This window comes from Bubalus kerabau, chromosome 1, assembly GCF_029407905.1.
Source record: "Bubalus kerabau isolate K-KA32 ecotype Philippines breed swamp buffalo chromosome 1, PCC_UOA_SB_1v2, whole genome shotgun sequence".
Lineage (NCBI taxonomy): Eukaryota > Metazoa > Chordata > Mammalia > Artiodactyla > Bovidae > Bubalus > Bubalus kerabau.
Window position 1 is genome coordinate 95124782 of NC_073624.1, and position 69203 is coordinate 95193984.

Below are 69203 nucleotides of genomic sequence, written 5' to 3' on the forward strand. Positions count from 1 at the left end.
CTCTGAGGATGTCTTTTTTCAGCCTATTCTCCTCTTACCCATCCTGGCTCATAGCCCAGTTTCCAGACACCGGCCCTGAATAGTCAATCACGATGTCATGGAGTTTCCATTCCCAGGCTTGGTTCTTAGCCCAAGCCCTGCCTGCCTGCTCTTGCCCTGAGACCCTCGCCACTGGAAGTCAGCTTTGGCAGTGACTTCTGGCACACCTGGCCCTCAGGGATGAAAGGTGGCCATTCCCAGTCCAGTCAAAGACAGGTCTTCAGTGAGGCAGAGAGGTGGGCTGAGCTGCAGCAAGGGGTGTGGTGCGGGGGAGCAGCCTTCAGAGTTCTGCGGGCACGACTCTGCAGGTGTCTTCTTCCCACCATCAGCAAAAACAGCAAGTTCACCTGAAGACAGTTCTGTCCTGATCACTGCACAGGGAGACATGGACCTCCCAGGCTCTGCCCACCAGGGACCCTGGAGAAGATATCTCCAGCACTGAGACTACTAATAAATAACCAGGAGGCCCTGGGGGAAATGTAGCAATCCTGTTTCAAGTAAGCCACAAACTTAGCAACATCTACATGATAGGAGAAAGACAAAGTTTTAGGAGGAAACTCCAGGGGTTTGGTTCAGGAAAAAGTCCAGGGGCAAAAGCTCCATTCTGGTGGGGTGAGACTGAGAAAGAAGCCATGGGCTCTGTAGACCTGGATTAGTTCCCTGGAGGAGGCAGTTTCAGAAACAGGCTCAAACATATCAGTCTGACGTGTGCATGGCTAAGTCGCTTCAGTTGTGTCCAACTCTTTGAGACCCTATGGACTGTAGCCCACCAGGCTCCTCTGTCTGTGGGATTCTCTAGGCAAGCATGCTGTGGGTTGCCATGCCCTCCTCCAGGGGATCTTCCTGACCCAGGGATCAAACCCGCATCTCTTACGTCTCCTGCATTGGCAAGTGGGTTCTTTACCACTAGCGTCACACCAATCTTGGGGAAATGCCAAAGAAGGGACTTGCTGCTGCGAAATCAAATTAGGATTGGGGTCCCAGTGAACCTCTAAAAGTTATCGGTGGTTTCCTAGCTATCATTGTTCCTAATAACAATAACAGTAATAGCTGACATTTATTATGGGCCTGGCATTTTTATGTCTCAGCCACTACAAAAACAGGAGGTGGTTATTATTTTCATTTTTGCAGAAGAGGAAGCAGGCATAGGGAACAAGGTTCTTGGTGTGGGCGCAGCCCTGCGGGGTGGACCAGCAGCCCACTCCTCCCTTTCCCTCTTGCCACATTCCTTGTGCAGGATCATCATTGTCATCACTCCTTTCATCCTGCAGCTCATGCTCTTTTTCTACAGACTTCCCCTTTATTATTGTTCCTTTTGATGATTTTCTCAATGTCGTGTCATTGACAGAGTGCTTTTACGTTCATCATTTGGATGAGGGGCTGAGATAGGAAGAGGTTGTACAATAAATGCTGAAGCAGTTTTTACTGGTCTGGAGCTAAGGGAGAAAGATAAGTATGGTGCAATAAGTTTCTTGTGTGGCTGACTTTGTTTAAACTCAAGGGCTGATCTTGTTCTGAGAGTGTGTGTCTCCTACTGTTAAATGGTCCTTTTCTTTTTTGAAATAATAAAGGCAGTCAATGGTCATTGATCCCATTTTGGCCCAATTAGAAGCTGGCAGCCTTAGCATCTTATTTGAAATCCTGCTGGATCGTGGACTCTGGACCGTTCACACTCTCATCACTTACCTCTTTCAAGCAGGGGACAATTAATCAAGTGCTCTTAGGGCCTCTGAGAAACTGCAAAGGATCCTCAAAGGGTGGTACCCAACCCCCATCACCTCTGACTGTGGAGGAAAGGGTGTCAGAGGGAACGCTGGGCCTGGGCTGACCTGCCAGCTGATGACGTGCAGAAAGAACACCCCAATCTTTCTGGCTCCAGAGGGTGCAGTGTCCCCACCAACCCTCCTTTGCAAACCTGCCTCAGCCTGCACGGGGCCCCTTGCCCTGAAGCTCTATTTGCTGACTTGAAATGTGGGGACTGGGGGTGAGGGGTGGGTGGGGAGTCAGAGAGGAATCTTCCCACAGTCTACCCTGTCCCATCCATCCTTTGGGCAGTCAAAGCCATGATTCATCCACCTCTTATTTGCTTCAAGGATTTTCTATGACAACCTGGAGGCCCCTCTTTCCTGATTTGGCTGGATTCCAAGGCTATCTATGAGCTATTCAAACAAACAAAAGAGTCAGGACCAAGTGAGAGGAGCTAGTTCATAGAGCGTACATTTATTTTCTATTTCTCCTAAAGGAAAGACTCCTTGGCTCCTCTGTGCTTCTCAGTTACCTGCTCTGTGGCCTATTCTTCATTTTTGGATGGCTCTTTCTCCCTCTTCCACCAACACTGGCCGTACACAGTGATTGTATTCAATCTAGAATGGTGGGACAGAAATAGCTGAGGCAGAGAGACTCTCAGACTTGAAAATGTCCCGTCTTCTCAAGTGGTGTTGATTAGCCCTCAGTTGATAAGATTTGGGCCAGTGGGGTTAGGCCATGGGCCCCAAAGATCTCCAGCCCTGAGAGGCAGCAGGTGAGTAAGCCAGAGGAGAAACAGTCTTCAGTGATGGGCAAGATAACACACACATGATAGGGAGCCAGGGTCCTGAATGGCGGGAGGGGCGGTGGTCAGAAAGGAAGCAGAACTTTTCCAAGGTCAAGTGGTGAGACATGAGGTCTCCCGAGTCTCCTCAGAAGACGCTCAGGAAAACTAAAGATACCCCTGTCATGGTGGTGGCAGAGGTGGCAGCCATCCTCAGCTGGCTGGACTGGCCACCATACCAATGTCTAGGCAAACGACAGGGACCAGAAGCACCAATTTGCATGGCCGGGCTGTCTCCTTCTCGTATCTCCAGATTCTTCTTGCTGATCTAGGATTTCATTTTGATGCTTTTGCTCCCAGAGCCCAGACAGCTTCTCAAGATAAACTGCCCACTCCAGTCTGCTTCAGCTCCAATCCTTCCAAAACCTCTTCCACCCCCATCCACTTAGCCCACCTCCACCACCTCCTCAGGGCTTCCCTGGTGGCTCAGATGGTAAAGAATCCAACTGCAATGCAGGAGACACAGATTTGATCCCCGGGTCAGGAAGATCCTCTGGAGAAGGAAATGGCTACCCATTTCCGTATTCTTGCCTGGAGAATTCCATGGACAGAGGAGCCTGTCGGGCTACAGTCCATGGGGTTGCACAGAGTCAGACAGGACTGAGCGACTAAGCACTCACCACCTCTTCATCATCCCCACCTGCTCCTGATCCAGGGCCGCCACCACCCCTGGCTGCCTCTAGCATGGGAGACCAGGATCAAGAGGAGCTTGATCAAGATACTGCCTTAAAGACCCCCAACATTGAGGGGATGGGCTACTGTGACTGACCAGTGACTGTGGGGCCACAGCTTCTGCAGGAAGCCAGCAATATGTAAAACTGAGGTGGCTTAATGGCAATCAGGAGGTGAAAAGGGAACCCAGCCCAGCGCCAAGGACTCAGAGACATCAGGCTTCCGATGACAGAACACTATGGAAGTTCCAACAGAGAATGGGCAGGGAGCCCGTGGGATGTCAGGGTAGGGTGGGAACATGCACAGCAGCTGGGTGGGCAGAGGCAGGCCGTTCCCACGCCAGGCAGGGTGGCGATGTGGAAAAAGTGTGGGCTCTGGGAGACAGAGCTCATGGAATCCTGGCTCCAGGTACTGCTCAGTGGCCTTGGATTTAGCATGTCAGTCTTAGGAACAGCACCACCTGCCTCAGAGAGGTGCCCAGCCCAGGGCTAGGGCTCCATAAACATCAGTTTCCAAATCCTGTCCTAGGACCCCTACCTGCTACTCCGGGCCTGAAGTATAGGAAAGAGGCTAAGGGCTGAGGCTCCACAGATGAAGAGAGGGAGCAGGGCAGAGGTCAGAGTCAAGAGGCTGCAGCCCCTTGGAAGGACCCCTGGATGCCATCTGGAACCCTCTTTGCTCTCCTTGCCCTCCAGAGATGTCCCAAGGGTGCCAATGTCCACATCTACAGCCAGCCTGACTCACACAGCCCCCAACAGTCCCCCAGCTGGGCCACTGATATGTCTGGCCTTCCTGCTGCAGGGCCTTCAGTGGGTTATACCAAGGACCAGCTCCTGTCAGGACCCACTATGGCAGCCTGGAGTCAGAGTGTGCTGGGGGTTGGGGGGCACTTAGTTCACCCACTTGTGCTGAGCACAAACAGCGTGCCAGGCACAGGAGTACACAGGTGAAGACGATTCAGTCCCTGTCATTGGTCTGGGAGGAGGAAATGAGTTAGGTGGGTAGGGGAGCAGAGACAGGGTCTCAGAAAGCAAGGGGCACTTGCCAAGTATCAAAGGCCTTCACTATCTGCATCTGAGGAAAGGAATACATGATGGCTCCTCTCTCTCCTCTTCTCCCATTGATATGGCCAACCATAGCCTCTATACCCTCGGGATCCATCCAAGCCCGGCCCTTGCCCCTCAGCTCCACTCCAGGCTCCCTCTGACACAAGCCATCCTGTGCAGTGGAGCTGGCCAGTAGTCTCTAAGCTGTCTCTAAACCAGTCTCCAGCCAATGAGCTGCCCCAACGTCTCCATAACCCCCCAGTGATTAACCTCCTATCATTCCAGTTCCTGCCTGCAGCCTCAGAGACTGGCTGAGAGGTGTTAGGCGGGCCCCCTAGTCATCCCTTTCCCACTTTGGGTGCCCATTTAAAGTGTCCTGGGCCCTGGACCTGGCCCTTTAGTCAGGGGACCCAGCTAGAGAGCACTACAGGGCTCCTGGTCTTCCAGGACTTGGGCCTTCGCTCCCTCCCCACAACCTAGAGCATCTAGAGAAACAGTCTCTATCCCCACATTTGAGAATCTAGCATTTCTTCTAAACCTCTCAACCGGAAAGTTCTTTCTGCTGTCTCACCTCAGTCCTTACTGCTGCAAAGGGAGGAGAGTGGCAGAGATAGCAGGTGTGTGTGACTCCTTTACTGAGGAAATGGCAATGTCTCTACCCAGTTCTGGAAGCACACATACACACCAGCCTCACCTTGTCAACCAGGGAAGCAAAACTTGCTTGAGTCTTGATCTGCTTGCCCCTCCTCTACCCACACCTGCTGAAAGGTGGCATTGACTTCCTGGTTGAGGGCAGCCTGGAAGCCCTGGCCAATGGTCACTTCCTGGGTGGTAGGGGGTTCAAGCCTGGCCTTGTGGCCTTGCTCTAAGCCCTAGCCACTACTCTCAAGTTCTATCTGCCAACCTAGCCCATCCATCCTATTATCCAATCCCTCCTCCTCCATCTTTGGAAGCCCTTGTGAACTCCAGGGAATTCCTGGCTGAGGTTTGCCAGCTCTCTACGGTTGCTGTGGAATCCATCCATCTGCCTCCTTACAGTCCTTCCCACCACAGGGCAGGAATGGCCTCCACCAACCGCACAGTCACTAAATCTCACAGTCTGCCCCACGCCCAACTGACTCCGCCCTAGCCTGGGCTCAGGCTCTGAAAACCTGTTCGCTATCTTAGATTTTCTAAGAGGGGCCAGGGGGTTGGGTCCCTACCACCTCCACCCTCCTTGGGAGATCCACCACCCTGCCCAGAGGCCAGGACTGTGAGTGAGGCACAGGTTGAACAAATGCAGATAACTGCCTGCCAAGCTCCCACCATCTAGGAAACAAGCAGTTCTCAGAAAGAGACCAGAGTCTCTGTCAAGAGCAGGACCATTTCTGTCAGTGGACACAGGCAACACTTTTGTTGAAAGCTGCAAACCAGGCCACACACACACCCTGGCTATGCTTTCCCTTTCTTTCCCCCACACCCTCTTCCTCTCTCTTCCCAACTTTTGTCCACACTTCATGTCCCTACAGCCCAACATGTGCTCCCAGCCCCTCTGCCATGTGGGCTCAGAGAGCATCTTCTTTTCTGCTCTACAGAGAAGATTAACCTGGAAATACGGGCTGCCCAGGTGATATGCCGTGGTGTAATGTGTGTGTCCGTGTGCCTGTGGGGCATCTGCTCACATGAGCATCTGAACGGAGGTCCGTGCACGCACCTTGACCACTCAGAGACCAAGCCATCAGATCGTGCTGTTTATTGAGGATGCAGTGGGAGGGTCTTTAAGGAGAAAGGAGAAATGAAGGGGCCTCCTCTTCCCTGCTTGTGGGTGCAGGATAGAATGAGGAAGAGTCCCTGAGCTGTACTCGGTCCACTCAGAATGAGTCGTGAGCCAGACAGGGTGGGGTGGGGATGGTCTCGCTTGGTCGTCTGTCTTTCAGCCCTCCTTTTCCTGAACACAGAGCCCTCTCCTACCACAAGCAGGAGCTGGGACAAAGGCCCCAGTGTGAGAAGAGGGCCTGGGTCTGAGACCCACGGAGCCAGACAGAGTAATCAGCAACTGAGTCAAAGGCTGTGCAGAGGACGAAAGGCTGGGAGCCCATGGCATGGTTCAGGGACCACAGCCAAGGAGGCAAACTCCAGCATGTGCAAAGAGGAATTTCACCAAGCTTAGTTGTCCACACCTGTCCAGGTTCAGGAAGACACAGTCTGGAGAAGTGAGCGGCCAAGGCCAGCACCGGAGGTACAAGAGCAGGCTGGGCGGGGTGGGGATGGGGCTGACAATGGGCTGGGGAGAGCGCAAGTGTGCGAGCCAGAGCGGGGACGCAGGGATGGCGGGAGGGCAGCGGACTCTACCGACTGGCTTTCTTGGAGGGGGCACTCAGGCTGGAGCCCTTCCCCAAGGCATCCTTGTAGTCGGTGGTGCTGCTCCGGCTCCGGCTCTCCCCGCCACGGACACTGCACACTCCAGAGATGCAGCTGCCGCTGTTGGCCACGTAGCCTCCGCTGACCGAGCTGGGCCGGAAGCCATAGCCGCCGCTGCCGCTGGTGCTGCTGATGATGGCTGCGCAGGGAGAGCAGAGGGGAGAGCTGGGTCAGCAACCCGCAGGCACAGCTAGGGCCTGGGCCAGAGGAGGCCGCCTTTCCCCAGGACAGGTGCAGCTCTTCTTGGAACAGCAGGTTGGCTGGGGCACCCAGTCACAGTCAACTCCCTCCCCACTGGGGACAATATTGCAGAGACTGCTCCCCCCATGCCCTACCCTTGGTTTGCCCAGCTTATACTCAATCCAGCTGATTCTTAACTCTCAGAGGTCCACCTCTTTGGTCCAGGTACCCATTGACTCTCGTGTCACTCTGGACACCTCCTGCCTCTTCTGTTAGCCTTTTCTCTAAACTTCTCAGTCTCCAGCCTCTTCCTCCTGCCTCCTTCCAGCTGTCCTCCAGGGGCATCTTTGGGAAGCTACGATTTAACTCTTAACCCTGGTGAGAAATCTAGAGATCTAACAACTATCAGCTTGACCTCCGAGGTCCATCAGTCCCCCAGCCCGGGTCTGATCATAACCTCGCAACCTGGCTCTCCGGGCCTCTCAGCCATACTCTGTCTTGCACCATGTCCTTTGTTTCCCCATTCCCATGGTGAAAGCCTTCCTAGCTGCCGTCCCCTGGGAACAGGGAGAAAGTGATAAGTGGGAAGGAGCCCTGAGCTGGGAGTCAGGAGGCCTGATTGCTTGGCCATGCCCCGCTATCTGGATGTGTGATTTCAGCCAAAGGTTTTCCCTCTCTGGTCCTTAGATTGCTCATCTCCACACGTGGGGTATAACTAAGGCCCTTTCAAGTCCACAGAGTGTACAGTTTTAGGTCCAAGCATACAGGTACTTACAGATGCTGACAGGGGAGGGAAATTCTCCTGACATCCTGTTAACAAGGGGAGAAATAAGAGCAAGCAGTCATTCAACCTGCAATCTATTAACCTCAAAGCTAGTGCCCCCACCAGACTAACGTGGGTTTCTGAACTCGGTAGACACCTATGGAAATTCCAGGGCTCCTCTGGCACAGAGCCTGAGAAGCTATGGGGGACCTCCTTGAATCTTTGGGGTAACCAGGCAACCATCCAAGTTAAACCTAATGAGGTTTAACATCTGAGAGACAGCATGACACCTCCCAAAGGTCAGACCCAGGCATTGATCTTTTCCTTCTCCCAAGAGCACTGGGGATGCTGGAGTGGCCGCCCATCTCTCACAAGCTCATCTTGGACCTGGGCAGTTAAGGAAGATGGAACAAGTAATGTGTTTTTCTTTTTCTTTTTGGCGGGAATGGGAGTGTGCCCAGGTACACACAGGGAAGTTGTGAGGATTGAATGAGCCAATCCACATAGCACAGTGCCTGGTATGAAGTAAGCACTCATGTCTGGGGGGGTATTATCAATTCTGTTATTTTCTCTAGCATCACCACCTCTTCACTCCCCAAGAACTCATCTTTTCTGGATTAGGATTTGTTGGGCTTTCTTCTTGGGTCCTTCCCGAACCTCTGGGGCCTTCCTGCCAGAGCGTCCCCTGTTACCTGCACTCCTCACTCTCCAGCAGCTTGCGGTAGGTGGCGATCTCCATGTCCAGGGCCAGCTTCAGGCTCATGAGTTCCTGGTACTCCCGCATCATCCTGGCCAGCTCCTCCTTGGACTGGTGCAGGGCAGCCTCCAGCTCGTCCAGCTTGGCCCTGGCATCCTTCAGAGCATTGTCACCCCTCTGTTCGGCATCAGCGATGGCAGTCTCCAAGTTGGAAGCCTAAACAGGGAATTGGAGAGTTGGAAACCAGAAGGGCTCCCCGGAATCATCCACATCCAAGTCCCACTCATTCTCTGAGATTCTGAAGCAGACACGCCCACCTCCACCTGTCAGACCTCCCTGTTCCTCTTCTAGTTGGAGCCTTTCTGGCATTGGCAAGTCCTTCCTTAGCTTTAGCTTCACTGCCATGTGTTTAGACGTTGGTGGATGAAAAATAGTGCATTCTGCAGCCCTGATAGATTCAGCACCACTCAGTTCCTTGCAAAGTCATTTATTTGGCCAGCCTATGCTGAGAATACAAAGTGAGTGAGAGTAAAGCTCAGCCTTCTGCTCTTGACTTTAAAGTCTGGGAGAAGAGACCACTAGAACACTGTATTGAAGGTACAATGTCAGTGGCTGCCCAGATGTGTGGGGTCAGAGATAAGAGCATGGGGAAGGAGATGCTCTCAGACCAACTATTATTTCCCAAGTGCTTACCATACCCCCGGCACTTGAGCCGCAATTGAGACACCCCAGGGATGCCTGCTCTAAGAGTTTGATGAGGTGACCTCTTTGGCCCCTTTCCCTTCCTGGGCAGAGATTTGGGAGGCTGACACCCTCAGCCCATTCATCACCTCCGCCCCCACACCCCACCAATTGTGCCCATCTGCCCCAGGCAAAGGCAACCAGCCATCTCACCTGCTTCTTCACATTCTCAATCTCTGAGCGGATTCTCTGGATGAGTCGGGTGAGCTCTGAGATCTCATTCTTGGTGTTTTTGAGGTCGTCCCCATGCCGGCCGGCTGCCAGCTGCAACTCCTGGAACTGGGGACCCAAAGAATAGAGCCATGGTTAGGGGTGATGAGTGTGTTGTGGGAGTGCATGGTGGCTGGGGTTGGTGATGTCATGGGGACAGGCCATGCGGACACTTAACTGGATATTGTCTCCACTCTGAGAATGATCTGGCCTAGCCCTCCTGTCTAAGGGGGTCACCCTCCCCGGCCTAGCCTCAGCCCAGCTCACCTTGGTCTGGTACAGTGCCTCAGCCTCAGCCTTGCTCTTCAGGGCAATGTCCTCATACTGGGCACGGACCTCGTCAATAATACTGTCCAGGTTCAGGTCACGGTTGTTGTCCATGGACAGGATGACAGACATGTCACTGATGTGGGACTGGATCTGAGAAATCTCCTGCGGGGGAATCAGGGATGGTCTCAAGACGTGACTGATGGAGGTCGACAACCTCCCTCATAAGGTGAACAAATCCCAGTGATGCCATTTAGAGGCTCCAAACCAAGACTGCTGCTCACGGTGCATAGCGAGTTCCCTCCAGGTCCCAGACGGAGTCCCGCTGCCATGGAGGTAAGGCCAGAACCATTTCCCTCCCACCCAGAGAGTGGAGATGAGGAGCCTCTCAGGGCTGAAATGGAGATGAATAGATGAGACCAGGGGCCTGGGTGTCCCTCCTGGGTGTCTCAGAATAGAGTCTTACCCTAATGGTAGCATTCAGAGGGGTGGAATGGAGAGATAGACTTACAGCTTCATAGAGACACTTGAAGAACTTGATCTCCTGGTCCATGGAGTCCACCTTGGCCTGCAGCTCCACCTTATTGGCATAAGCGGCATCCACATCCTGAAAGATAGCCCAGCCATCCCCAGGTCACCACCACTGCAGCCAAGAGGGCAACGCACACCGCAGGCTGCTCCCTTGCACAGGGAACTAGCCACCTCTCTTCTTTGGGAGGCTCATGAGAAAGGGGAGGAAGGAGCAGAGGGCCCAGCCCTGCCCCATCCTGCTAGTGGGCTCTCTTGGCAGTAGGGATGGGGTGCCCCGCTAAGAAAAGGAGCCCCAGCCAGGCTGCTGTCAGTCATCCTGTGGCATCCAAGCCAGGCCTGCAGCTGCAGGGGACTTCTGTGTGCTGTCCTCTGCTGTTCTTCACTGTGGGAGAATTCTGCCCCCATTAAGCACTCAAGAATGCCCCCATCCTCTCTGTCTTTTTTTGCCTTCTCTGGATAGTCTTGCATCGTGGTTTTCCCCTCACCATTTCGGAATAAGCTCACTTTCTTTGAAAGCAGAGCACACTGGCAGGCTCAGCTCCACCAGATCCCAGGCCAGCCCCAGACCCCAGACCAGCCTACCACCTCACCTTCTTGAGCAGCACAAACTCATTCTCTGCCGCTGTCCGCCTGTTGATTTCTTCTTCATACCTGTGGGAATGCCAGGGCTTTTTTGGTTAATATGTCTCACCGAGAACCCTCGCTTGCCCAGGGAAGATCCTGAGCTGGGGGCAGTGTGCTTGACAGAGGGCACAGATGCTGGAGGGCCTGCAGAGTCCAGGGCCTGTGGGGCCAGCCAGGCAAGAAGGCTTCCTGGAGGAGGGGATGTGATCACCAATTTTGGAAGAAGGAGATTGTTGGAGATTCAGCTTCAAAAATGAGGAAGAGCATGTAGCATGAACATCCTGAAGGAAGCCACCCATCTGCCCCAAGTGCCAGACCAGAGGAGCAGGGAACAAGTCCCAGAGCTTTCTTGGGGTGATTCTGCTTGGTATGACAAGGAACACTGCCCCCTGCCTCCAAAAACTTCAAGCTGGGGTAGCTGCCCACTCCTGCTCAAAAGGGACAGGGACAGTCATGTAGCTACAGGGAGTCCCCTCCCCACTCACCTCTTCTTGTAGTCCTCCACCACGTCCCGTACGCTCCTCAGCTCTGAGTCCAGCCTCACCCGGTCCCCGGAGAGTGTCTCCAGCTGCTTGCGCAGGTTGCTGATATAGCCCTCGAGGATGGGCTCCAGGTTGTTCTTACAGTTGTTCAGGTCCAGCTGCTGCAGCAGCTCCCACTTGGTCTCCAGCACCTGGTTCTGCTGCTCCAGGAACCTCACCTGAAACCCGATGCCCAGAAATGTTGAGCTTCCATGGAAACCACCACACCCGTCACTTTTAGGGCACTGGGCAAAGCGGTCCCCCTGCGTTTTCTCCTCTACTGTCAGAACAGCTATTTGAGTTGCATGCATCTTTAACCTTATTTTGTGGAAAGGAAACTGAGAAGTTGACCTCTCCCAAGGTCCAGTGGTTTAATAAATATCAGAGCCCAGAACTGAACCCAGATATATGTTCCAATAACCCGTGCATCTGATCACTCTGAACCCAGTATGGCCAAACCAGTCCAGGGCAGGGGTGAGCCTGAATTTACTGCAACAGAGTCAGGCTGAATCCATCTTTGGAAAGGCTGACCACTCAAAAGACAAGAATCTGCTCTTCATTTTCTAGTATTTCATGATCAAGAGGCTCAATAGACCAAGAACTCCTGGGTGTTCTAAGGAGTCCAACATCCAACGTGCTCTAAGGAGTTGGACATCAGAGTCCAACTCCATCTTTCTCAAGGCCTCTTCCTACCCGCCTAGTCCTGCTCCTCAGAACCATCTTCCCTAGAGCAAACTTGGCTCATGGAGCAGATGGACAGACAGAACTCCCATGCCATTGTAGCCTCACTGGGCCAGGAAGCTGACCAGAGCTGGTGGATCTGCAGCCACCGCTCTTGTTTGGTTTGGGTTGACTTTTGGTTTTTCTGTTTTGAATGTGACTTCTCTTAATCATATGTGAGCACAGCTACTTTAAACAAGGTTGTGTTCCTTAAAGTCAGAAACACAGGACATCAGAAAACTGTCTGGGCTTCAGTGTTGAGGTGGGATTGGTCAAACAGCTTGCTTCCAGCAGATCCTCCAGCATTTGGTCTGGTTTAAGCAATCCTGACTGTTTCAAGCCTATCCATAAGACTGAGTATTCACCACAGGGAAAACCCTACACCCAGGACACCACAATGCACATCTGGACTCCACATCTGGATGGCTGATAGCATGTACCCATTGTCCCTGGATTCCTGGGCTTATGGGATTGTACTCTTCTAGGGACTAAAATTATTTAGGAAACCTCCAGGCTTTTGAGCCCAGAGGCACCCCAGGCAGACCACCTTTTTCACAGAAGTGACTGTCTTCATGCTTGTCTTTCTTTCCGTGTCTCCAGACTTTCACTCCTTAATGAGGTTTGACCAACTCAGCCCAAGGTCAGTCCACTCCCATCTCCGCAGACCCCAAACCTCAGAATACTTTGCTCTTCTAGATGTGAAAAGGCTTAGAGGGTAAGAAGCCACAGAGACAGTGCAGCCCCTGAAGTGAGCAGAGGCAGCAGGAACTGCTCCAAACTGGAGTCCAGCGCTGTGGTTTAATGGCCATTGACTGTCACAACATAGGCTTGTCCTGGGCTGACCCATCCTTGGTGCCTGACTGTCATTAGCCAGCAGAGTCCTCCAGTGTCCAGTACTGGGTCTGGAGTCAGGAGGCTGAGCCTCCAACTGCACCTTCCCTTGCCCGGAGATGACCCTGGGAATGGTATTGCCCCATGCCTTTCCTGACTTGCAAAATGGGAGCAATCATTTCTTATCTACAAAAAGGCAGGACCTATCTGGACTGGATGATCCCTTGAGGCTTCTTCCAGACCTTTGATTTTTCTCCTTCTCAACACCCCTCCTTCAGCTTTCAGAGATAAAAGTGATAATAACAGTAACCGCCATCTGGGGAGTACTTAGCATGCATCAGGCATCATGCCAAGATCTTCACATGCATTTTCTTTCACAAATCTGATAGTGACCCCAAGAGGTAGGTTATTATCTCCATGGTGGAGATGAGGAAACAGAGGCATAAACAGGGTGGATGACTCTCCACCCGTCCACACAGCTGGCTACGTGACTGGCTTAGCCACACAAAGTCACACAGCTGGTCAGTGATAAGGCAAAGGTGGAAGTTACACAGCTGGTCAGTGATGGGGCCAAGGTGGAAACCAGGTCTGACTTTAGAGCACGGTGGAGACCTCATCCCCACCGTGCTCTTCTGCCTCTCAAGAGAGTCCTCACTCACCTAAACTAATGCCCACGGCCAAGCCATCCATGAAGGACCATTCGCTGATGCTCCCAGTCCTTCTGTCAAAGGACTAGAGGATGAGATCAGCTTGCAATGATAGGAGGAGGACAGCTTCCCTGGCCCCTTCCTGCATATAGCCTGCTTGGGCCCAGGCTTAGCAGTAGCCCCAAGCCGGCTCTCAAGAAGCAAGGGTCTGTCTTCTCTTTGGAGCTCCTTTCAGTAACCCTGACAAGCCTCTGCCAGTAGAGATTGACCTACCTGTCTTTTCTCAGGGAAAACTATACGGGAAACCTTAATTCGGTCACCCTGGATTACGTGCCTTCTCATTTCTAACCTCAATCCCTCTTGCTGTAACAAAAGCACATGTCCCAAGAAGAAAAGACAAGGGCTATTTGCAGGTCCCCAGGTCCTAGCAGACCCACCTTGTCAATGAAGGAGGCGAACTTGTTGTTCAGAGCCTTGATCTGCTCCCGCTCCTGGGCACGCACTTTCTGGATCTCAGGGTCCAGCTCCACGTTGAGTGGGGCCAGGAGGCTCTCATTGACAGTGACCTGGTGGATGCCTCCAGGTGGGCACACAGTCGGGCACATGGGCCCCAGGGCCACGCTGCCAAACATGCTGCCGGCGAAACCACTGGCCCGGCCCCGGCCAAATCCATAACCTCCACTCTTCCCACTGCCACTGGCCACGTTGAAGGAGATGCTCCGGATGCCACCCAGGTTGTAAAGGCTCCGACTTCCGAAGCCCCCGCTGAGCCCTTTGCCTCCTGCCCGGTAGGAGGACGTGCTGCCTCCGGAGAGCACAGCTGAGCAGCCGCTGAAGCCTCCCTTGGCAGCAGCTCCCGACTTGCAGGTGAATTGGCGGCTCATGCTTCTGGTGGAGATGGAGCTTGGATGCTGGAGGAACGAAGGCAAATTCCCACACGGTTCTGCAGGTTGCAGTGAGGACTGGCAGGTGCCCTCCTTTATATGCGTTTGGCACTGGGGCTCGTGGCTGGCCAGTCAAGAGCTTAATTCATGGGTTTGGCTTGCCTGCGAGCAAGAAGTCATTTTCTCTGTGCTGAGCTAGAGATCAAGCCTCCCCACCTCTGAAACAACATGAAACCATCAAATTGCTGGGCTTGCAAGCCTTGCTCATGTAATTTGGGTCTTATCTAATTAACCCGCTGTTATAGGGTAATTTGCCCCAGGCCCCAGCCTCTCCAGGGGGGTGTCATTGGCTCTTCATCATCTCTATCCTGATGAATCTTCTCTTGGCTGTGGGCTTCCTGTTGGGGATCAGGGGGAGCAGATAGACTTCCCTGGACAGGGAAGGTTGCTGGGTAGAATATCTGGGAGCTCTAAGCATAGCTGCATCCTCTTCTTTCATGGAAAGGGGCCATTCATTGAGCTGTTCACCCTTTCCCAGGCCCCCTGAGACACACCCCACCCATGGCCTCATCTCCTAACCCACAGAGGACAGTAGCTCTCTCTGGGGAGTATCAGGGGTGGAGTGACCCTCTCCCTGGCAAGTGACATGAACAGCCCAGGCCAGAGTCAACCCTGAACACAGCGGGTCCTTGAGCTTCTGTAAGTTCTCCAAGAAATGGGATTGCCACACTTCACCTCTCTCAAACTCTCAAAATAAGACAGGTTAGAGGCTGTGCAAGGGATGTCTAGGGCTTCCGAGGTGGCTCAGTGGTAAAGAATCCACCTGCCAATGCAGGAGCAGCAGGAGACACGAGTTCAATCCTTGAATCCAGAAGATCTCTGGAGGAGGAAATGGCAACATGCTCCAGTATTCTTGCCAGGAAAATCCCATGGACAAAGGAGCCTGTCCGGCTATAGTCCATGGAGTCGCAAAGAGTCAGGCCTGACTGAGTGACTGAGCATGCCTGCACACAGGGATGTCTAGCCCTTCAAGCACCTGGGCAGAATGGAGAAGATGAGGAGGATGGTGTCAGGCAGGTGGGAGAGAAACTCCCAGAGTCCATTGGGAAGAGATATGGACACAGTGGACAGAGGCTTGTCCAGGGCCTGGAGGTTTCAGGGGAAGCCTCCTGAACATCCATTTTGTCATGTATGTCTCTCCTCCAATGTGTATTTGCTAATAAGATGTGGAGCAACTTGATCAGGAACCATCTGTTAAAAATCGAAATGAAGAAGTTACTGTCAAGATGAGACTGGACTTCCGTCACATCCCTCAACACCCAGGCAAGCCAAGGATGAAGGTCTGGCCCAGAGCGGGGCCCAGGGAGCACTGTGCATCCTGCTTCAGACACTCCTGTGGTCCCTGCCCCAGACTCTGCCTGTTGTCCCCTCCCTCCTGCGTTCCGCAGTTTCTCTCCCACCTGGCTCCCGCAGTGGACCCCGGTGCTCCCCCATGATTGCCACTGCGACTGCAGCCCCAGCTGTGCCCATGGCTGGCTCTGCCTCTGGAGATTGCCATTTCCCAAAGATACCTGCTGGGGCCCCATGGGTGGGCTGTGACTCTCGGCTGGGTGTGGACACGGAAGAGAAGAGAATCTGGGGTCAGGCTGGTCTGGGGCTCTCTGTCACTTTGTTTAGGGGGTTGACCTGAAATCCCTTACCCCACCAGCCATGCGCTCCTTCCCAGCCTCCCCCTGCCATTTTGTCTGAGTGGTTCACCAGGATTTCTCTTTCCCTCCTTCTCTCCTCCCATCTCCTGTCTCCGTCCTGCTTTATCCCTCCTCTCCATTTTCCATCCCTCCTTTCTTCTATCTCTCTCGCTCTGCTGCTCCCTCCTCTCAGTCTCTTCCTGCAGGTCTTCCTGGGCCAGCAGAGCCCACGTCTGACTCTCCCATCTCCCTCACCCCTTGGCATGTTCTTGCCATGTGCCAGAAGGACAGGGACTCTGCGGGCAGCTCCCATGAGCTTCCTCTGAAGCCTGCATTGCGTGTCATTGCATCTTCCTTCCTAAGGAGGATAGGAGTTTCCCAGACATCTGCTAGTAGGCACCTCCGCCCCCCCCTTCTCTCTCAGTGAATCTCCACTGTGCACCATGTGTCAGGCAGCGTGCCCCGGAGCTTGTGGTGCGGCACTCAAGGCCTTTCTCAGCTCTTGGAACCCAGTCCTCACACAAGGGTGGTCCCCTCGACGGTTCCACTGGCTGTGTGTTTCTCTGGTAGGCATGGTGGCTCCCTAGCACAGCCTTCAGGGTCCCTGCAGCTGCCACCCCGCCTCCACCCCATCCAGCAACCTCCTTCCTGGCTGCTCCTTTGCTCTGCCAAGGACACCCACAGGGCTCACCTTCAAATACCTTCAAATTTTTACCAAACTGTTCTTACCCAGCCTGAAACACCCTCTCCCCCCATCTCTTCTGGTCCAAATCCTTTCAGTCTTTCAAAATCCTGCTTAAACTCCTGGATTTAGCCCCAAATCCAGGACTCCTCTGTCCATTCACTGCTGCGAGGAGGCTGCCATGTTCCCTAGGGCCAGGGGCCTGAGAGAGGGTTCCATGGCCCCCAGTTGACTCCTCCCTCTGTATCTTCCCTCAGGGCACAGGACTAGCCTCTGGACATCCTTCCCAGGTGTGAGAGGATTGACAATGGTTTGAACAGCCACCAAACCGCTGGGATGGTGCACTTCAGGGAACCTGTGAGCTTGCATCTGCCTCAAATGGCACCAGGTAAGAGCCCAGGCTCCAGGAGCTGGCTCCCAAGGTCTCAGTCCCACGCTACCACCCAGCACGGCTTCACCTCTTGAAGCCTCCACTTCCCAGCTCTAAATGGGATCACAGTTCTTCATGGATGGTCCCTGGTAGTCCAGTGGTTAAGACACCATACTTCCATCACAGGGGGTATGGGTTCAATCCCCAGCCAAGGAACTAAGATCCCGCATGCTGCATGGTATAGCCAAAACAAATAGAAAAATAAATACATTTAAAAAGAAAAACCAAAAAAAAAATTCTCATGAGGTAGTTGTGATGATTACATGTATTAATTCATGTAAATGCTTGGTAACTGCCTGGTGTATCTCAACACTCAATACATATTAATCAATGACCAAAAGTAGAATTTAGGAATCAGCCTGTCCTCTCTTTTCCTCCTCTCTCCCCTTCCTTTCCTCAGCAAGAGGATGTCTGGATTAGCACATTCCCATACAGTGTTATCTGCTGTTGGGGGACCTGGAGTAGTTGGTGTTCCCAAAGGTCCCAGGCTCGGGGAATCTCTCTGTTCAGACCATCTCTGATAATGGAAAAATCTCTATTAGAAATAATAATAGCCACTGTCTAATAAGTGTTTCCAGCTACAAGACTTGACAGGAAGCATTTTTCAAATATTAAGTATATTGATGTGTGCATGCTAAGTCACTTCTGTCGTGTCCAATTGTTTGCCACCCTAGGGACCGTAGCCCTCCAGGCTCCTCTGTCCATGGGATTCTCCAGGCAAGAATACTGAGCTGGGTAGCCATTCCTTTCTGCAAGGGATCTTCCCAACCCAGGGATCTAATCTGCATCTCCTGTGGGTCCTGCATTACAGGGGGATTTTTTACCACTGAATCACCAGGAGAAGCTCAACTATATTGATACTGATCCCTTTATCAAACACTCACTGAGCACCTACCAAGTGCTGAGGGAGGCAATAAAACGCATTCTGCCCTCAGAGAACTTAGTTTCTGAATTCCTGGAAAAAGCATCTCATCAAGCTATTAACAAGTCATTAACACCTTAGTATAAATTAGTTAATTAGATACTGGCCATTAGGAATGCAACACCCAATGTTGTTGATGCGGATGATAGAAGAGGAAGGAGGAACAATCTGGACCACTCACAGGAAGGGTGGGCCCAGGTGGGGCTCCTGGGGTGCTTACTGGTGTTTTGGCCGCAGGGATAAAGGGAGGTACTAAAGAAAATCAACTCAGAGCTATAGTTCACCAAGGTTATAAAGGCCCTGCCCCAGACTCAACTGAGACCTGGGGAAACTTACGGGCAAGAGGAGACAGAGTGCCCTGCCTGGGGAGGCTGGTAAAGGAGACAGGATGGGATCTACCACGTCCCATGTCCCGTCTTCATCTTCCCCTCACGCCCTTTGCAGTATTGGGGTGGCTGCTTTCTGTCTGTATGTGTGTGATCAGTCGCTCAGTCATGTCTGACTCTTTGTGACCCCATGGACTGTAGTCTGCCAGGCTCCTCTGTCCCTGGGATTTTCCAGGCAAGAATACTGAAGTGGGTTGTCATTTCCTTCTCCAGGAGATCTTCCCGACCCAGGGATGGAACCCATGTCTCCTGCATTGGCAGGCGGATTCTTTTTACCACTGATCCACCTGGGAAGCCCTGCCCAGTTTTCCAGGTGGGAATTAAATTCTGAGAGATGATGGGCCAGGCATGGAGGTCTCTGAGCTGCACTTTTACCTGTGAATTGGTGGGGAAAGTGTGTTCAATCAGAGACTCAAACCCCCAGATTACCAAGAACATCTAGCTTGAATGTTCAAGGAAATTTTAAATTGCTTGTTAAATGAATTACATTTATATGGCTCTTGGTTTTATAACCAAATGTTTTGTTCAATTTACACAAATAATCTGTAGCTTTCTTTATGTTTTTGTTTCTACATCTGTGAGAATGATCCGTTTTGCACATTCATGTGATTTCATGGCCTCTGCAGGATCCATTGGCTCCCTATTCTCAGCATTCTGGGGTCCTATAAGCCTCCAGAGAAGGTTTGAGAAAGAGAAGAGTTAGAAAATCTAGTGCAATCCAAGAGGGTATTTGCTGGGTGAAAGGAAAAGGGAATGCACAGAGGAAAGGCAAGACCTGGGGACACTGGATCCACAAGGACTACCCGGAGGAAGGGGTTTGAATGTCAGTCTTTCAAGGAAAAAAGGCTTGGGTAGGCTCTTCCTGAGGAGTAGTAAAAGCAACCCAGGCTGGCAGAAGGAAGGGCATTTGTGAGGCAAAGACCCTTCAGGCCAGCGTGATTATGAGTGAAGGGAAACCGTGGGTTGAGGGACCCTGGATCCCACCCTGTGCATGGGACAGGGCGAATGATAGGGCCACTGAGGGCTCTTGAGCCAGACAGAGTTTGAGCCACACATGTTTGAGGAAGCAGAATCTAGCTGATATAGGAGTGGGGTGGGGGAGGCTGGAGGTGCTGAGAAAGGGGCAGGTGGTTCTTGGAGCAAATAATTGTCTCCAGAATTAAGGAGAATGAGCTGGGCTATTTTGGAGAAGGCAATGGCACTCCACTCAAGTACAATTGCCTGGAAAATCCCATGGACAGAGGAGCCCGGTAGGCTGCAGTCCATGGGGCTGCATAGAGTCAGATACAACTGAAGCAACTTAGCAGCAGCAGCAGAGCTGGGCTATTTGGATGACATCAGCTCCAGTCCTGCCAGCCCTGCTCAGCAGATGGACTCAGGAAAAGAGCATGTTGTCTGTGAATCCTGCACAAGTACCCCCTTTATCCCCCTACATCCTCCTATAGTTTCAGGCAGGCAGGACACTCAGTCCCAAGCCTGACAGTTGGAGCACAGTTCCTGGGGGACTTGGCCATGGTCAGAGCCATCCATCTGGGGGCAGGACAGCTGTTTAGCAGGTTTGCAGCTGGCAAGGCCGAAAGTGAGCTCATGCCAGAGGAGCTGGGGTATAAAAGCCAAGGAAGACTGTCCTCTCAAACACTTGGCTCTGCTCCCACCCTGCTGTTTGGTTGCCAGAGAGGTGCATTCCAGGGCTGCCCCGTCCCCCCTCATTTCCTCCCTGCTCAACTCCGTGGCCAAGACCATCTCCTTTGAGCTTTGCTGGTCATCTCCTTTCTCTAGCGCACCCCAAGCCTCTGGCAAGGTGTGTGGACTCAGGACTCTGTGCATCCAGGCCCTGGTCCTGCCATGTGACCATGGGTAGGTCTCCCAACTTCCTAATCCTCTGTTTCTACATCTCTAAAACAGGGGGTACTAATACCTGCTCCGCCTGCTCCCCGAGGTGGATGGGAGGCATCTTGTAAATAATAATGATGATGGTAATGATCCTGACGAACACACAGCGCGGGCTCTGCAGGACACTGCTCTAAGCACTACATACATATTAACTCATTTAATTCTCACTTCAGTCCTGTGAGGCAGGTACTGTTATTATCCCCATTTTACAGATGAAGATACTGAGGCACAGGAAGTTAAGTAAATTATTGGAAGTTGCACAGCTAGTGAGTAGTTGAACCAGGATTTGAGGTAAGCTGCCTGGCTGCCATCTGTGCTCTTCGCCTCTGCGCTGTCCTGGCTTTCCTGTGTGCAAATGTCCAGTGTACATGCCCGGCCTGAAGTGTGTGAGAAGCTGAGCTCAGCAGCACCAACTCCTCCTGCTCTCTTCTTCCTGTCCCTGACTCTCCAAGCAGATCTGACCCCTACTCTCCTTAGCCTGTTTTGCTCTTTTGAAGACAATATAATTTCAGGACTTGGGTGGGGTGCTTATGAGACGATTGCATGTTTCTCACACTCATCATGCTTTCCCCTGATGACATGCCCTGGGCTGTTCTCCCAGCCTCCTGCCCACCAAGGCAGACTGGTCCTATCCTTTAAGACAAACAAAAACACCCCTCCTCTAAGAAACCTCCCCTGAGCCCTCCCTAGGGCAGCCACAGCTTTCTGCACACAACCCTATTGCCCAGGTGCTCTGTGCATCCTTCCAGCCTAACAGGTCCCCCTGAGGCTGGACGATGCTCTCTGCTCCTTGGCCCCAGTCTCCGGGCTTATGGTGTGAATCGTAAGCACTGCTCACCAGCTCATAGACGTGTTCCCATAGGTGTCAGAGGCCGTGTGGGGGCCCACATCTTCATACGGGTGGTCATGAATACAAACTTAAGCAGAATGGTGTCCAGCCAGTAGGACCAGCATGGCTATCTCAGTTGCCTGTGGCTGACACCTTCTGTGATGTGTTAGTGCCTAATTAAACCAGTGGTTAAATATTCCATAGGCTTGAGTCTGTGGGCTGATGAGCACGTGTCTACACCTGTGTACCCAGGTTTCTGATGACAGTCCACCTGACAACAGGCCCCATCTTAGATTAGCTATCACTGTCAGACCTCCAAGTGTCCATTCCTCTCTGTTAGTGGCACACATGTGAGAGCCGATTGCCTTGTTCTTATTACATTCTTTTTTAAGAACGGAGGAAGTGGTGACTCCCAGCTTTTGAGTATAAGTAGATCCCATTTGTTCATTGTTTGTTTCTATTTCCATTATTCTGGAAGGTGGATCAAAGAAGATATTGCTGCAATTTATGCAATTTATGTCAGAAAGTGTTCTGCCTATGTTTTCCTTTAGGAGTTTTAGAGTGTTCGGTCTCACATACAGCTCATCAATGGTTTTCGTTTTCTATTATTTTTTATTCCAGCTATCCTAGTGAATGTGAAGTCGTACCACTTTGTGGTTTGGATTTGAATTTCCTGATGATTAATAATGTTGAGAATCTTTTCATGTGTTTGCTGGCCATTTGTGTATCTTCTCTGAAGAAAGGTCCATTGGATTCCTCTGCTCACTTTTAAATTGGGTCATCTTCTTGTTATTGAGATGTCAAAGTTCTTTATATGCTTTGGGTTCAGTTCAGTTCAGTTGCTCAGTCATGTCTGACTCTTTGTGACCCCATGGACTGCAGCACGCCAGGCCTCCCTGTCCATCACCAACTCCCGGAGTTTGCCCAAACTCATGTCCTTTGAGTCGGTGATGCCATCCAACCATCTCATCCTCTGTTGTCCCCTTTTCCTCCTGCCTTCAATCTTTCCCAGAATCAGGGTCTTTTCAAATAAGTCAGCTCTTCACATCAGGTGGCCAAAGTATTAGAGTTTCAGCTTCAACATCAGTCCTCCCAATAAACACCCAGGACTGGTCTCCTTTAGGATGGACTGGTTGGATCTCCTTGCAGTCCAAGGGATTCTCAAGAGCCTTCTCCAACATCACAGTTCAAAAGCAGACTCTAATCAGATACGTGATTTGCAAATATTTTCTCTCATTCTGTAGATTATCTTCTCACTTTCTTGATAATGCCTTTTGATGTGTAGAAATTTTTAATTTTGAGGAAGTCCATTTTCTGTATGTTCTGTTTGGTTGCCTGAGCTTTTGATGCCATGTCTAAGAATCTACTGCCAAATCTGTTCACCTCCCACCCGCCCCACCCACCAACCAACAAGACCAGCACACAAAACCTAAGCTGAAATTTACTGTGATGGTGTGATTTAAATTCTTTTTAAGAACCTATGTTCTCACTTTTCTAATTATTTGATTAAACTCTCCTCCTCCTCCAGGAAGCCTTCCTTGCTTAGCTTCCCTGTTCAGATCACTTCTCAGCATTGCTGCACTGGGCTGCCCTTCCCTGATTTGTACGAGTGTGTGGCTTTGTGTGTGTGTCTGTTTCTCCCATTGGTCTGAGTTCACCTCCAGAGCAGCCTCCAGGTTCCTGAAAGGCTTGTGCCCGTGAGTGAGATGGAATGTATCATCATCGGAGATGGGCAGTTTGGAAAAATTGAAACGTTGACAGACATGCACCTCGGACATTACTCAAGGACAGTTTATTGAACATGTGGCAGAAATTCAGAATCCTTCAGTCAAGGCAAGGAGGAACCGGGTGTCTCCATCCTTAGGAATATTTACAACAAGAACCAGGAGTTCTGGGCTGGGTGGTACCACCAGAGACGAAGCAAGCTTCCCTCATTGAACACAGCCCCTGGCAGCAGGAATTGAGAATCAGAAGCTACTGCAGGACACAGCCCCAGAGAGAGGCCCAAAGATAAACACATACCCACTGACAGAAAGGCAACTTACGTCTGCTGCCTGCATCTAAATAATAGTGAGTTTGACATTCCCTTCATTAAAGAGACAGTGGCGTGTAAAAGCACATGGACCCTGGAGTCAACCAGGCCTGGGCTCAACTCCTGACCCTAGCACCCAGGGAGTGAAGGGGGCAAGTTCCACAGTCGCTCAGAGGATGGGGGTGGGGGTCTCTTCTGTCCCGAGGATGCTTATTGCATCTACTTTGCATACTTGGATGAGAATCAAAGGCAATAGATGTAGTCAGTGCTTAACATATAGGAGTTGCTACCGCCTCCAGGTTGCAAAGTAAGCCTTCGGACAACTGCTGACTCCACCAAAGCATAGAGAAAACTGTCCTGCCCTCCCTCGCCCTCTTCCTCTTTTTCTTCCCTCCTCTCCTCTCTCTAGGGATGTTCTTAGGGATGTTCCAGGGCCAAGAAGGTAATTATAGCTTGTGTCCATAAGTCTCCTAGCAGCCGAGGGCAGCAGGGAAAAAGGAAGTCACTAAGTCCAGATGGGACCTGAAAACGGGAGAGGATGAGGCCAACCAGAACTTGACAGTGAGACAGGCCACAGTGCATGTGGGTGGCTGCACGTACCACGGGTGGTCCTAGGGCTCTGGGGAAGTGGGGGCTGTGCCAGACATCTCCAAGTGAGGTGGCAAGGCAAGAGCATCTCTTCTCCCAGCAGCTGAGAGAACCCTTACAGCTGAGGGGCTTTACCGGGCAGCTTTCCTTGCCTGGCTGCTGACTGGGGTGCTCTTGTCTTGGGAGTCCTTGGGGTCTCCCACTCGTGCCCCTTTGGCCCTGGTCTGCCCGCTTTGGGTGCTGCTGGAGCTGCTTGTCCCTGTGCTGGCCATGGTGCTGGCCCCAAGGTCAGTGCTGGCTGAGGATCCAGGGTGGTAGCCGAAGCTGCTTGCACTGCTGCGGATGACGGCTGTGGTGGAAGGACCCAGAACAGGGGAAGAAGGATGACAGCATCAGTCAGCGAGCCACCCCCTTCATCCCACAGTGACCCTTGGCGGTCAAAAAACACTGCAGGGACGGGTCGAGATCCGGTTACACTGCAAGCTCTGTGCGAGGTGAGGACAACCTGGGATAGAATGGTCCCTGCCCTCCTAGACAGTCTAGAACCATTTGTCTCACCGGTCCGTATTCTCAACCCCTTCTTGGGATGACGATGCCCAGGAGAGAGACACAGGAAGGAAATGGGGTTGGCATTACTCAGTCACTGATTCCCTGGGACAGAAGGCAAATAGGCTTCCTTTGAAGCCAGAGAACCCTTCCTGAGACAGTACTAGGAGCCCCCAGATGAGGGGTGACAATGATTGGAGGTGATATCACATTATCTTGTGGTCCCCAGCTTTCCCATCCAGGCAGAATCCCCAACTCGACCCGTCTCTTGGGGATACTCACAAATGCTCACAGAGGAGGGATTCTCCCCAGACATCCTGCAAGACAGAAAGTTAGAGAAGGATAAAACCTCAGGGAAATGTCTAGTTCGGCTGAGCCTTTTGATGGGTTCCTGCCTTTATATGCCTATCATTTGAATTCATCCTTAAAACAACCTCATTTTATGGAGGTTACAATCCTCCATAAAATGGAGGATTATTTATTTGCTCATTTACAGATGAGCAAATAAATAATAAAATTTACAGACACAGGACCACATAGCTGACATATGACAAAGCGAGTGATTAAAGCCAGGTCTGTCTGACCCCACTGGCTCTTTTCATGCCACCACCCAACCACCTGTGCTTCACATCTGACCTCCTCTTGCAGGAAGCTGAGCTCAATCAACAAACAGCCCCCTTCTGTGCTCATGTCACGAGCACTGCTGTCTTTCCTCTTTTACCTCCCAAATGGTCCCTTGGCCCAGCAGGGAGCCACCCACAGTCCTCCGCCCTCACCGTGGCATCTCCCTTGCCCCGCTCACCGGCACTCCTCGCCCTCCAGCAGCTTGCGGTAGGTGGCGATCTCCATGTCCAAGGCCAGTTTCAGGCTCATGAGCTCCTGGTATTCACGCAGCATCCGGGCCAACTCCTCCTTGGCCTGGTGCATGGCAGCTTCCAACTCATCCAGCTTGGCCCGGGCATCCTTCAGGGCACTGTCTCCCCGCTGCTCGGCATCGGCGATGGCCGTCTCCAGATTGGCACACTGAAAAGCAAAGGATGGATGGGAAGACCATCAGAACCCAGAGTAATGTTTAGATCTTAACGGTTAGGTCCCAACCCCCCTCGCTTTACAGATGAGGTCCAAGGTGGTAGCAAGTAATTGCTGCAGAGCCAACACAGTATCTGAGTCGCTTCTATTTTCTTTTGTAGATGGATATTTAAAAGTCCATGAAAAGCTGTCAGAGCGGTTGGATTTCAGGACTGCAAGAAGAGATTTGAATGTTTGCAAGTTGTCTAGTGCCTGAGGTTGAAACCAGTGGCTGTCAGTTTCAAGTCCACCTTGTCCTGGAGAATCACACTGAGACCCCAACCTGGAGCCTCCAAGAATCCGACAGCATGCCAAGGCACCTCTGTGATCAGACTCCTACCTGCAGGGTGTCTCCCAGCAGGGGCCCTTCCTACCCGTTAGCACCCAACAGTGTACATCTCTGGACTATTCTAGCACTCTGCAGGGAGGGTCTATCTAAATGCTCCCCAAGTCTGGCCTGAATGGAAGAGGGGAACCTTCCCATATAACAAGAGGTTAAGGGCCTGAGGTTATATCCATGGCCTCAGACAGAGCATTTGGGCCCTGAAAAACATCCAGTGGCACTGTGATGGCAAATACTACCAGGCAGAGAAACGGTCCTCATAGAGTTCGTGAATCAGCCACGTGTTGAGTTGGAAAGCAGGCCCCGTGTTCCCCACATCACCTGGCTTGGAAGGCTGTGGGGGTGCAGGAAGGAGAGCCGGCTCAGCTCTTCCGGGTTTGGCAATTCTATCACTGGGCAGAGTTGACCTGCCAGGGTCAACTGGGGAAGGATTCCCTACCCCCTTAAAATCATCTCCCCAAAGATATGATGTTTTTCTGCTTTCAGACAAGACAGGGTCCCCCAGCTGGAAAGGCGATGGGTACAGGGCAGACAACCCAGAGCATCTTCATCTGCTATCATCCTCACTGGTCACCCAGAGAGAGAAGTGAGAGGAGGACCTTAACTGGCCACTGAGGGTCCCAAGGAGAGGCCCCCCCAGCCCTACATGCGCTGAGTGTCCAGTGGGAGGAAGAGGTGTGGAGCCTGCCCTTGGAGGGGCATACCTGAAGGGGACATGGGGCAGGTTTACTGCACACAGAAAAGGCCTGCGAAAGATGGAAAAAAGAAAGGAAACCTAAATTCTAATCCTAATAACCAGCTGGACACCCTGGGAGAGCCCCTTGCTCTCTCCAGCCCAGTTTCCTTATCTGATCTGTGAGAGTCCGGTGCAATAAGGGCAAGGCCCCTCCAGTTCTGAGCAGGGTGCCAGCTCAGAGTGTACAGGTCCCAAGGTATGGCGAGGAAGAGGGACCATCAGTGGTCCAGAGAGTCCCAAGTAGGGCAGGGGACATCTGCTCTTCACTCAAGGATGGGCGCCAGTCTCTCCATTACGGAGGGTGAAGCCCGGCCTCTGGGCTCTCTGCGGGCTTGCTGCCCACCTGCTTCTTCACATTTACAATCTCACAGCGGATCCTCTGGATGAGCCGGTTCAGTTCCAACATCTCGTTCTTGGTGTGTTTCAGGTCGTCCCCCTGCCGGCCAGCTGCCAGCTGCAGCTCCTGGATCTGGTTTCCAGAGACAGGAAGTTGGTGATGAGACAGGACTCCCCGCATATCCCTCACCACCCCAGGCAAAGAAAGTGTCCTGAGCAAACCCTTCCACCACCGGAGCAACCCAGGGGAGATAGCTCTGCAGCAGGAGGTGATAGAGCCAGGACCTGGGTTATCCTTTCAGCTGTTTGGAGCTGATTCTGACCAAGCAGTCCACCTGTTTCTCTAAGCAGAAATCTATTTGCTGGGCCTATCCTCCTTTCTCATCTCCCTGACTATCTTTTCTGGGGGAGGATAAAGGGAAAATGCAGTTTGCATGTATTAAGCACTTCCAAAGTAAATAGGGCTTCCCTGGTGGCTCAGTTGGTAAAGAATCCACCTGCAATGCAGGAGACCAGGTTTGATCCCTGGGTGAGGAAAATCCCTTGGAGAAGGGAATGACTACCCAATCTCATATTCTTGCCTGAAAAATTCCATGGACAGAGGAGCCTGGAGGGCCACATACAGTCCATGGGGTATCAAAGACTTGGACATGACTGAGTGACTAACACTTTCACTTTCCAAAATAGAAGAGTTCTGAACCTCTCCATCGATTTAGCACCTCTTTATAGAGGAATCTTTTAAAGGCCAGGTTCTGTTCTAGGTACAGAGGTGAGCAATATAGGTGAGGTCCCTGGTCCCATGAAATTTACATTCTCCTACAATCCTTCCTTAATGACAGGTGAAGGGCCAAGGCTAAGGACTGCATGCATGTACCCTGGAGGTGGTGGGATTGTTGGCTCAGAACTTGTAGCTCAGATCCTCCCCTCACCCTTGGCCAGTCCTTCAGAAAAGAGAGGATGACACAGCCCTGGACAGGGAACAAGGAACCTGTGGTCCTTGCTGTTGATGGGATTTAATGACCAAGAAAGCTGGGAGGTGTGAAGCCCCATAGGGCCCCCAGGTAAACGGTCTTCTCAGTGACAGCCTAGAAGGATTTTACTTCAAAGCGTAAGTTCCATCCCCCAGAATGCTCCTAGAATCCCACCTCTTCTTCTTGGAAGTCCTTCCACACTGATCAGAGGGAAGCTCATGGCATCCTCTTCTTTACTCTGTCCCACTACAGGTCACCCATAGCTACTCTCCTCCATATTTATTACTCTCCTTCTTTCCCATGGTGACATGACCTAATCCCTGTTTTGTAGCAAGAGCACCTCACTTCATTCCTCCATCAGAGGATGGCCTGTCCCTCTCTGTTGGAAATGCCTACCCAGTTTTATGGCTTATCTTTGATAACGATTTTTGCCAAGAATTCTTTTTGAGTAGAATGTCTCTATGACATTGATTATAACCCTTCTTTCATTCAACACATCTTCTAAGGGATGTCTCACATCCATTGGTGGATGTGTCCCTTCCCAGGAAAGGAAGGCTGGTGGAGGAGGGAGACCCAATCAGTCCTCACCTTGCTCTGGTACAGCGCCTCGGCCTCAGCCTTGCTCTTCAGGGTGATGTCCTCATACTGGGCTCGGACCTCGGCAATGATGCTGTGCAAGTCCAGGTCACGGTTGTTGTCCATGGACAGGATGACAGAGGTCTCACTGGTGTGAGTCTGGATCTGGGCCACCTCCTGAGTTGAGAGGTAAGGACAGAGTCAGGGTCCTTCCCCCACCTCCTTTCCTCTGCCCATCAGACTTCTGGGCCTGTGGTGCCTGGCAGAATGGGCCAAAGTGGAGAGAAGAAATGCCTGCTGGAGCTGAGGAAAAGGCTCACACAGCAGGATACACCCCATGTGGGTAGCAGGCCATGGGAGGCATTTCTTGCAATTCACAGTATCAGGAATCTAGGACCGCATGGGGCCATTTTTACCTGCCTACTGCCAAGGTCATTATCACAGCCCCAGTGAGACTTTTTTTCCTGTGAATATGGCTTCCAGGGACCAGGATCCTATACCTCCATGGCCTCCCAGTGCAGGGTTTTGCACCTTCCCATCAAAACACCCTTAATTCTGTTTATCCTCAGTCCTTCTTATTAGCATCTCCCTGGAAGAGCCAGAGAAACTCTCAGCTGGAAAGAGGTGGGGGAGGGGAGCGGAGGGTGTCCTCACCGCATCGTACAGACACTTAAGGAACTTGATATCTTTGTCCAGAGAGTCCACTTTGGCCTGGAGCTCCACCTTGACCGTGAAGGCTGCATCTGCATCCTGCCAAGAGGCACCCAGAGCCATTGGTCAATATCACCCACATCCCACCAGGTGCCCTGTCCTTGCCCTAAAAGTCAATTAACTTCCTATCTTTTGCCCACCAAGGGAAGCAGGTTGGTGAATAAAAACCCTCAATACTGGCTTTCTCTCTTATGCATCTTTGGGGATAAATAAAGAAGTGGGGGCTGCTCTTTTTTTGTTACACCTAGAGGAAATGAAGCCCAGAGAAGTAGAGTGAATTTCCTCAAGTCACACAGGAAGGCCAAGCTGAGCCAGAGGTTTCCAATTCCCAGACCATGATTCTCTCTTATCTGTCTCCACCCATATCCTAGGCGTGTGTCCTCTCCACCTTGCTAGAGGCCAGAATATGACTCCATCTCTACTCAGGTACCAGCCCCTTCCCAGAAGAAGACCAGGGCTGGAGTCCCGAGCAGGGTTGGTTAGGATGGGGATTCAAGGGAAAACAGAGTCCATAGGTTCTTCTCGCTCTTACCTTCTTGAGCACCACAAAATCGTTCTCGGCTGTTGTGCGCTGATTAATCTCCACCTCATACCTGTGGGCAAGGAGAGAAGATACAGAGGTCTCAGTTCCCTTGGCCAGGTGACCCCCTCTTCACACTGACCAGGTAAGTGCTGGGGATGCAGAGTCCCCACAGGATCTGCTGGAGCACTGCAGGGGCTGGTGGTGGCGGTCCTGTGTCCCCTAATTGCCTCATTAACATTCTATTCTCTGGACCCTGGAAAATATCCGGGTGCCCCAAACCAGTCACTGAACCCATTGGTGGATCAATGAGCAAAGGAACTCCTTCCCATTAACCAGGTAAGAAGTTCTCATCAAATAGGGGTGGTCCTTCCTTCACAGTCAGAGGAGGGGTGTGAGCCCTTGACCCCGGTGCTTGCTCCCTCCCCTCCTAAAAAGTGGCCCAGAGACTGGATGATCCCAGGAGCCTCTGGGAGCATGACCCACGACCTTGGCTGGACCCACTCACCTCTTCTTGTAGTCCTCCACCAGGTCCCGCATGCCCTTCAGCTCCGAGTCCAGCCTCAACCGGTCCCCAGACAGCGTCTCCAGCTGCTTCCGCAGGTTGCCAATGTAGTCCTCGAGGATGGGCTCCAGGTTTTTCCTACAGTTGTTCAGGTCCAGTTGCTGCAGCAGCTCCCACTTGGTCCCCAGCACCTGGTTCTGCTGCTCCAGGAACCTCACCTGGAATCAGATGGATGCTACAAGTCCCGTGGAAAAACACCATGGACCCTACCAGGTTATACAGATTTTTCTAAAGACACTTGGCTCCAGTCCTGACTCCCCACTCATGGAATTCCATGCAAACAAGACCCTTTACAAGGGTTCATTCTGTAGCCTTCCAGGCAAAACCAGTCACTGAAAACTCATTGAAGAAGGAGATTCCACAGCTGGCTTCTGTTGCCTGACCCAGCCCCAGGAGATGCTCTTCCTCTGTCTCAGCTAAGTGTTTCTTCTGTACCATGAGCCCTTCCCTCTGAATAGTGATGGTTCTATCAGCCCTCCATCTGCCTTGAAGGGCTAGAGGTCTAGTTGACCTCCAGATTCCCATCAATTCTTCCTCAAGGTAGGGCTACCCTTTACCAAAATTTCCACCCTTCTCTGTAAAAGAAAGCAACACATTCATTTATTCCTTCGTGCTACCTAGCTCATAGGTCGTGCTATGATCACAGAGCCCTTCATGAGATCCAGCAGCAACCTTTCCATCCACAATGCCCTGTGCACTGCCAGGCGGAAAGGGATCACGCACATCTCACTGGACTGTCTTATCCACCTGGGAGACCCACCTTGTCGATGAAGGAGGCAAACTTGTTGTTCAGAGCCATGATCTGCTCCCGCTCCTGGGCGCGCACCTTCTGGATCTCCGGGTCCAGCTCCACGTTGAGGGGAGCCAGGAGGCTCTTGTTGATGGTGACCTGGTGGATGCCCCCAGGTGGACACATGGATGGGCACACAGACCCCAGGACCACACTGCCAAACATGCTGCTGGCGAAGCCACTGGCCCGGCCCCCTCCATACCCAGAGCCAAGCCTGAAGTTGTAACCTCCAGTCCAAACACTGCTGCCAGCCACCTTGAGGGGAACACAGAGATCCCCTCTACAGAGACTGTAGAGGCTTCGGCTTCCGAAGGCAGCACCAGCTCCTTTGCTGGGTGCACGGTAAGAAGCCGCACTGCCCCCAACCTTCCTCAGCACCACTGCCGAGTGCCCACTGAAGCCCCCCTTGTCACCACCAGACTTGATATTCAGTTGCCGGCTCATAGTGGCAGAGATTGAGGTGGCAGAGCTGGAGTAAAGCAGTCACCAATGGAGAGAGAACTTTTGATGGGGCACCCAGAGCACCGCTCCCTTTTATTCTGTCCATCCCTGAACACCGGAAAAGGGTGTTGCTCCTCTATCTCCTTTCGCCCTGCTGAAGGTCCTGAGGCCATGGGCAATTTGTGGAACAGACATCTGCAAGCCCTTTGCAGCAACAAAGCACTTCTGATAGTGAGCAGAATACGCTGCCCTTGCAGACTGGAGTGGTCTAATCAGGTGTTTATCTGTGATCCTAATTAGGGACCTGGAGAGTTATCCCCTTCAGAGATCTCCTAGCTTAATTTTTTCCAGGGCTGCCTCTTTCTTGCCTATCTGTCATTAAGAAGCAGGGGAAATGCCCAGCTTTGTCCAGAGAAAGCTCATCAGAAAACCCCAGGTTTCCGCCCTAGAGAACCTACCCCTCTCTTTGTTGGTCCTGTTGAGGAGCTGTGGTGTTTGCACCAGAGAAGACGAAATTCAGAAAGGATGTGATGCATGTCTTCAAAGATCTAAGTCCCAGAAAGAATTTCCAGGGCTCATTCTCTGGGTCACTGTAAGGACCACAGCTGTCCAGTAATGGAACAGACCCCAGGAAGGTAATGGAAATGACTATATCAAGTCTGCATGCCACCCAGCAGGGGACTGTCTGGACATTTCTGTACTGGGCAGGGACCAGGTGGTGATTACCTCGACGTTGCCTTCTCAACAGACAGAATCTTTTCAGGCAGCTGATAGTTCCTGCAGCTGAATTTTTTCTCCTGGACAAGGTTATCTGCCACATCCTAGAAGATGAGCCATAAATCAGGCTTGGAGGTGGGCCATTGACTCCCCTGGGGAGAGTGTCTCTCCTAGCGCTCCCTGGGGACATGTTCCAAGCCCAGTGACCAAGGCACTGAAGCCCATGGGTCTCACTCCTAGAGTCAAGGTAACTGTTCTGCTCCTTTCTTGATCACTTTAGGAAGCCATTCAATTTTAGGTCAGGTGAGACCAGCTTTTTGTATCTCAGGGAGCCCTAGTGGAGATAAATGTTTTAAAATTACTCCAAAAACTCTGATTCTGACCACTTTTTCAGTAATGAAATTCGGGAGCCTTGACTCATTTGAAGTTAGTAATAGCAGACTGCTTCTCCGCAGCTGGGAAGGGGGAGTGCATGAGCGGGACAGCGGGATGTGCAAAGCCCTGGACGGCTTCCTCTGAGGGTTTCCTCTCACGAAGTTCTCCGAACAGCCCCAGAGGCAGCGGTGGAAGTTTCTCCAAGGTCCCTGTCTCCTATCCTACTTGGCAGGGCCTAGCCCTAGGGCATGTGTGCTAAGTCATAATTGAAGTGGTTTCTTGTGGTTTTCTAAACCAGATTGCAAGTGCTATTGAATGAATGTCAACATATAGTGTAAACCCCTTGACCAGAGGTGGCTTTAGCCCCCAAGGAGCCTGCAGACCAGTGAGAGGAATCTATGCAAAGAACTTAACTTTGGACAAAGCTCTGGAATAAGAAAAGTTGGGAACAAAGGATTGGAGGTGTGCTGGGGAGTTAAGGACCTCTGGAAGGCTGGGCTTCGATAACTTGTGGCAGGGTGATGGACTAGGCGCTCCCAGGCAGCAGGGGGTTGAGATATTAATCACAATAATGGTAGCAATGGTGGCAGCAACAGTATCTGTTGTGGTAACAAAAAGAATCAATGTTGATTGGTCACATTACATGTGCCAGACATTGTGTGCGCACTACAAGGATTTTTAATTTAATCCTCATGTTACTGATTTCACCCTACAGTTGAAGACAGGATTATAAACGCTAAGGAACTTGCCCAAATTCACTCAGCTAGCAAGTCGAAGCTGGGTGTGGAATTCCAGTGTGTCTGGTTTCAAAGTCCATATTGCTAACCATCACCATCCTGTTATGTGATGGAGATGAAAGTTAGAGCCATAGATGCAAGACTTTTTGATGCATGAGGCATGCGCAGCAGCTATGGCTCTGAGTTCCGCATACTCATGTTTCTATATATTGTTGAGATGAGCAGATTACATGAGAAGAAGGGGAGGTTGTTCCTGAAATGGGGGCTTATGTAAGGTGGTTGCTCTAGATGAGACATCACTCTGAGGTTGAGAGAGAAAGTCAGCCAAAATGGGGGTGGGCAGAGGGAGGAAAAGACTCACTTTCATGGGGGCTATTTTATTCTACAATGCCCAATAGCTGGGCCTTCACTGAGAGGCTCCAGCTGGGAAATCAGCATGCTTCTGGGGACCTGACTCTTCCTGGGCCAAGTGTGCCCATCCACTGCCTAGTGGAGTGTGAGCCCTAATCTGTTAGGGGAGCTGGACCTCAACAAAAGAGAATTTACAGGAAAGGCATGAGACTAGGTCTTCAAAGCTGGAGAAGATTTAGAATAGAGCAAAAGCAGAATTTCAGGTGCCCAGGAAAACGCTACAGAATGAACTGGGCCCATCCATGCTCAGAAGTACCAGGCTGGGGAGAGCCAGGAGCAGGGCTAGGGGTCCCCACACTCTCTGTATTCATTCCGCAAGCAATCAGTGAGTGCTGGCATGGGTCTGGCCCAGTGCTAGGGGCTGAGCAGTAAGAGTCTAGAGTAGTAAGAGCAGTAAGATGGTGATGATGGTGATGGTCGTGGCCGTGGTGGTTGCAACACAGAAGGAAGAGGAGGAAGCAGAGGCGAACTTCCTGACGACAGTGTGGCAATCATGGCCAAACACAGGGGCCCCTCCCAGGAAATTTAATTGCAGAGAATTGCCTTTGCCACACAGTAGGATCTCTGACAGTTCCAAACTTCACCATGCGGGCTACCCTCTAATTACTCATCATAGTCCACACCCCAGTCTTTGAGTTCACAGGACTAATGAGTGTCCCAAGGCTTGAATAGATTGGTCCATTCAATAAGTAGAAAATTGAGCGCTACTCGATGAATTGCTCTAAGCTAAGCTAGACATCAAAAGAGAAACAGGTAAGACCTTCTCCTTCCAAGAAATTGAAATTGAACAGGAGGAGACAGCATATAAGCATGTGAAAGTTGCTTTGTTGTTGTTATTGCTATAGTTTAATTCCTTGTGTTTAAATGAGTAATTCAGATAAGCTGTTACTGAAATTCTGCTTTTAGAAATAAATCAGAATAAAATATATTGGTCTTCCTGAGGTGGGGGTTGGGAATGGGAAGGTGGATAGATGCACAAGCATCCCAGAGGCAGTGAGTAGCCCAGGTGGACTGTAGGGGAAAGTTTGACTTGGGAAGCAGAGGTTGCTAGGAGAAAAATGACAAAACAGGCCAAGGTATTTCCCTTCTCCCTGAGGATAGTGTGGAATCATGTGAGGGTCCTCAAGGGAAGAAACCTCACAGCGTGTGCTTTAGATTAAAGAACATGCTCTGGGTTGCATGAGGAGAACTATGCGGGGGAGACAAGTACCCTAGGGAGACCAGAAGGAGCTGAGCCCATGTGCACCATAACCTCCTGCCATCTTGGTTAAAGCTGCTCCTGGAGGGGAGAGGTCTGCAGAGCACACCACACTGGAGGGGAGTAGAAAGCAGTGCCACAAATAATCCCAAATGGACATAACCGAGGTCACGTCAAATTGGTTTGAGAATGGATGTCAAAGGTCTTTTTTCTCTAATCCATTGTCCATTTGTCTATTCCTAGACATAGTCAAGGAAGCCAGCATTCATAGAAGGTAATTAATGGAGAGAAGAAGAAGCTTGACAGATTCTTGAAGGAAGCTTGATGGGTAATAAGACTTGGGGGCAAACCGCAGCACCTCAGAATGGAGAGGACATGAAGCTGCTTTCCTTTCAAAAATGAACTCAGGGCAGAAACCAAATACTCACAGCCTGTCTGAACCAGTTTGAAAGGAGGCTGTTTTTCTATCCTCATCCAAAGTTAACTAGAACAAGCAAGAGAGTTCACTTGCTTTTCTTCCTCTCTCCCCATACCCTCTCCCAACACCCTTCACCTTCCTCACATGAAATTCCCTAGGTCTTAGGGTATCAAGTCCAACAGCAGATGGGACTGAAGCTTGGGTCAAGTTCACTGCTGCAGTCTAGAGGCCTGGGCACCTGGCAGGGGTACAGTGGGTGCAAGAGGATGTTCAGAGACTGAAGCCAAAAGTCCTGTGTTTGTAAGGTGGGAAAGCGGAAACTCTGGGCACAAAAGATGAGGGCCAGCACCCCAGGCCAGATGACTGAAGCAGCTAAAGACCATTTGGTAGGGTGACCAGCTACTCCAGTTTGCCCAGGACTGAGGGTTTTTCTAAGTGGGACATGGGACTTTCTATGTTACAACCTGGACTGTTCTGGAAAATCTGGACAGTTGGTTGCCTGACCATCACCCACCACACCACAGAGTAAAGAGTATCAAATTCTCTAGTAGTTTAGGGGGAGTCCCTGAAGTTAGAACATCTCTCCAAGTCTGAAACTTACATAGTCAAGCAATGAATTGGCCTCTCGCCATCCCCACTGTTCCCTTGCCTCCGGTCCCCAACAAACACCTGTTAACATGAATTTCCCAGATTATTAAGAAAACAGATAGCTGGATGGCACCAATATAAATTCAGTTCCACTGTCATATATTCAAGTCCTGTTATAAGGCACTATATTGAGTGAAAACCCAGACAGGCAGTCAACAGAGTCAAAATTTCTGCTTCTTGGTGCCACATTAGTATAAAGGACATTGTGTAGTAAGCTTCTGTTTATTAAAACTTAGCAGAGGCTGTTCAGTGACCTGAAATCTGGCAGCAGCTTCCTTATCACAGCTGGTCTCATAGAACTTTCTACCCATGTCTCCACACACCCCATCTCTGAGTCTGGGGCTTTCCCCACGTCTTCTTCTCAGCACCAGCATCTCCTTCTTTCTGTCTGTGGTCCAGCTCAGGAGACAAATGTTGGAGCAGTTTAGCCAAGTGGCTGCAGTGCCTTTAAATGCTTTTGTGCCAGTTAGAAAAATGTTCCCCTTCCTCTGGGCAGATGCAGCCCTTTGCCAGGGGGCACAGCTGGATTTCAGGCCCCCCACTCGCCCCCTCACCAGGCCCTATTGCTGGACACAACCCTCGCAGCCCTCAGGACATTCGTGGGTGCGTGCCCGAATCTCAGGGATAGGCTCGTGTTATACAGGTGAGTTGGAGCCTTTGGTCAGCAAGGTCTCCTGGCCTCCCCCCACCACCCTTAAGCTGGAGCCTACTTCTCCAGATCTCCACTCTGACTTCCAGTCCCCTGGATCTTTCCTCTTTGAGCTCTCGAAAGAAAGTGATGGTCCCCCGCCTCCCACCTCTGCCCACTCTGACCTCTGTCCACTGGGAGTCCTGCCCAGCTCTGCTCCCCTCTGACTTAGGGGACTGCAGACTTGTTTTTACTGTTCCCAGCCTGAGTGTCCTTTGCATTCAGCACTTCCTGGATATGCCTCACTAAGCTCCCCATTCTTGACTCTCTTTCTCCTCCTGCTCTGGCTCTTAAGGCTTTCACGGCTGGAGAGACTCCTGGTCCTGAGGTGGACATCAAGCATGCTTTAGTTCTCTTTCTGTCCTCTTTTTAGAAAGAAAAGCTCTCTGAACTCTTTACAACTCTGCCCCCGCCCCTGCCCAGTCATCACCGGAGCTTTCCTCAGCGCGAAAGCACTGAGGTATGTGGAGACAAGCGCTGTCTTGCTCTGGGAAGGACATGCTGGCTTTCATTCGCTCTTTTCAAAATACCACCAGCCCCCGTACCTCCATTATTTCATCCATCTCCTTACCTCAGACCTCCCCCCACCGCCCCGCCCTGCCCCGCAACTCCCAGCCACTTCTGGAAGAAGTTTGTAAGGTACTTTTCTAACCCCCAAGCCCCTTTATGGGGTGACTTTTTCTTTTTTTTTTTGAAAGAGAACAGGCAGGCTGGGGGCAAGGCCTTAATCTTTTTATCATGGCTGTGAAGTCTGATGCTTGATCCGCCTCTTCCTTTGCCCATTTCCAAAGCAAACAAACAGGCTGCAGGGCAGGCTGTAATTAAACCGGTTGTCCCAATGACAAGCCCTCTATCTCCCATCAGAGCCTCGAGCAGCCCACTCTCACCCCATCCAGTAGGGGGAAGTTGGAGTGGTGGGCTGGGGGCACCTGCCTCAGGTGTGGGGGAATAGCCATCCCCCCTTCCCTGTATCCATATTGTAACTAAGCCTGGGGGCAGGAGTTAGGAGAGGGGTGGGAGAAGGGGAGGAACACCCAGCAGGGCAGGAGCACCAAGGGGCTTGGATAACCACAGGCAAAGCGGGAACCGAAAGGGGAAAAAATCTGAAAGCAGGATGTCCAGAAAGAAGTGTAAGAAATAAGAAGTGTGTGTTTTCAGAAAATGAGGCTTGTCTAGCTCCCTGAGTGGTGGGGAGGGAAGAGTTGGTCCGGAGGGGAGGAGCCAAAGCCTAGAGAGGGAGGAAGATGAGGGAGTGGGGGAGGATCGGAGGGAGGCACGGGCATGGCCTGAGCCCCTATGGATCCATGACAGACTCCTCATTCTTGATTCTCTCTCTCCGCCTACTCTGACTCCTAAAGTGTTTATGGCTGCAGAGACCCCCTAGCCTCGCAGTAGAGATCAGCCTGGGTGGAAGGACGAATGACCTGCTGGCTACAGGGAACCCCCTCATTGCTGGGAGGAGGGGCCTAAGCTCCACCCACCAGGACGCAAGCCTGCCAAGGACTTAGAGGCTCAGGCAGGCTAGGCTGAGGCTGGAGTCAGCCTGTGAGCTCCTCCATCCAGAGCTGAGACCACAGCCGAGCCCCTTCAGAGAGTTGCGTCCACTTGCCCTTGTGGAGAAGGAGGCCTCAAGACCAAGCCCCCTCTCCCCAGTGTCATGGGACCCCCAACACTGAAGCAAGTGGGATATTACGTCTGGACATAATGGTGGTACCAGGATGTGAGTGGTCTGCAACGTGGGCCAGGGAACACAGAAGACTGGGCGCACTGGCTCCCACTTAAGGGAAAGGGAACAGAGGGGTAGCATGGAGCGGGAGTGGAGCTGCACATCATAACAGAAAGCCAAGGAGAGGGCTGAGAGGGACCATCAGCTGTGGGAGAGAACCTTCTGGAAATGAACATCGGCTGGGAGAGCAAAGCAGAATGAGGGAAGAGCTGTCAGCCTGGGATTGGAATCAAGCTGGAAGCTACTCTGACAGTCATGCCAGGAGTGTAGACATGGAGGGATCACTGGCTGAGCGCTTGCTGAGGACATTTTAATTCATTTCATCTTCACACCAATCCTACTAAGTAAATACCCTTATTTTTTTCACTTCACACATGAGGAGAGGCCATCCTGATGGCTCAGTGGTAAAGAATCTGTCTTGCAATGCAGGAGATGCAGGAGACGCAGTTTTGATCCCTGGGTCTAGACAATCCTCTAAGAGGAGGAAATGGCAACCCGCTCCAGTATTCTTACCTGAAAAATCCCATGGACGGAGAAGCATGGTGGGCTGCAAGTCCATGGGGTCACAAAAAGATGGACATGACTGAGCGACTGAGCACTTTGCACATGAGGAAACAGGAGCAGGGTGACTGAGCTGCCCAAGTCGTAATGATGAGCACCAAAAGAAACAAACTCTTGACTGGCCGGCTGCCAGTGCGTGTCCTCTCAGACTGGGTGATCCCTCTCCAGCCAGCAGCCACCAAGCTGTGACTCTTTTGCGCCCAATGAGTTGGGAGTAGCTTTAATCTAGAACTTGGGGCTGCATCTGGAGTCTCAGCCAGAAGGATCTGGAATCCCTGACAGAGGATGGATGGGTTGGAAGTAAGATGGAGGGATTCCAGTGATGAACCTCTAAGAGGACTGAATCCACATGGTGATGTGGATGTGCGCCAAGTGCGGAGGGAGAGGCAGGGTGGTGGAAATTAGTCTGCAGGAGAGGGGACCCTCCGCATCTCCGCTGGCCTGTGCAGCACTTGCTAAACATGAGTGTAAGGGCTGAGGGATGGTGCCTTAAGCAGGGGGCTTGTCCTACAAACAGGAGTGGTAGCGGCCCTGGAAGGGAAACAGGAGGCAGCTGGCAAAGCACAGCTCAAACCTCAGAGCAGCTGCCAACAGTGGCTTAAAAAATCTAAGTCACTCCCGGTCTCCAACAAGTCATGTCCCCTTCACCTCCTCCAGGAAGCCTTCCCAGACTGTGTTCAGCTCTGATCCCTTCCTTCCTCTGTAGCCCCTTGGCTGTGCCTCACCATGCCTCCAGGCCCAGACTGTCCTCCAAGCCCCTTTGCACTAGGGAGTGAGAGGTCTCAGAGGGTTCCCCTTGCAGCCGGGACAGGAGCCTGGACACAGTACAGGCGAGGCGAGGGCACAGTACTGCTGAGGGATGGGAGCTCTCCCTCCCAGGACTCCTGGATCAGCCCATCGAGGAAGAGCTGTCGGAAGGCCCCGAATCCTCTGACTAGATGTAAAGAGGTTCAGGCTGTGGCAATGCCAGCACTTACCACAGCCCCTACCCACCCCCTCAGTCGTGTGAAAAGAGGGATGGGAAAGAAGGAGGGGAGACAGAAGCCAGGGCCTGAACAACACAGAGGCTGGGGCCTGCCTGAGCATGCCAGGGAGCGAAACAGCATCTCCTCCAGCTGGCAGCTCCGCAGTGGGCACAGAGCCTGACCAAGGTTGTCTCACACTGTCTTGGTTTTAAGTGTCTTTCCTCCAGAGCCACAGCGTTGGAAGGTGCAGTACCTGGGGCTGATGGCAGAGGGCGGTGTAGGCACAAAATACCAGCACCAAGGAGTTACTCTTCTTGCTTGGAAATGAGCAGTTGGTGACTGAATGGGACATGTGTCAATGAATAGACCAGTGTTTGCCCTGGCCCCACACTTAGCCCCCCTGAGTCAGGTCTCTGGGCACAGTGCTGCTCTGGATTGACTGCTCATGGACCAGTGCACAGCTGGTAAACACAAAGGCCCTGTCAACACGCATTAACAGTGATTATTATCGTAACAGCTAACATCTGTTGGCTGCAAACTGTATTCCAGATGCTGTATTACTCGCATTATCCCCTTTCATATGCTCAACTCTCCTCTCCAGTGAGGACTTTTGCAGGTATGGAGGCATTGTGCATGGAAAACATGGACTGGACTCTAAGAGCTGGACCCCCAACTCTGCCATTTACTGTGTGACATTGGGTGGATTATTTTACCCTTTGAGCCTCAGCATATCATGAGTGAGATCCACATTATAGCAAAAATACCTGATGGGTTGTTGGGAGAATTCATTGTTGCCAGATATAAAGTGCTGAGAGTAGTACCTGGCGTATAGAAAGCACTCATCAAAAGCCAGCTTGTATCAACCCCATTTTACAAGGGCAGGATCTTGTACCCAGTTACAATCAGCCATTAGAAGAGCCAGGATTTGAAGCCAAAACATATGACGCTCACCCAGGACGCCAGACGTAAGATAGCATGTGTCTGACACAGTCCTGGCTTATGCCTGCTGTCTGCAGATCCAGTTTCGCATATGTCCAGAATAGAAGTGCCTCAATTTAGTTGATAAATTCTATAAATAGCATACACATGGATGAATGTAAGACACAAATCTCTTAACACAATTGTGTTGCATCACTTGCATGCCAAATCATCAGGACACACGTGTGTTACATGAGCTCTTTCTCCCCAGTGAAGGTGGGTAAGATGGAGCCGTGCATACCCGTGACAAATGTTACGCTGAGTGCTGACCAGGAGCCAGACTGAGGGCCCCAGAACAGAACACGGGGCTCTGAGGAGTGGGGGAGGGGACAGACATGGGGGCAGCTAACGTGACACCAGGAAAATAGAGCCTCAACTGTCATATGGGTTCAGGGACAGTGCTATGGATGTGCAGGGCCCCGGTCCCCACTCTTCGGCTCATCAGGGCTGTGAACGAGAGCAGAGTGCTTAGCCATCTGGGTCTCTGCTTGCTGGCCTATAATAGTGGGGGGGAGGGATTCAAGGAGTTATTGGCCACAAATCCTAATGTTCCGTCTCATTTATGCTTTTATGACTTGATGGAGTCCACATGGAGGGACCAGAAAATGCATGCCCATAGGAGGTGGCAATTCAGCTGGACCACCAAGCCTGAGCAGGCTTTCAGGAAATGGGGCATGGGCACTCGAGATTGGAAGCTATATTTGCCAAGGTCCTGAGGTGTGAAAAGTCCTGGCCTCCAGGAAGAAAGACTGGAGTATGAGGCTGGGGAATGATGAGGGGGAGAAGGGGTCACAGGCACCCTGAAGGTCACCCTCAAACAAGGCTCATCGTTGGCAGGTGGCCTTGCCCTGGAGGACTCTGCTCTTCAGCACCTTGTTCAAGGCGACTGTGTCAACTGCTTCTGAGAAAGCAAACATTCTTACAGAAACACACACATGCGTCAAAGAACACTCTTCTTACTCCATTTAATTTTTCTTCAGAGAAATCATCACTGCCTGACATATCGTGTGTTTCTTTGTTAGCTGCTGACTTTTACTCTCCCCACCAGACTGTGAGCTCCCCAAGGACAGGCTGTACGTGCTGGTTTGCTGACTCCTGCATTCCCTGTGCCTGACGATGCCAGACTCACCAAAGCTCGTCAGCCACTGCTACATGGACACAGTAGACACAGAGGCATACACAGGCAGCTGGGCATGCTGGCCTCAGACTTGAGGATGGAAAAGAATCAGCCGGAAGAAGAGGAAAGAAAGGCTGGTGTGGAGAGCAAGATAGGAGGTGGGTTGGCAAGAGACTGAGGAGGAAAGGAAGAAGGAATGACTCTGTGACAACAAGAGACAGTTGTAGGGACACTGAGGGAGCTTTTGAGAGGTCAAGCAGGAAGCTGCACTGAAACTCGGATACCTGAGAGTCCTGGGGTGATTCAGCTCCTTGATCACAGCAGCCTGAGCGTCTTTGAATGGGGGGCAACTGTTTCCATCTCACAGGGCCACTGTGTGGCCTACCTGGAGTAAGTGCCCAGGTGCCCAGGAAGACCCAAGCCTGCCCAGAGGCAAATCTGTAACAAATCTCTGCTGTGTACAAAGAGCAGCTCTCAACCAATGCCCGCCTGGCCAGGACCAGATGGCAAAGATCCGTATCAGACCAGGGACCCAGAGGGAAGCAGGAGCTGGACCAAGGGGCAACTCAGATGTCAGTATGCCGGGCAACAGATTCAACACTGAGAATCAGATGCTATTGACCATTTATTGCAGAGAAGCAGAGAAGTGGGCGTGACCCCAATCAAAGGACAATGAGAACCCCTTGACTGTGAAGACCCAGAAAGGTACAAGGACAGAGGGGCTTGCCCCTGGTCACAGAGAAGCATCCTGGGGATGTGTGTAATCTCTGCATACAGGGCAGTGACCCAGAGAAAGGTGCCCAAGGAGGACACTGAGAGAGCCCATGGCTGGACGCCCTGCATCAGAGCATCACCCCACTGGGAACAAGGAGCAGGGATGGGACCAAGGCTGTGGTTATGGAGGAAGCACTTCCTGACCTGGGAAGGGGACCCAGAAGAGGAGATAAGGACATGGTGAGATGGGTGAGGCTTGCAGCTTTCTGCTCATGAGCCAGCCTTCATCCGCCCTTCATCTTGAGGCCTTTTTGGTTACACAGCTACTGCCTGAGGTTTTGGCAGGAGCATCCTTAAGCTCGCTGCCTCCACAGCTGCCTTTGGTTTTGACATCCACCGCTGAGGATTTATAGCTGTAGCTGCTCGAGGCACCGAAGCCCATGCTGAAGCCAGTGCCTCCTGCCCCGGTGCTGGTGTTGCTGATGACGGCTGCAGTCAGCAAGAAAAGACCCAGTTCATTCAGCCTCCTGGGACATCCTGATCATTCCCTTAGTTCTCTCCCCTTGGGTGGCTTCACATGGAGACACATTCTCCATTGTCTATTTTTAGTTTACTAAGAGATTTTCATCAGCACTGGTCATTTTTCATGTACTTGACCCCATGTATTTGACCTTTTCCTAATTAGTCTATGTTGATCTATCAACGTCAGACTGTAAGCACTAGCAGAACTTATCAGTGAATTTCCGTCTGGATAGGACCAGATGAAGAAAGGCACTTCAAGGAGGCCTTCTAACGCCTCTGCTAAAGACAGTGGCTGCTGGGAGTACCCTACACTAGAACCCTGCGTTCTCTCTAGCTTTTAAATCTGCAGGAGGTTATTTCTGCTCTTTTCATCATTCAGCCAGTCAGGCTCCTCTCATTCCTTCTAACTTCAATCCAGTACCTCTCTTATGGACTGGCCTCAAAGAAATGGAATGTAGTCATTAAGCATCATTCTTACAGTAGACTTTGGGACTATATACTGTTGGATATCACTTGATCTCCCTACAAGTTATACTTCTGTATAACCTGTATTAAAATAGTATTTCACAATACTGTTTTTCTCCTTCATTACTAAATCCAGCTCCCTCTTTGTGCCCCTAAGTCCCCCCCTTAACCCACTCTGTTATTGTTATTCTAACTTTTCTTTGGTGTCATGAAAATAGAGGGGCTTTGACTTCTGGTAGGTGACCAAGGGCTGAACTAGGTACTGCAGATACTCACAGATGCTCACGGAATTCGGATATTCACCAGACATCCTGCAGAGGGAGAGAAAAAATCAGATAAACCTCCCTAAACCTCTTTGATCCAGGGAGATCCCTCTGTGAATCAGCCTCTCCTCTCAGACGTGCCTTCCACTCCAGCCCAGCCTTCTTTCTTCCCAAACACCCAAGTGGGACCTCTCAAGAAACAGAGAACTAAGACGAAAAGTCTGCTGCAGGGAGTCAGCCTCCCCATAAAAGTGGCTTTGGGATTATCTAATGTGTGGGATAATTGTGCTCCTGCTTCCAACTAGTTATGCCTTTGGTCTGAGACAATTAAGAGGAGTGAGCTCACATCCTCACTGGGCCTCACGCTTTGCCAGAGCAACCTTGAACCTGGGTGACTTTTGGAGACCGTCTTGCCCCTCCCACTAGCCTCAAGAATGAATCATGAAGGGCCAGGGATGCTCTATTTCTCAATGTCTTTGATTCCTCCCGTGCCACCTCTTTGGGATGTTTACAGTCCTGTCCTTCCTGCTGTCTAACTCTGGTCTTTCCTACCGCACCATGTCAAAACCATTTTAATAGAGTTTCACCTCAGTAGGACCTGAACAAAACCAAACTGTTTGCCCTCAACCTTCCTACTAAAGCACAGAGATAATGCTCCAAACAAAAGACATCCTCCCCCTCACCTGCACTCCTCGCCCTCCAGCAGCTTGCGGTAGGTGGCGATCTCCATGTCCAGGGCCAGCTTGGTGCTCATCAGCTCCTGGTACTCACGCATCATCCTGGCCAGTTCCTCCTTGGCCTGGAGCAGAGCGGCCTCCAGCTCATCCAGCTTGGCCCGGGCGTCCTTCAGGGCACAGTCACCCCGCTGCTCAGCATCGGCAATGGCCATCTCCAGGTTGGAGCACTGAGGGGCAAACGGATTCAGTGCTTTGGGTCAGAGCATAGCTCTGAGATCCTGCTCAGAAGACCTCCCTTCTTTTGATCCTGATTGATGATAAATGCTTTGAGGTCCTTCTGGTTTTCCCATTTTGTCAACATCACTAGAGGTGATGTCTAGAATCTGTCCATCCCCCCCAACTCCAGGCACAGTTCAGTCCAGCTCATGCCATGGCATGTAAAGGTGGAGTGCCCTTATCTTGAGAGAGAGGAGGGGAAAGGTATTGATTGAGAAGGTGACCAGCTGGGCACATGGCTCCATCGTCTCCCTCCTAGTCTTTAACATCAGCTGTTCTGCCAACCTTAAAAAGTCTACCAACCCTAAAAAGTCTCTGGGTCACTGGCCTTAATTCTGCTCTATAGTGTAAAAGATATCTTGGGAGATACTGTACATAGTGGAAAAAAATAGGGACCAATCAATTTCCTATTAATAAAATGTCTATCCAATAAACCTATCCCACAGAGGATCTGGCCTCCCAAATTGCACAGAGACTCATGCTACAAGGCAACAGCTTCCAATAATACTTTTGCATAACTAACAGGTTTTACTAGTTTACAAACTTCACTTTTAGGTGTTACTTGCAGAAGCAAACTGCAGGTGGGCCTCAGCGCTGCATCCAGGGGAAGCTGGGCAGATGGAGGGGGTGTCTTGGGCCTTTCAGTCATGAGCGTGTTTCCCAGTCCCTGGGTTAGGCTTTAGTGGGATCTAAGGATCTGTCCCCTTCTTCTGGAGTCAAAGTTGCTTCACTCCAAGGACAGCAGCTGGTCCTGAGGCCAAATGGAATTTTTCACTGCTGTCCAGGTGGCGCTACCCTCCTCAGCCAGGCAGGCCCCCAGCCGTACAAGCATCCCCAGTGTTTCGGGTAAGGGTTCACAGCCTCAGCAGAAGAACCTAGGACCCAGCTACTGAACCGGGGAAAAGCACCACCATCCTCAGGACTGTGGAGACCTGATTATTTGGGAGGATGCAATAAACTCTACAACTCGAATTCCACCAAACTGTCCTCTGTTCTTTCTCACTGACCGAGATCCTGCAGGTGAACCTGGGGGACTCCAGAAGCTTGGGTCTTGTGAATGTGGCATGAGTTGAAAGGAGGACCTGAAATGTTGGTTCCTTTGAAACAATCAGCAGCTGCATTCTGGAGCCACTGGATGCAGAGTCTGCATGTTTAAATGTGGGCTTCTTTGGTGGAGAGGTCAAAAGGCAGGAAAGCACCTTGGCTGAGAGCCCTCAAGAGGAGCCATCCTGGGGACCAAGCATCAACAGTGACCCCCACTGGCTCCCCGAGGAGGACATCTCCCCTGACCTCCAAAGCACGGTGGCCTTTTCATCACAAATGTCATTTTCTGGTAATAAGTTTGCCTAAACAGGTACACAGAGCATTTTATCAGATAAATAGAGTAATTGGGTACCAAAGGTAGCTTCAAACACCTTGTGTTTTTCTTTCATTTATTTGATTTTGTTTATTTATTGGAATTTGATTAAATACAAACACCATAGGTTCTTAATTAGTCTCTTTTCTTTCCACTGTTGGAGGAGGGGTGTGTGTGTGTGTGCGCACATGTACGTGCACAAGCAGGGCAGAGGAGGGAGGGAGATAGGGAACTTGACTTGCCCAGGAAGCTGAGACCTTAAATCCTTGCATCAAACTCCACAAACTTTGGGGGATTCATGAGTTTGCTTGCTTTGGAATCACAAGCGTGGCCCTGTATTGTGTTCCTATGGGCTGCGTTCAGTGAAGCGCCCCCTACAGACAACCACAGGAAAGGGCAAACGCTGAGCAGAGCCCTGTGCCAAGACGTGCTGGGTGTGTGTGGTGGGGGTCAGGGTGTCGCGGCGGTCTTCCTTCTCCACTTCTAAAATGCACTGCTGACTCTCCTTCCTCTGCACGGACTCATCGTGGGAAATTTCCAAACCTTTTTGCCAATTGCACTGGGTCTAAGGTCCACTGCCCTCTTTGAAGACTGCCCATAATCCACCCATTCCTACCTAGGGGTGTCCTGGTCCCTGCCACCCACCCATCATGGACCTTCTGCTCGGGGTGGGCGTCTTTCCTTCTAGCACACATGCCCACCTCACATCCACTGCTCCTGTGGGTTCCTTCACCAGACCCCCTTTCCTCACCTTTCTGCCTTCCATCCCAAGGTAATCCACTTCCTACAGGAAGCCTCGCTCGGGTCCCCATTCATCCAGAGCCCCTTGGAAGCCCTGCAGCACTTAGGGAGTGTGATGCCCAACAAAGGATGCTACATGTTTCCATATGGATTCCTACTGTTCTCTCCTGAGAGACCATGTTTTACCCTTTTTAATAATGAGCCTCTTACAGATTGGTGCAAGATCCTCACCGTGCTGGGAAGGGCAGGATGCTCTTCTCATCTGTATAGTCTGGTACAACTGCTCTCATACTGTCTGTACCAAACCATAATTGCTCTCAAACCAATGAGTGCTGTCAGCTGACTCCTTTCATAGAACCCACCTGCTTCTTCACGTTCCCAATCTCTGAGCGGATCCTCTGGATCATCCGGTTGAGATCTGAGATCTCAGCCTTGGTGAGTTTGAGGTCATCCCCGTGCTGGCCCGCTGTGGCTTGCAGCTCCTGGATCTGAGATTGGGGAACAAGAGATGAAGAGCACAGGACAGTTGAGAATTCAGCCCTTAGGGTGTTGGAGGAGAGGGAGAGTGATGGGGCACCATTCTCCTTATCTAAGCAGCACAGGCACAAGAGGAGGAGGGAAGAGGGGAGAGGGAGGGGGAGAAAGACAACCCTTTCCTTCTGGTTAGGAAGGCCTGGCCCCAGCTCGACAGGATCCTCGGTTTCTGAAACATGAGAGCCCTGATGGAGTCTGAATTTCCTGTCCTCGTTTTGACAAAGTTGGAAACAGAAGGAAAGCTGAGATAGTGGATTGTCCACAGAAATGGCATCAGAATCTCATTGAAGCTGTGACTGATGTGGCCTCAGCTGTCAGCAAGGGCCTTGGCTGGGGAAGGGCTAAGCCCACACACGGCCCCCAACACCTGCCAAGACTGTGGTGGATCTCTCTGGACCACAGGAAGGCACTTCCACAAGGCCCAACTCCAAGAAGCAGGAAGTCTCTGCCCAGCCCCAACACACATGCACGCGCACACACAAGCACACACATGCATGCATGATGACAGGGTGGTAGCTGTGGTCTCTGGGCCTCAGCTCACCTTGGTCTGGTACAGCGCCTCGGCCTCGGCCTTGCTCTTCAGGGCGATCTCCTCGTACTGGGCGCGGACCTGGGCGATGATGCTGTCCAGGTCTAGGTCGCGGTTGTTGTCCATGGACAGGATGACGGATGTGTCACTGATGTGGGACTGGAGCTGAGCGATCTCCTGGAGGACAGTTAGGGGAGGGGACTCAGTTAAAGGTTTCCCAAGGTGGGGGGGTCCCTTTTCTTGATCCTTTCCAGCAAATCCCCTGCTTCCCCTTCCTGCCCCTCCTCGGCACATGAGCTCTGCCTTCAGCAGAGGCCTGCAGTGCTCAGGCCTGTGGGTGTGAGATGAAAACATGGAGCTTTCCACCCAGCATGGGACTGCCCTCTCCATCACACACGCAGGACTCCTCCCACCCTACCCACTCTCTCTGCACCAACAGCCACCATGGATCAGTCTGAACTCCTTATGTGGCACTCGGTCCTCTAGAGTCACCAATGAACCCCCACTACTCTGGGCCCCTCATACTTTAGCACAACTCCAGCTCCAGGTCTCCCCTCATTTTGCTCCTTCAAGCTGGAGTCCATGCCCTTCCCTGAACCCACAGGAATCTTGCTCACCTTTCTCCTGGAACCTTCACCAACACCCCAGGCAGAATTCACCATTCCGCTGCTCTCCCAAAGCTCATTAACATGCTGTTTTCCCTACAGGACTATGGATTCCTAGAGGACAGGAATAATTTCTCCTCCATCAAGGTCTCCTCAAAGCCTACCCCCACTGCTCAGCACATAGTAGGGCCTCAGCAAATGGCAGCTGTACTGACAATGTGGGTCAGTACAGAGGTCAAAAGGCTTCTCTGCCAACCTTTGGTCATGTGACCATCCAGGCCAAGGGCCAGAAACCACTTGCAAGAGGAACAGACCACACCAGAGAGCTCAGCAGGGTCCTTACCCCTTCATAGAGGCACTTCAAGAACTTGATCTCATCTGTCAAGGAGTCCACCTTGGCCTGGAGCTCGATCTTGTTCATGTAGGCGGCATCCACGTCCTGGGGAACACAGAGAGGGACCTGCCTCTCCCCCTGCCCTCCCTCCTGCCACAAGGAGCCCCAGATTCCCTGCTCTGTCCCCTTCCGCCATGCTTCACAGGGAGGGCCCGATCCCTGTGCAAAGCCACAGCTGCACCTGGATCTACAGTTGAAAGCTTCTGGAAGCATCACACTGCCCAGGCAAGGGGCTTGAAGAGATGAGTGGGACATTAGAATCCTAGCCATCTCTGCTAGAGACTAAGTGACCCCTAAGGGCCTTTCCTCATCCTACAAACATCCTCATGCCAGGCGTCTAGGGAGCCCCCCGGCTTCTTCCCGCCCTCCCCACCTGCCTCTTACCTTCTTGAGCATCACAAACTCATTCTCAGCAGCTGTGCGTCTGTTAATCTCCACCTCGTACCTGTGTGGGGCAAGAGAAAGGAGCGTCACCAGTGGGACAGTTCTGTTCTGCAAATGCTCACTGAGCAGTGAGCGATCGCCTCTGTGCCAAAAGCTGCAAGGCAGTGACCCACAACCTGCGCTGTACGTTCCCCCAGGGCACGGAGAGCCTTCTCAAAGAGGATGTGACAAGGACAGCTTTAAAGGAATCAATGTGCAGCTCCTTCGCTCATAGTCAGGCTACCCTAGAATGTATCTACTTGGGAACACATCTGTGATGGAGATATCATGCATGTTCTGCTGTCCCACCTTCCTCGTGACAGCCGAAAGTCTCCCCACCTGCTGGCACCTTGGTACAAGCCCTAGCCGGGGGAGAAACCTCCGAGGCAACAACAAAAAAATGCTATTCCCACCTTCACTCTGTAAGTTATGCCTGTTTTTTACACAGGTGAAGCAAGGTCTTGGAAATAGGGTGTTTGGATGAGGGTGAGATATTCTCATTACACATATTGTAGCTTGGAGGGTCAAGAGCACCGATCATTTCACTTAAAGATCTCACTATTCCATCCCTTACTATTATCAAAGAACATGTCATCTTCCCCCAGGGGCTTGTAGATAGAGTATAAATATATAAGCAGAAAAGGGGTAGGTGGGGAAGGGGTGTGGGGCTGGGGTCTCACATTCCCTCTTCCCCTCTTGCCTTGCCTCCTATCCATGCGGCCTTTTGTTTAAAAAGAATAAAAGGATTCTTTAAAGAACATAATACAGGATATTTGCAAGAGCAAACAAAACAGAGCATTGGAAAGAAATGATCTGTGCCCCCAAAAGGGCTATTTTTCATACACATTAACTTGAGCAGTTCTTTTCAGCTCTTTACTTCCTAGGTCATGTCACTGGCTGCCAAGAACATAAAGTTGTGTTGGATGGCTGAAGTAGTACAGGTTAGTGAAGTGGGCTATTTAAAGCATTTAAACAGTGGGGCATTTTCTGAGACTGCCAGATTTTTCTAGTTACACTGGGTAAAACACAGGAAATAGCTTATAGGATTTATCTCAGATTCTATGTGTTTTATTCAAAAGATAATTGAAAACTCCTTTCTATCAAGTTACACTATGAAATAGTTGTTTCCATCGCAATTTTATCTCATATTATCTTACATGTTATCACATTATATCCATCCTATTAACAAAAATAAAAGTATATGCTAATTGAAGACCAATTAGCTTTTAGCACCTTATATCTTTCTATGTCATAAAATACATTGGAAGAGTTTGATCATGAGGGCTACCAAAATTGATGACATTCCTGTATTATAAATAACTTCTCATCATTTACTTCTAAAAATTGAATATCAGAGTTCAATATACACATACAACATTTATAAAGAAAAACTGCATTTTACATTACTATGGACTTAATAAATAACATATAATTTTTAAAAACAGATTAAAATGTATAATTAAAAGTTAAACCATGACAAAGTACCCATGGATTTATCTTGTTTTAGAATGAAGATGTTTTAATTATGTTAAATCTGCATCCTTTTAATCTTTAATGTTTTCAATAACCTACTGTACAAGATGTGACCCTTAGTTTATTGCTGAGTGGATTTTAAAATAGTCCTCAGTGCGTGTTTATATTTTGACTTGAATTTAGATATGAAGCCACACTTCTGATAGAAAGCAACTCTTATTTCTCTGGTTTGACAACGAAAGCTAGATTTCCAATTAAGCTAGATGATAGATGCCCTCTATAAATTAAATGAACCAAAATTTTGGAAACTGTATTTGAGCGTGTACACATATTTAAAGAGGGGGCTCTCTGGAGGTGTTCTTTAAGCCTGTCCCCACAATCTGTGTGCTTTCAGAAGTCCAGGACTACGTCACCGCCACCTTCAGGGGCTCCATACAGAGCTCAGGCCAGAGTTCCACTTCAGGGGGACTTCAGTAGAGATGGATGGGCAGATCAAAAGTGAACCAAGAAAAAAAGCTGAGTTCCAACCATCTTCACCACCTTGTGGAAGAAGTCACCTATCCCCCAAAATCCTAACACCTGGAAGCAAAACACCAAAATATCAGGTCACACCAGGCATGGGGCATCACTCTCTCTCCTCATAGGTTCAACTTAAAAGGAGAAACCATCTCCCATCCAAGCACACTCTCAACTGTTCTCTTTAATAGTGGAATTCAGCAGCATGGAGATGCCTCACCATGAAAAAAAAAAAAAAAACTTTTAAAAACTCATTTTTGCTTACCTTTAAGATGTGTTCTGAGATTGGAAGGATGTCTCCTTTTATAGGAGTCCTGGCAACTCCTATAGAAAACCTCACTCAGGAGGAGCTACAAAGCCATTTGGGTTGTTCATCTGGTTTTGAGACAATTCTCTCCCCCCCACCCCACATTCTTCCATTTCCAATGTTTAAAATGAGCACATCATCTCCTGGGCAATTTGGAGCACCATTTTGGGTAGATCTTTTCTCTTCCTACATTTCATCCTGTCTAGATCTCTCTCCCTCCCTTACAAGAAAGAGTAGTAATGATATCAGCAAAGGATTCAAGAAAACAAAATTGCTGGCTCCAAATCACAACCTCATCTATAATCAAGACCTTCCAGTGGTGTTTCTCCACCTCTCCACTCACCTCTTCTTATAGTCCTCCACCACATCACGCATGCTCCTCAGCTCCGAGTCCAGCCTCACCCGGTCCCCCGACAGCGTCTCCAGCTGCTTGCGCAGGTTGCTAGTGTAGCCCTCGAGGATGGGCTCCAGGTTGTTCTTACAGTTGTTCAGGTCCAGCTGCTGCAGCAGCTCCCACTTGGTCCCCAGCACCTGGTTCTGCTGCTCCAGGAACCTCACCTGGAAACCAAAGGTGGTCATAGCCCCCAAATCCCCCCAAGTACTCTTGCCTCTCAAGAGTGAGGACAGGGCCCCAGAAATCAGAAGGTGTCATCCTGCAGTGGGAGTCAGGAAAGAGCAAGGTTCCTCAGAGAGTGGATTCAGCCAGAGGGACACACCCACCTTGTCTCTAAGACAAGAAACAGGATCCAGTTTTAAATGAAATCAGGAAGTGGGTGTAAGCAATGCTGTCTATCATCTGCCACCATGACTTACATGTGGTTAAGGCAGCATCTTTTACTATAAATGCTGGTGTTTTTGGAGTGAAGGGAAATGAGAAGCAGGAAGAAATAGTGACTGGGGAATGGCACTGGAAAGTCACTCTGGTAATTTGCATGTTCTTTCTTATATGCAGTCTAAATTGCTCCTGGTTTGTTTCTTTCATTGGTTTTGGAAGCAGATTGTCACATCTTTAAACTCAACATTCAAAAAAGTAAGATCATAGCATCCGGTTCCATCACTTCATGGCAAATAGATGGGGTGGGGGGGGGGGATGCAAGCAGTGACAGATTTTATTTTCTTGGACTCCAAAACCACTGCAGTGACTGCAGCCACAAAATTAAAAGACACTTGCTCTTTGGAAAAAAAGCTATGACAAACCTAGACAGCATATTAAAAAGCAGAGACATCACTTTGCCAACAAAGGTACGTATAGTCAAAGCTATGCTTCTTCCAATAGCCATGTACAGATGTGAGAGCTGGACCATAAAGAAGACTGAATGCCAAAGAATTGATGCTTTCAAATTGTGGTGTTGGAAAAGACTCTTTTTTTTTTTTTTTTTGGAAAAGACTCTTGAGAGTCCCTTGGACAGCAAGGAAATCAAATCAGTCAGTCCTAAAGGAAATCAACCCTGAAGATTCATTGGAAGAACTGATGCTGAAGTTCAAATACTTTGGCCACCTGTTGCAAAGAACCAACTTATTGGAAAAGATCCTGATGCTGGGAAAGATTGAGGCTAGGAGAAGGGGATGACACAGGATGAGATGGTTAGATAGCATCACTGACTCAATGGACATGAGTCTGAGCAAACTCTGGGAGACAGTGAAGGACAGGGAAGCCTGGTGTGCTGCAGTCCATGGGGTCGCAAAGAGTCGGACACGACTGAGCAACTGAACAACAATCACATCTTTACAAATCTATTCATACTTGATGGAAGGTTTCTCATTTTTGTACTGAATAACGTCAGGCCTCTGCTATGCCAACATTCCTCTTCTTACCAATCTTTTTAGTTATTTCTTCCACTGCCCTCTGTCCTCCAGTACTTCACTTCCTCTTCCCAAGTACAGTTGGGAGGGACACAGGCTACTGTCGCTGCCTCTTCTATTACCCTGGCACATTGCTTAGCTTTCCTCTATCTTAATTTGCGCTTCTGCAAGATAGAGTGATGACTAAATCATGGGCTGATAAATGAGAAGCACTTGGGTCAGCGCCAGGCACTGAGGAGTGTCAGCTATTATTAGTATCATATCCCTCATGGTCTAGATCTTTCCAGGTGGAGACGAGAGAAGCCCATTCTTTGTCTCCTCCCATTCAGCGGGGTCACTGCCTATGACTCCAGAGCCATCTTCTCTGTTGCCCCAATTTCTGGACATACACACACCTACACAACATACACACACACAATTTGACATGCCCTCCTTCCAAATCTTCTCCCCTCAGCACCTTCACTGTTCTAACTCTTTCCTCTCACCTCCTCCAAAAACCTTCCTAGTTTACATCCTTATCCCACTTCCCACCTTCCAGGTCTTTCTCACCCACCAGGCATCCTGAACTGGGACACCCCCTGTCCTGGAACTGAAACCCATCTCTCTGTTTGGTAGTGAGAGCCCTCAGGGGGCCCATTATGCATCTCCTGCCCCTGACACCACCCTCCCTTTCCTGAGTCTTTTCCTGCAAGGAAGGAAATGAAGCTCCCCTTTAAGGGGGAGGCGGGTGAAGGTATGGCAGACACTGTTTTAAGCACCTCAGAAACATCCAATTCACCTTCATTATAACCTTATGGGGTTAGAGCTACTCTTGTGCCCATTTTACACAAGAGTCAAGGGAAGTTCAGAGAGCATAACTAACTTGCCCAAGTTCCCACGCCACTGGCAGGGGCAGAGTGAGACCCGCATGTACACTGGTCACCAAGGCACGGACCGGTAGACGCTCCAGCACCAACCTTGTCAATGAAGGAGGCGAACTTGTTGTTCAGAGCCTTGATCTGCTCCCGCTCCTGGGCGCGCACTTTCTGGATCTCTGGGTCCAGCTCCACGTTGAGAGGGGACAGGAGGCTTTTGTTGACGGTGACCTGAGGGATGCCGCCCGGAGGGCACACGGACGGACACGCGGGCCCCAGCCCCGCGCTGCCGAAGACGGTGCCCACAAAGCCTCCCCGGCGGCCACCACCCGTGGCCACGCAGGAACCCAGTGCAGAGCCACCTCGCCCGGCCGCGGAGCTCAGGGCCAGGCGCCTGCCGCCCCCGCAGTTGAAGAGGCTTCTGCTGCCGAAGGTGGCCGTGCCCTTGATGCCGCTGGCCCGGAATGAGGCGGTGCTGCTGCTGACCCGACTGGAGATGATGGCAGAGCAGCCACTGAAGGCCAGGCGCTCCCCACCGGAGTAGAGGTTCAATTGGCGGCTCATGGCTGAGAGGTGGAGGTCAGGGGTTTCTGGGTGGACAGGCGAGGAGCACAGAGCAGCTGGGCTTTCTGTCCCTGCTCAGTCCTTAAATAGTCAGAAGGCTGGGCCAGCTGGAGTCAGCCTAATATGTAGTTCGTGAATATCTTTCAGGCCACCTAGGGCCTCTTGGTTCTCCATTTATGAAATTACCATCTCTCTTCTGAGATTTTTGTCTCTTCCACCCTGAACTCCCTATGAATTCCCTATAAAATGGTCCGGAACCCTGCATTTGCTCTGCTTATCTCCTGCATTATAGTAATTTGGCTGCCTTATCTCCCCTCACTGCCCTGCAATCACTGGGGTTATCCCTGCCCAGATCTCCAGTGGAAGTTCTCAGTGGGTCTGGCCTCTTTGAGTAGAGGAGGGGCAGGGTAATAGGGTAACAGATGTCCAGGCTGGCTCTGCTTCAGAAGGACATGAACAAGGTCAAGAATATTCCAGAGAGTCCTCCTTAGTCTGTCCCCTGCTCTCTGCCCAGAAGGAAGTTCCAAGGGTAGAAACTTCTGATCCGTCTGCAGGGACTTCTCAATCTGGGAGACCAGACACGGTGACAAACAAGGCTAGTGAGAGCTCTGGTCACAAGTGCTGGCAGATGGTTTTGGGCCAGAGCTAAAAGCTTTCTCCAGAAAAGCATTTCTGGAACAAGAGTTGGGGAGATGTTATCTAGGATGGAGGGAAGAAGGCGGCCTGGGGAGATGGCACAGGAGAACTTTAGGAAGACGGCCTTTCTTGAGGTTTAGGGGTTGTTTCATTGTTGTTTGGTTTACTTTGGAGGTTTTTGATTTGTTTTGTCTTTGGTTTGTTTGTTTGGGTTTTATGTTTTGTTTTTAATAGTAGAAGAGGATCATTCCTCCAATCAAGGAAACTTTGGTCAGGACATTTGCTGCCCTGACACCTCTGATTCTGGATCAACACGTGATGGACTCTCAGGAACAGGTCAGAAAAGGCCAAGGACAACTCCCCCAGTCTGAAATTAAGACTTCAATTCTAGAACCTGATTCCATGTAAGCTCAGGAGCATCTTTCTTCGATCTAACTCAACTTCCTTTTTTCCAACTGGAGTTGCCTTCAATTCTTCTCTTCTATGAGAAACAGTTCCTTCCTGCTCCTCTGGCATCCACGGGGTTCTGTTTCATCACTCTTATAGCTCAGTCTGTCTGAGTCCTAGAACTCTATCCCATTCCTCCATCAGATTGACAGGTCCCTCTGGATTAAGGTCCTTCCGTCCCTGCTCCCCCGAGTTCAGCCAAGGCCTTGGCATCAGAGACACTCAGGACAAATGTGAAACAGACTGGATGTCAGGACAAAGCTCATGTTGTGTCTTCTACTCTTCGGTGGAGCCTCAGCTTCCCTTGGGACCCTAATGGGCCAGCCAGATAGTGCCTGGGGGTAGATGACTGACACAGCCTCCACTGAACCAATCACAGAACATAATAACAGCCAAGGTGTTTACCCCACAGGGAACAAGGCTCTGGGGACAGTGTTGAGTGCTGGAAGGTGGCGCCAGCCACAGATAAACAGATAGAGGAGTCTGGGGTGTTCTGGGGGGCAAGGGGTGGGCTCTCTTTGCTACCTAAGAGGAGATGCTGTAGTCCATTCTCTCTGGAAAGGGGAGGACATCAGTGTGACTGGGTGATCATTAGGCCGTTCAAGAAACTCAGGATTGTGCTTTCCACAATCTTATGAAAATGAGATTTCTCCCTCTGCCCTATGATTTTAGCCAGTGTTTGTTTTTTGTTTTTTTTTCCCCCTATGAACACAAAAATTAGTTTATAAGTTCTGGTCACTGAGTTTAAAAAAAGGTTTTAAATTGAAGCAGGAAAAACTTACATAGAATTGGCTTTCAAAAGGAGCCTTTGAAGTCTCCCTTTTCCTGGACACCTTCTAAGAAGCTGAGACACTTAGCCATCTGAGACCAAGCCATTTCTGCCCAGAGTTAGGTGTTGGCCACCCCTAGGCAGGAACAGGTAAGGGAACAGGTAAATGACCTTTTCATATCCTCCAGTGAAGGGTCAACTGGCTGGATGAATCAAGAACTCCTCAACCCTCAGGCTCACCTTAGAGATTATGAAAAGGCAAAAGTGACACATCCAGGCTTCAGAGACATCAGATATGTGAGGATATGGGCAGGTCAAAATGTGGCTGAAGCCTGACAAGCAGGGTTCTCACTGCACCTGCCCCTGACGGCAGCTCGCTGTGTCACCTCAGGCCCTGTGACCAACTCTGCCACTAGTTCTGGGAGACAGCAACCCCTGGATTGCTAGATGGGGCCAGAAAACACCCTTTGAGACTAGAGGTCAGCAGTCTAACATGGACGAAACTCTTTAAGCATGGATTTGCCAGTGGGTCTCTTTTGCCCCAGAACACTAATTCTAAGGAAATTAATAGATATCATGTAGAAAAAAACTGTAGGGGTGGATTCCATGCTGGGTTAAAAAAAAAAAAAAAAGAGTTAAGGAAGCATCTTATTGCAGGATCCATTAATACACTTAGTGCTACTGCTACACCAGAGTGAGCAACACTCAGTGCTTTCTCGCATGGTGACTGGGAAGTGAAATTCTAATTCTTTTTCTTATACTTTTTAATATTTTTGAATTTTCTAATATAAGCATATAATTTTTAATATATTTATTTTTTTAATTGGAAGCTAATTACAATATTGTATTGGTTTTGTCATACATTGACATGAATCCTCTATGGGTGTACACGTGTTCCCCATTCTGAAGCCCCCTCCCACCTCCCTCCCCATACGGTCCCTCTGGGTCATCCCAATGCACCAGCCCCGAGCACCCTGTATCCTGCATTGAACCTGGACTGGCGATTCGTTTCACATATGATATATACATGTTTCAATGCCATTCTCCCAAATCATCCCACCCTCGACCTCTCCCACAGAGTCCAAAAGACCGTTCTATATATCTGTGTCTCTTTTGCTGTTTCACATACAGGGTTATCATTACCATCTTTCTAAATTCCATATACATGCGTTATTATACTGTATTAGTGTTTTTCTTTCTGGCTTACTTCACTCTGTATAATAGGCTCCAGTTTCATCCACCTCATTAGAACTGATTCAAATGTATTCTTTTTAATGGCTGAGTAATACTCCATTGTGTATATGTACCACAGCTTTCTTATCCATTCGTCTGCTGATGGACATCTAGGTTGCTTCCATGTCCTGGCTATTATAAACAGTGCTGCGATGAACATTGGGGTACACATGCCTCTTTCAATTCTGGTTTCCTCAGTGTGTATGCCCAGCAGTGGGATTGCTGGGTCATATGGCAGTTCTATTTCCAGTTTTTTTAAGGAATCTCCACACTGTTCTCCATAGTGGTTGTACTAGTTTGCATTCCCACCAACTGTGTAAGAGGGTTCCCTTTTCTCCACACCCTCTCCAGCATTTATTGCTTGTAGATTTTTGGACCGCAGCCATTCTGACTGGTGTGAAATGGTACCTCATAGTGGTTTTGATTTGCATTTCTCTGATAATGAGTGATGTTGAGCATCTTTTCATGTGTTTGTTAGCCATCTGAATGTCTTCTTTGGAGAAAAGTCTGTTTAGTTCTTTGGCCCATTTTTTGATTGGGTCGTTTATTTTTCTGGAATTGAGCTGCAGGAGTTGCTTGTATATTTTTGAGGTTAGTTGTGTGTCAGTTGCTTTGTTTGCTATTATTTTTTCCCATTCTGAAGTCTGTCTTTTCACCTTGCTTATAGTTTCCTTTGTTGTGCAGAAGCTTTTAATTTTAACTAGGTCTCATTTGTTTATTTTTGCTTTTATTTCCAATATTCTTGGAGGTGGGTCATAGAGGATCCTGCTGTGATTTATGTCGAAGAGTGTTTTGCCTATGTTCTCCTCTAGGAGTTTTATAGCTTCTAGTCTTACGTTTAGATCTTTAATCCATTTTGAGTTTATTTTTGTGTATGGTGTTAGAAAGTGTTGTAGTTTCATTCTTTTACAAGTGGTTGACCAGTTTTCCCAGCACCACTTGTTAAAGAGATTGTCTTTTCCACATTGTATATTCTTGCCTCCTTTGTCAAAGATAAGGTGTCCATAGGTGTGTGGATTTATCTCTGGGCTTTCTATTTTGCTCCATTGATCAGATCACAACAGACAACACAGAAATACAAAGGATCATAAGAGACTACTATCAGCAACTATATGACAATAAAATGGACAACTTGGAAGAAATGGACAAATTCTTAGAAAAGTGCAACTTTCCAAAACTGAACCAGGAAGAACTAGAAAATCTTAACAGACCCATCACAAGCACAGAAATTGAAACTGTAATCAGAAATCTTCCAGCAAATAAAAGCCCAGGTCCAGATGGCTTCACAGCTGAATTCTACCAAAAATTTAGAGAAGAGCTAACACCTATCCTACTCAAACTCTTCCAGAAAATTGCAGAAGAAGGTAAACTTCCAAACTCATTCTATGAGGCCACCATCACCCTAATACCAAAATCTGACAAAGACGCCACAAAAAAAGAAAACTACAGGCCAATATCACTGATGAACATAGATGCAAATTCCTTTAAAATTCTAGCAAACAGAAGCCAACAACATATTAAAAAGATCATACATCCTGACCAAATGGGCTTTATCCCAGGGATGCAAGGATTCTTCAATATCTGCAAATCAATCAGTGTAATATACCACATTAACAAATTGAAAAATAAAAACCATATGATTATCTCAATAGATGCAGAGAAAGCCTTTGACAAAATTCAACATCTATTTATGATAAAAAAAAAAACCTCCAGAAAGCAGGAATAGAATGAACATACCTCAACATAATAAAAGCTATATATAATTTTTATAAGTGAGTTTTTAAAAAATTTTACTTAACATTTTCAATTATTACTGAACACTGGCTATCTTCCCCCATTATACAATATATCCTTGAGTCTACCCTACACCTGAAAGTTTGTACCTCCCACCCCAATATTTCCCCTCCCCCTTCCCACTGTTAGTATGAGTGTTGTTTTTTTTCCCAAAAAAATTTGGAGAAGAAAGTAGAATGCTGATTCCAGTATCAGAAATAAAGTACTGTTATAATAAAAAACTCAAGGCTTTCCAAACCTTTTTTTAGGTCACAGAGCCCCTCTCCTTGACCAAATATAGGAATCAGGGTTTTAAGGAATATACTTTAAGAAATATTGAACAAGTTTTCTCTAGTCCACTATTAAGTAGACAAATTTCCAAGTCCAAACAAATTTACAGTATCTCCTTAAAAACCTGAAGGAGATCTAAGTATAATAAATATAATATGCAGACTGATCTGGTTTATAGCAACATGTCTCCGGCTACACTGTCAAAACCAAAGGGAAGTTGTTTATGTGGATGGAGGGCAGATGCCAGCATCACCCCAACACCACTCAATGGAGTTACCTTGGTGGTAACTGATGTCTGTCCCTACATTGAGAAAGGTTGTACCAGAGACTGCCAGTGCTTAACAAGTGCCCTTGGCTCCTCCCCATTTCCCAGCCTCCTTTGGGGTTTGGCTGGAGATTGGGGCCATAGTGGCCAGTTAAGTGTGAGTGGCGTTAAAGTGTGTCATTCCTGGAGTGAGGCAGTCAGCAGCCTGCATACTTCTCAAATCTCTCTTTTCTCCTATCCTAGTAACTCTGGAAACCGGGTGTTCCAAGCGACAGGGCTACAAAACACAAGAGCCTCGGCTCCTGAGACATCCACTGTCACAACCATATAGATGAGATGCCTTAGACTGGGAATGAGAAATGAGCCCTTTTCATGTTAAGTGAAACCACTGAGACGTCAAGGTTTTCCCATGGGGGCAGTCAGTGTTAATTACCTGAATCCAAGCATAGAAGTTAAGTGATAGAAATCTCTCTTAATAGACAATACTCTTTATCCTTAGTTCCTGTTAGTAAAATGTCTTATCGTTATTAGACCTTCTCTACTTTTCCTCTCACTTAAGCTTCTTGAAAGCAGAGTGTATCCTAGTAATACTAAGAGCTATAATAGTAACAGTGATTTATTAACAACCATTTATGGAACACATACTATGTGGCAGTCACTAAATTAAAGAATTCTCCTACGTTCTCTCATTAAGTGTAATTCTCATGACAGCTTTAGGAGGGAACTACTATTATTAACCCCTTTTTACACCTGAGGAAACGGAGACTCATGGGACAGAAGTAGCTTGTCTAAGTCACACAGTGAGTGGTGGAGGAGGCCCTCAGTTGGGTCTATCTGGCATCCAAGATCTAGGCTTCTCCCATGAGCTATACAGCATGAAATCCCAGCTCCTTAGCAGACATAGAGCCTCTCTGATGTGGCTGCTGCCCGCTTCCTCAGCTTCAGGTGCCACTGTCCCCTCCCTCTCCACCTTCAGAACCTCTTCAGCCTTCCTCCTCACACTCAGGCAACCGTGACCTGCTTATACCATCTAGTGCCCCTGGGTACAATGCCCACTTCTTCTTGTTGTCTGCCTAGTAAGCTCCATCCTCTCAAAACTCCATAGGTGATGCCTCCTCTGCCTCTCCTGACCTCCCTGAAGTTCCCACTCTCCTCTGTGCTGCCTCTGATTTCTTATGTTGCCCATATCCCACCTGGGTTACATTTTTTTTGTGGTTACATCTTCATTAAAAGTTCATGCTAAATCGCTTCAGTCGTGCCCAACTATTTGTGACCCTATGGACTGTAGCCTGCCAGGTTCCTCTGTCCATGGGGTTTCTCCAGGCAAGAATACTAGAGTGGTTTGCCATTTCCTCCTCCAGGGGATCTTCCCAACCCAGGGATTGAATCTGCGTCTCTTATGTCTCCTGCATTGGCAGATGGTTTCTTTACCACTAACACCACTAGGAAGACCCTCGGACCCTTTTCTTTTTCTTTTCCCCAAATAATTTTTGTTGACTCTATTCCCATCTTTAATGATAAAGTGATTTTCTTTTTCACATTAGAAATGAAAAAAGTTGTATATATTTCATTTAAATGAAAACTTTTTTTTCCTATTTGAGAATATGTAGTGATAATATTTAGACATATACCTAGAGATCAAGTCATAGCCTGGAAATGCCATTGCCTCGCTTCTTTGACAGTACAAGAGGATACATTCACATATGCACTCCAAGCTTTTTGAAAGAAGACATAATCATTTTGTTTGAGACCTAGTTATAATCTTCCAACCCTTTCGTTTTGTCGGATTAATCAACAACTAGAATGATAGATGCAAAGAACTGACTCATTGGGAAATACACTGATGCTGGGAAAGATTGAAGGCAGGAGGAGAGGATGAGATGGTTGGATGGCATCACTGACTCAATGGTCATGAATTTGAGCAAGCTCCAGGAGTTGGTGATGGACAGGGAAGCCTGGTGTGCTCAGTCCATGGTGTCTCAAAGAGTTGGACACAACTGAGCAACTGAACTGAACTGAGGATGATAGATAGATGGAAACGGATATATATATTTATATATATATATGTTTTGCTGACATTATCTGTTCTTCACATAGACCTTTTTGCTGTATATGTATATTCATTTTGTTTCTCTTGACATGAGGAGAGGGAAAACCTATTTAGCTGCCAAGCACAGCCCCCATTTCTAACAAAGTGCTTTATATATAATGGGCAACCAGGACTTATTTGATGGAGCATGGACCTTTTTCTATATCACTATATCCCCAACACTAACTCATGCCAAGCATGTGATAGCTACTTCCTAAATATTCCTTGACTTGACCACCTTTCTTTACTGGCCCCAAGAGTGTCTTCCCTGTGACTAGTTATTCAGCCAGTCAGTTCTCCTTTGGGCAATCAATAAACTGCATATAGTTTATAAGATGGTTTCTTTAAAGTTTATATTTTGTTAATTGCTTTACCAGCAGCATGGGAAATAGATGGGGAAACAGTGGAAACAGTGTCAGACTTTATTTTGGGGGGCTCCAAAATCACTGCAGATGGTGACTGCAGCCATGAAATTAAAAGACGCTTACTCCTCGGAAGAAAAGTTATAACCAACCTAGATAGCATATACAAAAGCAGAGACATTACTTTGCCAACAAAGGTCAGTTTAGTCAAGGCTATGGTTTTTCCTGTGGTCATGTATGGATGTGAGAGTTGGACTGTGAAGAAGGCTGAGCACTGAAGAATTGATGCTTTTGAACGGTGGTGTTGGAGAAGACTCTTGAGAGTCCCTTGGACTGCAAGGAGATCCAACCAGTCCATTCTGAAGGAGATCAGCCCTGGGTGTTCTTTGGAAGGAATGATGCTAAAGCTGAAACTCCAGTACTTTGGCCACCTCATGTGAAGAGTTGACTCACTGGAAAACTCTGGGAACTCCCTCCATCTGATGCTGGGAGAGGTTTGGGGGCAGGAGGGAAAGGAGACAACAGAGGATGAGATGGCTGAATGGCATCACTGACTTGATGGACGTGAGTTTGAGTGAACTCTGGGAGATGGTGATGGACAGGGAGGCCTGGCGTGCTGCGATTCATGGGGTCGCAGAGAGTCGGACACGACTGAGCAACTGAACTGAACTGAACTGAATTGAAACACCTTTCAGTGAGCTCATTATGTTTTGAACCACAAAGATCAATAACAAGATTCTGTTTTCACTTAACATTTATTAAGCATGAACTTTGTACCAGGAATTGCACAGAACATCTTCATATTGCCTCATTTTAGCCTAACTACAATCTGGTGGTTAATTCTGCTTATTTTATAGCTAAAGAAATGAGGCTCAAAGGAGTTGAAAGCTTTGCCCATGATCACCACTTAGTTGCAGGGATTGAATCTGAATCCAAGGCTATCGACCTGAACCCTAGGACTCTCTCTGGACCCATAGTGGCCCTGTTCAGATGCACCTGTGAGCCCTGGTCTCAGTGTGTGCTGGCCTCTCGCTTACTTTTCGCTTCCTGTCACATGCTGCCAGCATGATTTTGGCCTGGGAGCCTATGAGAAAGCTCTGAGCACAGGAGTGTTTTGGAAGTTGAGTGACATACAACAGAGATGGCCCCCACGCTTAAACACAACTCATACATACATACATGTACATTCACGTCCACCTCAACCCAGTAAAACTTCCCCGAGGATCAAGAGAACACAGGTCATTAATTAAAACAGAATCTACCTTTGATCTTTGTCCAGAGAACAATGAGCAGTCAAAACTTGAGACCCAGGCTTTCTTGAACTGGCCTTCTGCTGCCTCTTGGCCAATTTTTTTTAATTGGAGTATAGTTGCTTTACAATGTTGGTGTTCATTTCTGCTGTACAGCAAAGTGAATCCACTATGCATATACATATATCCTCTCTTTTTTGGATTGCCTTTCCATCTAGGTCATTTGTTCTCTATGACTATATCTCTATTTCTGCTTTGCAAATAGGGTCGTCTGTACCATTTTTCTAGATTCCATATATGTGTTAATATACAATATTTGTTGTTCTGTTTGGCCAGTTTTAAATTTTGCCACGAGACAAATGTTGGCTCCCTGTCTGTCCCAACAATCTGGATGTTCTCAAAGATTTTCCATTCACCCGTGCATTGACCTGAGAAAAGTGTGACTTCAAAGATTCATCTGCTGGAGATGGGGGACAGAGATGAATCCTCAGTATCACAAAATCCAATGAAGGTGACCATGGGTCCTGCCATCCATGCAAGGATGTCTTTCACTCAGCTCAAAGGTTACTTTGGGGTTCTTTGAAAGACACTGGGCCTCAGGTTCCAGGACATTGACCTCTATTTACAGAAGAGATTTTGCCTAAGAGGTAGATTCCCTTAGGAGAGAAAAACAGCATGAGTTGTACAAATTTATTGGTAAGATGAGGAAGCAGGTAAGAAAGGCCTGAACGAGGACAAGAACGCACATGCTGAGAGCACAAATCCCTTCACCAAAGGGCTTCTCCTGGCTGTAGTCTGCAGGGACCATGCAAGGTAAATACAGCTAATGCCCAAGGGTTTCCCCAGAGCTGATGCTGATCTAAGAAGAGACAGTCCTTGCAGGTCTGTCAGGGGGCCTGTAATCATCTGTACCCATGGAGCACATGGCCAAAGCACAGGGCACAGAAGGGGAAGCAGGAGGACTGCCCTTGAGACAAAAGCTTCATCTGCTAGGGGCTTACAGCCAGGAAAGGGTCAAGTCTTTATCCCTGGCAATTCTGCAGGAAGGGGAGGCTGCATTAAGAAGCCTTTAAGTATGGAGGCAGAAGGATGGGCTAGCATCCTGACTCCTCATTAAGAAAGACTAAGGCAGAGAATTGCGAGAGAGATGACAGTGATGAAGAAAAGCAAGGTGATGATAAATGTGATGGAGGAATATCCCTGAAGAAGGGAGTCCAGGAGAAACCAAAGCAAGCTGTCTGGACAGCTGTCTTTCACTTTATCTTGGGGTCTTCTTGGTGGGTGAGCTCAGAGCTGGGGTCTTTCCCGGCAGGTCCTTGATTTCACTTGTACTCCCCAACCTGGTTTTGGCCTCCCCGCGGGGGCTGCAGTTCCCACTGCCAGTGACACAGCCCCCCAGCAGGAAGCCATAGCCGCCGCCGACAGAGCTGGGCCGATAGCCATAGGTGCCGCTGCCGCTGTACCCAAAGCCGGCTCCTGTGCCTGCCGTCCCGGCCATGGAGCTGCTGATGACGGCTGTGGAAGACAGAGGGAGGACTAATAAGTGCGTGTCCCGGGACGGGGCTGACCCAAAGTCCTCTCCGGCCTCCCAGCTCTAACTAGATTAAGTGTGTCCCTCCTAAGTAATACTCCACATCAACTGGGCACTTGGCTTTAGTGACATATGCTCAATTCCTGAGCAGCTTGAGCACCAGGAGAATCAGCCCAGATCCCACAGGACCCCCAAGCCCAGTACCTTCTCATTCTTTGAACAAACAGGAGTAGCAGGGGCTTCCCCCCAAAAGCAGATGACGCCTAAGCATCATGTAAGCCAGCAAATCTTGCGTTTAACTTAAGAAGACATTCTTAATTTTTTCCAAAGAATTTCCTGAGTGCTTGATACAGGAGAGTTTTTTCTGGCTTCTCTCAGGAGACCAGGCTGAATCCTTTGGGGCAGCATCTCAACTGCTTGTGCACGATGTTTCTGTGCACACCTGGGTCTCACTCCGGGTGAGGAGGTGCCCTTCTTTCTACTCACAGCTTCCGGCATGCAGCAAAGCCAGGATGGGGGGGTGGCAGAAGAGTGTGGGGCTGAGAGTCTTATGAGTGAGGTTTCTGGGGAAGGGGCCAGAAATGGAGAAGTGTGAAATGTCAGAATGTGATGGGAAGCTGACCCCATCAAGGAAGAGGCTCCAGGTCTCAGCACAGGAGGTGATTAGGACAATGTTGCTTTAGCAGGCAGAACCCAGGCTGTTCCATGGGGGTCCTGGTAGTAGGGGACCACTTCCTTTGTGTTCATTAATGGACTAAAAATACTCTTTCAGGGGTGTGAAATACTCACATATGCTCACAGAATTGGTGTATTCTCCAGACATCCTGCAAGGGGACAAAGGCACAGGTGAATCTCCATCACATGAAATCTGAGTTACCCTCAGCCCAGCCTGCAACCATCAGCCAGGCTAGCGCGGCCTCCGCAAGTCCTCCAGCTGGCCAGGTGGCATGAACTGCCCTGGGTGACTCTAAGCACCTCTCTCTGGTCTCTCCCCTTAGGAGATGTGTGAACTTGCAACCCTGGATCCCCTGTGGTAACACCACCTGCCAGGGGCCCTCCTGCTGTGCTTCCTGTCAGCCTACTTCTTCATCCCTGTGGGGCTACTGTCTGAATAAATACAAGTGTAGAAATACTGGCATCAGGAGTTGCCACTAAGGAACTAACTTCATGACTTTAGGACCAATAAGTTCTCTTCTCTGGGTCTCATTCATAAAATAATGCTAGGTTAGAATGGGGATTTTCAAGTGTCAACACTTCATGTACTACCCTTTCAACTGTTGCTATGATCACATATAACTCATACTGTTATATGTTTAGTATTTTTCATTGACTGTCTTCTATGACAAAAAAAAATGTATTTCTCTTAAAAGGAAGTTTTATATCAACAGGGTACATAGAAAAAGAGCATCACTGGACCAAAAAAAGACAAAAACAGTAGCAGTGAAAATAAATAAAACAAAAAAATTTTGGCTAGATATTGTCTGCTCAGAGACTTTGAACCTAGGATCTACCATCTCTTTACTAATAGAGATATTTGCAAGTGTCAGGTCAGTGTCAAATATACAAGAGCACCATGCTGAAGCTTTCTCCTTGTTGTAGTCTGAAGATTGGAAAGAAAACCATAAAGGAAATCACCTCTTATTATCTGATAGGATGCTGTTTAAGGCTATGTTTGTAAGTGATCTAAAAAGTATCTCCAACCCCTCCAACAGCCTGCCACTCATACCTGGGAAATTAAGTCGGAGGATTCCAAAAGTCCTTCCAGCCCTAACATTCTAAGAACTATCCCATCACCTACCTGCACTCCTCGCCCTCCAGCAGCTTGTGGTAGGTGGCAATCTCGATGTCCAGAGCCAGCTTGGTGCTCATCAGCTCCTGGTACTCACACATCATTCTGGCCAGCTCCTCCTTGGCCTGAGCAGGGCGGCCTCCAGCTCATCCAGCTTGGCCTGAGCATCCTTCAGGGCACAGTGGCCCCGCTGCTCAGCGTCAGTGATGGCCGTCTCCAGGTTGGAGCACTGAGGACCAGGAGGTGGCATTGCCCCCTGAGTTCTAAGGTACCTTGAGCCTCCCTTCACTGCCCCCCTCCAAGGGCTCGCTGTGGTTGGACCATGCTCTATCCTGCCCACTTCCTAGAGCAAAGCCACATCCATGGAGTTAGTGTCCTGTCAACCTGGAACTGAGAGGCTTTTATTCTCAGCCCCTTGGCTTTCTTAAAAGGCCTTTCCAATTATTCCAGGATTCAGGTGAGAGCTAAGTGTGGAAGGATGAGAACAGAGACTCCATCTGAGGAAAGGAGTTCTGAGATGGAAGACCCTGAGAAGAAGGGACCTGGGGGGAGCGTGTGTGACTGACAGTTTACCCCTCCCTTGGGAGTGAGCCAGGAAACCCCAAAGCCCCTTCACCTGCTTCTTCACACTCTCAATCTCTGAGCGCAGCCTTTGGATGAGCCGGGTCAGCTCTGAGATCTCATTCTTGGTGTGTTTGAGGTCATCCCCATGCCGACCGGCCGCCAGCTGCAACTCCTGGAACTAGGGTGAGAGGGGCCAACGCAGGAACCTAAGCTCAGCCTAGCAGGCTGTGCCTTTGCCTGGGGAGTGTGGCAGAAATGGGTAGGGGTCCCCAGCTTCACCAGGCTTATCAACAGCCTCCCGCTCAGACTTCTGTTCTTCGGCTTGATTTATCTGCCTTCAGCAGAGATGATCTCACTGAAGGTTTTGGCCATAAGGACAGTCGAAAGTCTCACACCCTCTACACTGCAGCTTTGCAACACACAACTTTGATTATGATACTCCTCTGCGGATAGTGCCACAAAGTCAAGGTAAGATTCAAACAACTCCTAGCCTGGCATCAAGGTGCCTTGAGATCTGACTCTATTAGGCTCTTCAGGCTCAGTTCTTACTGCCCTCATCTATCACCTACCTGATTCCGCACCTCTGCCAAACAGTTTCAGGTTCCATAAGGAGCCCATGTGCTCTTAAATCTCTGAGTCTGTGCACGAGCCCCTCCCTCCTGCTAAAAAACCCTCCCCCATTCATCCTCTCTTTTCCCCTAATCAGGTCCAGCTCAGCCAGGGCAGACTCACTTTCTCCAGGAGGCCTTCACTGGTCCCTGCTTGGGTGCCCATCTGTGCCCATAGTCCCTGGCATGTCAGTCTGTAGATCTTACCACTCTGTACTGTGACCACACATTTCAATGTCTTTCCCATCAGACTCAGAATGACTGGGTGGCAGGGACCTTTAGTTTTATTTCTGAATTCCCAGTATCTAGCACAGAGTCTGGCTAGAAAAGGGGTCTGGTGAATGAATGAATAAGTGAACCAAAGAGGGAACTGATAAGCCACCAATCTATTTTTTCTGGGACTTCCTCCCCTTCATAGTTCAACTGAGTTCCAGGCTACTGGCAGTCTTGCTGGACATGGAGGCACATTTTGTGTGTATGGGAGTGCGGGGGTAGATTAGGTTATATCCTATCACCATGGGTCATGAATTTGGAGTCATCTATTAGTTTGGGATTATTCCTGCATTTGATGTCATCCATTGAATAATCAACAGAGAGTACTCCATTTTTACCCCAGAATATGGT

General features: G+C 49.7%; 4 protein-coding genes across 5 annotated transcripts in view; all 4 read right to left on the reverse strand.

Moving 5' to 3' along the window:
* Positions 1 to 6674: 6674 nt before the first annotated feature.
* Positions 6675 to 14363, reverse strand: LOC129641729 (keratin, type II cytoskeletal 71). Its single transcript, XM_055566361.1, has 9 exons — positions 13917 to 14363; positions 11246 to 11460; positions 10727 to 10787; positions 10117 to 10212; positions 9606 to 9770; positions 9282 to 9407; positions 8383 to 8603; positions 7703 to 7737; positions 6675 to 6886 (listed from the first exon to the last, which is right to left on the reverse strand). Exons 1-9 carry the CDS (start codon positions 14361 to 14363, stop codon positions 6675 to 6677), a joined length of 1578 nt encoding a protein of 525 aa, XP_055422336.1.
* Positions 14364 to 23944: 9581 nt separating this feature from the next.
* On the reverse strand, positions 23945 to 31419 carry LOC129641730 (keratin, type II cytoskeletal 74). The gene is made up of 9 exons (XM_055566362.1): positions 30946 to 31419; positions 30129 to 30343; positions 29633 to 29693; positions 29044 to 29139; positions 28402 to 28566; positions 26850 to 26975; positions 25162 to 25382; positions 24642 to 24676; positions 23945 to 24162 (listed from the first exon to the last, which is right to left on the reverse strand). The coding sequence occupies exons 1-9, from the start codon at positions 31417 to 31419 to the stop codon at positions 23945 to 23947; spliced, it is 1611 nt and encodes a 536-aa protein (XP_055422337.1).
* Positions 31420 to 42596: 11177 nt separating this feature from the next.
* KRT72 (keratin 72) lies at positions 42597 to 54972 on the reverse strand. Of its 2 annotated transcripts, XM_055566364.1 has the most exons (9): positions 54511 to 54972; positions 52095 to 52309; positions 49417 to 49477; positions 48982 to 49077; positions 48046 to 48210; positions 47333 to 47458; positions 44603 to 44823; positions 43933 to 43967; positions 42597 to 43158 (listed from the first exon to the last, which is right to left on the reverse strand). In XM_055566364.1, exons 1-9 carry the CDS (start codon positions 54970 to 54972, stop codon positions 42965 to 42967), a joined length of 1575 nt encoding a protein of 524 aa, XP_055422339.1. In that variant the 3' UTR covers positions 42597 to 42964. The 2 variants fall into 2 exon arrangements, with proteins under 2 accessions (XP_055422339.1, XP_055422340.1); XM_055566365.1 differs by lacking the exon at positions 47333 to 47458.
* A 10373-nt stretch (positions 54973 to 65345) lies between these two features.
* Positions 65346 to 69203, reverse strand: part of LOC129641732 (keratin, type II cytoskeletal 73-like) — a 9833-nt gene continuing 5975 nt past the window's right edge. Inside the window, 5 exon segments of the mRNA XM_055566366.1 lie at positions 65346 to 65602; positions 66408 to 66442; positions 67417 to 67537; positions 67540 to 67636; positions 68024 to 68149. Coding sequence (XP_055422341.1) covers positions 65346 to 65602; positions 66408 to 66442; positions 67417 to 67537; positions 67540 to 67636; positions 68024 to 68149 — 636 coding nt within the window.

What these genes read in the sequence shown, in the direction of transcription:
- LOC129641730 (XM_055566362.1), bottom strand. Translation starts at nt 31,419, where the DNA reads ATGAGCCGGCAACTGAATATCAAGTCTGGTGGTGACAAGGGGGGCTTC. An exon ending in AGGCGCTGTACCAGAGCAAG is followed by an intron (nt 26,976 to 28,401) that starts GTGAGGACTGAT and finishes TCTGGAAACCAG; the next exon opens with ATCCAGGAGCTGCAGCTGGC. An exon ending in TCCCTCCTCTGTGAGCATTT is followed by an intron (nt 24,163 to 24,641) that starts GTGAGTATCCCC and finishes CTTCCACCACAG; the next exon opens with CCGTCATCCGCAGCAGTGCA.
- KRT72 (XM_055566364.1), bottom strand. Translation starts at nt 54,972, where the DNA reads ATGAGCCGCCAATTGAACCTCTACTCCGGTGGGGAGCGCCTGGCCTTC. An exon ending in AGTTTGTGATGCTCAAGAAG is followed by an intron (nt 49,078 to 49,416) that starts GTAAGAGGCAGG and finishes TGTGTTCCCCAG; the next exon opens with GACGTGGATGCCGCCTACAT. An exon ending in CTGGAGGGCGAGGAGTGCAG is followed by an intron (nt 43,968 to 44,602) that starts GTGAGGGGGAGG and finishes CTCCCTCTGCAG; the next exon opens with GATGTCTGGTGAATATCCGA.
- LOC129641729 (XM_055566361.1), bottom strand. Translation starts at nt 14,363, where the DNA reads ATGAGCCGCCAATTCACCTGCAAGTCGGGAGCTGCTGCCAAGGGAGGC. An exon ending in GTGGAGGACTACAAGAAGAG is followed by an intron (nt 10,788 to 11,245) that starts GTGAGTGGGGAG and finishes GCATTCCCACAG; the next exon opens with GTATGAAGAAGAAATCAACA. An exon ending in TTGAGAATGTGAAGAAGCAG is followed by an intron (nt 8,604 to 9,281) that starts GTGAGATGGCTG and finishes TTCCCTGTTTAG; the next exon opens with GCTTCCAACTTGGAGACTGC.